Genomic DNA, 63,431 nt, shown 5'->3' on the forward strand with positions numbered 1-63,431 from the left:
ATCCCATTTGGAAGGACAAAGGAACACCCGGGAACGAGATTCCAGCACGACCTCACGGGACACCAGGGAATCGCCTGTGTGACACCTGCAGCCAGGGGGACCTGGACGGTCCCATCCCTGCATGGAGCTGGCTCCAAAGTGCCAGCACAGGACCAGGAGCATCCGCGGTCCCCGCGTCCCTCCCCCCTGCAGGGGAAAGCGAGACCCGAGCAGCGAGAATTGTTTCGTTTTCCCCCTAAATGATAAAAACACCGAGAAAAGGGGAAAAAAAACCCCAAACCCAACCCAACTGAAAGCTGGAAAAAGAAACCTTAAAGGTGCCCAAAATAAGAGGGGGTTTTGATGGGAAAAACAACCGAATGAAGTTGTCACCTAGAAAACGGCGAGGTGTGACCCACTGGCGTGGGGACATGGGGGACAACGGGGACACGGGGGACACGGAGCCAGGTGTGTCCCACCACGTGTGGGGGGCACAGCCCGGGGTGGGAGGATGCTGCACACCCGCGGGTGGCTCTGGGGACAGCGCCCCGTGCCGATGCTGTGACATCCCCCGAGTTCCCTGGGGACAATTCCCCCAGGGATGCTCCCACCGCCCTCGGGACAGGCTGGAGGTGACAGTCCCCAACCCCTGCCACCGCAAGAAGCCCCCGCAGCTCACCCCTCTCCCGGCTGAGGCAGGACTGGCTTGTCCCTTGTCACCGCAGCTGGCACAGCCAGGCCACACGGGCGACTTGGCGGCTCCAGCCGGACTCGTGACCTCACCAAGAGCCCCCAAAACCCTCCCTGCCCCCTGCCCCGCAGCTGAGGGGGGCTGCAGGGTGGCCTTGGGGACAGTGGGGGGGTGGCACCGAGGTGGTCGGGCACCCCAGGGTGGGGAGGACACCCCGTGGGACAGCTCTGTCACCAAAGCCACGGCCCAGCGCTGCGGCTGGCAGCTCCCTCCAGCGGAGCACAGCTCCGGGGGGGGGTCACAGGAAATGGGGCCACCCCCCCTCCTCCTCCCAGGACACCCCCACTTCCCTCCGCAGTGGGCAGTGGAGTGGCAGCGGGGTGGGAAAGGGAAACTGAGGCACGGGGGCAGCCGGTCCCACTCGCGGTGGGGTGGGCTCAGAGTGTCCCCCCACGGGTGACAGAGAGGGTGCTGTGCCCTCACCCTGCTGGTGACCGGTGACAAAATGCACCGAGCGACGGCCACCGAGCCCCGTGCCCACCACGAGCATCCCGGGACCCCCCAGCACGGCGCCAAGGAGCAGGGGCGGCCCCCAGGCAGCGGCTTTGGGGTGCTGGGACCCCCAGACTCACGCGAGCATCGCGGGGACACTGCTGCAGCAGGTGACACGTCCTGGAGCTCTTCCCGCCTGGCGAGGCAGCCGGAGAAGGGACGGTGGTTTTGGGGGGTCCGGGGAGGGTCCCCGCGGCCCCGGGGGAAGCCCGGCAGGTCCTGAGTCAGCGGCAGCCGCCCCCGGGGGGAAGCGGTGCCGGGAGGGTGCCGGGATGAGTAAGGGCGGCCGCCGTTTGGCATTTATCACGTGATTTCAAAAAAAAGAGAGAAAAAACCGGGGGAAAAGGCGGGCGGCGGGAGCGGGTGGGGGCCGGGCACCCCCCGACCGCAGCCAGGCTCCGCCGCGCCTCCATCCCAGCCCGAACTGGGAAGGAGCCCAGTCCCAGTGGGTGCCACACCCTGGGCGCAGCTCAGGCGTCGTCCCCACGCGGGTGCCTTCGGGACCCTTCCCTGCAGCATCGTGTTCCCGTGGGGGAGGTCACGGCGTCCCCCCACCCCCCCTCCCCGGCTCTGTCCCCTCCCTCCGGGCTCCTGGAGCTGCCGGTGCCCACCCGAGGGGCCGGATGGCGAGCAGGGGCTGCTCTTCCTGCCGCGTGCCCCGGCAGACGCGGAGATAAGGCGGCGATAAGGCTGCGGCACCGAGCCTATCTCCTTCACACCATCGCCCCGCGGCACTGGGAACCGCCTTCGCACCCCGCTCGGGGCCGGGCTGAGCTCGGCGAGCCGGAACGGGACCCTCCCCGCAGCCTCCCGAGAACGGCCACAGCTCAGCCCGTGGGTGCTCGCTGTGGAGCCGGGGTTTGCCAGGGCTAAAAGTCACCCGGGGGTCCCACAGAGCTGGCCCGGACCCCCAGCCCGCAGGCGGGCAGGGGGAGGGCTGTAGGACCGGCGATAACGCAGAGAAGGGAGGCCCGGTGGTGCTGGAGGGAGGGAGGGACAGAGCTCTCCCTGCCCAGGGCAGACGCTTCCCTCAGAAAAACCGGGAGAATCCCACCCCGCCATCCATCGCCTCCCCCCGGATCCCCCTGACCCTGCCAGGGGATCCCCACGCCGGGGTCTGGCCGTGTCCCTTGTGCCGTCACGAGCCTGGTGATTTTTTGTTTTGCTTCGGATTGTCCCGTTTTGGGTCACCCACCTGCCCGGTGAACCCGAAACGGGCCAGGAACGGGGACACGGCCGCAGGACACCCCAAACCCTGCCACGCCCACCCTGGCGACACGAGCTGGCTCTGTCGAGCCCCCTCTCATTCCCGACCCCAACTCCATCCCCGGGGGGAGAGAGGGCACCTACAGCTGGACCCCCCCTCTCCTTCCCTAGGGACCCCAAGAGAGGAGACGGCTTCTCCCTCCCCTCCAAGGCATTTTGGGCGCTGGAAAGGTTTTATTGGAGTCGGTGGCGTCGCAGCGAGGGCGGGTCCCTCCTGCCGGGGGTCCCGGTGTGGGGCCGAGCCCCCGGCGGTGCGTGGGGGTGTGCGCTGTGACACGGGGGGGACATGCAGCGCGGAGCGGCTCGGTGAGGGGGGACAGTGCTGTGGACCCCCCCTCTCCCGGCGGCTTTGAGGTAGATCGAACGTGGGGGGACTGGGGTGACGGGGTGGGGGGGCTCAGGGTGAGCAGCCCCCTGCAGCCCCCGGCTGGAGGGGGGTGGGGGGCTGGGCATGGGGGGCTGCTGGGGGGCTGCGCTGTCCCCACGCCGCACGGGGGGGGGGGGGGGGGAGGTCAGGGGGAGCCCCAGGGCTGCGGAGCCCAGTGCAATGTTGGGGGGGGTGGGGGGCCCGTGCTGCGCCTCGGGGTTGGTTTCTCAGCAGCATCGTTGTGGTGGGGAGGGGGGAGAATTTGGTGGGGAAGGGGGTGCTTTTAATGTAAAAGAGTGGGAAAATGCTTGAACTGGCGGGACAAGGCAAAGGGGACCGAGAACAAGCAGCTGCCCCCCCATCCCAACCCCGACCCCAACTCTAACCCCAGCGGCCGGGGAAGGGGCGGCCCCTTCCCCTCACCTTCTTCCTGGGGGCCGGATCCGGGACCCGGCTCCTCGGATCCTCCCTGAGATCAAGCAGCGACACTCGAGGGTGCAGAGGACACCCAGGGGGCACAGACGGGTCCCCTCCGGCCACCACCTGGCATGGCGTGATCCTGGTACCCCTACTGGAGCATCCAAACCTGGCACGGGGTGAAGCGGGCGAGGATGAACCCACTCAGAGGGGGCTGGGGGCTCCGGGGAGCTCTGGGGTGAGGGGTGGGAGGCGCTCAGTCTTTCCGTAGCTACTGAAGACTTGGAGGTATTTCGGGAGCTGGGCGCTCCCGGTGTGTTTCCATGCAGCATCCAAAGGTCGGGAAGAAGGGGGGCAAGGCTCAGATCTTGCTGTTCTCCAGGTGCGAGTCGATGTGTTTGACCAGGGCATCATCTGGGTACCCGATGGGGAAGGCCAGCTGGCACAGCGGGCAGCTCCGCACCTCCGAGTCCACCGTCTCCAGCAGCAGCTGCGGGGGCACAGGGATGGGGACGTGCCCGGCATTGGCACCCATGGGTGCAAGAGTCATTAAAACGCACAGAATTCCCCCAAAAACGCGTGGCGGGGAAGTGGGAGGGGTGCTCTGATCCCTCTGCGGCGGCCGCAGCCCCCCTGCCACCCCCCCCCCCCCAGCACCCTCCCGCTGGCCCCCGCCAGCCGCGACGCCGGGTGGCAAACGGGGGAAACCGAGGCACGCCACCGCGCTGGGGGGCTTCCCTCGATGCTTCCCACCCCCAAACCCACCCCAACGCCCCGCGGGGGGATTGGGGAGCGTCCTTCTTACGTTGATGGAAGGCCAGGACTGGGCGTGCTCGGCCCGGGCGTAGGCGGCCGCCGTCCGGTGCACGGCGTCGGCGTCGGGCACGGGGAAGCCGGCGCAGAAGGAGGCGCAGCGGATGGCCCCGGCCTCGGGGCTGGGCGGGCTGGGCAGCGCCCACTCCTCCTCGTCCGACGACTGCTTCTCGAAGCGCACGTGCTCCTCGAAAGGCTCGTGGGCGCTCAGCGGGGCCCCCGCGCCCCCCAGATAAACCTCGCCGTAGGGCCGGTGCTTGGGGAGCGTGGAGGCTTCGGGCTGGAGCCAGAGCGAGCGGCTCTGCTGGTACAGGGCCACGTTGGTCACCTCCGAGTAGCTGCGGCGGCCCTGGAAGCCGGCTTTGATGTGGCGGCTCGAGGGTTTGGCGTAGCCCAGCTCCATCCTCTCGCCGGGCAGGCGGTGCGGGGACGCCGAGGTTGGCGACGGGCAGGGGGGTGGAGGCGGCGCTGGCGAGCGGCGCTGCTGGGCGGGCGACTGGCTGGGGGGTGGCACCGGGGAGCGGCGCTGCTGGGCAGGGGACTGGCAAGGGCCGGGGGCTGGCGAGCGGCGCTGCTGGGCCGGAGATTGGCTCGGGGGTCCCGGCGAGCGGCGTTGGAGGGCGGGAGATTGGCACTGGGAGCGTCCCGGCGGAGCGGGCGAGGGGCACTGCGGGGCGGGCGAGCGGCGCTGCTGGGCTGGCGAGTGGCACTGGGACAGCGGGGAGTGGCGCTGGCCTGGCACAGGAGAAGGGGGACGCGAGGAAAAGAATCCACGTTAGCTCGGCGGCTTGGAAAATGTGGGAAAATGTGGGAAAATGTGGAAAATGTGGAAAGTGTGGAAAACGTGGAAAGTGTGGAAAATGTGGAAAATGTGGAAAATGTGGAAAGTGTGGACAATGTGGACAATGTGGAAAATGTGCCTCGGCATCCAGGAGCAGCCCGGAGGGATGGGGGGATGCGGCTGTGGGGACCCCCGGAGGGAGGGGTGATTCTGGCGGCAGAGGCAGCCGGGGATGGATGGGCCCAGGGATGGATTCTCCCGGGATGGATATTCCCAGGAATGGATGGCCCAAGGTGTGGATGCTCCTGGGGATGGGATGATCCAAGGTATGGATGGTCCCAGGGATGGAGGTTCCTGGGGTGGGATCATCCCAGGATGCTCCTGGGGCCAATGCTCCCAGGGATAACGGATTGCCTTGGGATGGGATGCTCCCAGGTTTGGATGCTCCCAGGTTTGGATACTCCCAGACACGGATGCTTTTGGGATGGATACTCCCAGATACGGATGCTTTTGGGATGGATACTCCCAGGGCAAGTTGCCTTTGGGGAACGATACCTCCAGCAGCTCATCCCCACCCATAGGACGAGGGCACCCATCCCCTTTTCCCGGTGTTTGTGCCCCCCGTCCCTGCCCGGCAGCCCCCCGAAGCCCCCTCACCGCCGTTGAGGCTCTTTTCCTGCAGCAGCGCCCGCAGGATCTGGCTCTGCAGGGAGCTGAGGTTCCGCAGGCGGCACAGCTCCTCTGTCAGCTCCGTGTAGGCCAGCGCCAGGTTCACCCTGCGGAGCAAAGGAAACCCGGGGTCGAGGGGATTTGGTGGGGAGAAATCCTTGAGCAGGGATTAAAGCCTTCAGCTGGGATTAAAGCCTTCAGTGGGGGTGAAATCCTTCAGTAGGGCTTGACCTCCCCGCTGGAATTTTGGTTGTTTTGGTGGGGTTTTTTTAAATAAATGTAACTAAAAAAGGTTCAGTGCAACGGCCTGGATGGTGCTTCCAGCATTCCTCCAGGAAATTCCTGAGGAAATAATTCCTGAGGGTAAAAAAAAAGCCACCTCAGGGTGTCTGAAGTTCCCTCTTTCCACCCCGGCCGACACCACGAGATCCAGAGGCCAATTCCCAAAGGGGATGCGGTGACTCTGAGGGTGACACAACCCCGGTGTCCCCCCAGAACCAACTCAAAATTCACCTAAATGCAGGGTTTTAACTCAAAAGGGGAAAGTTGTGGCCGCGGATCGAGCACCGGGAGCAGACGGGAGCATCCAGGAGGGGGGCGGGTGCTGCTCCCCCGCTCCCGGCTCTTGGAAGCGCTGCCAAAATCATCAATTCTGCCCCAAGTTGGTGTCGCTTTCCGAGCCGGGACTCTCGGCGGGGACGCAAAGGGAGAAAAGCCCCGCGGGGCCGGGGCTCGGCTCGTCCCGGCGCGGTCCCGCTGAGCCGTTGTGACACCGCGGGGACCCGGAGCCGCCGCTCGTAACCGCAGCTGACAGCGCCGAGCCGGGCCGAGCCCCGCGGCGGAGAGCGGCCGAGAGGTGGGAAAGGAGGAGGAGAAGGAGAAAGTGAGGAAAAGAATGGGAAAGGAGGGGAAGAGCGTAGAGAGAAAAAGGGGGGAAGAAATAGAGAGCAAAAGAAGAAGAAGAAGAAGAAGAAGAAGAAGAAGAAGAAGAAGAAGAAGAAGAAGAAGAAGAAGAAGAAGAAGAAGAAGAAAAGAAAACGAAAAAGAAAAAGAAAAAGAAAAAGAAGAAAAAGAAAAAGAAAAAGAAGAAAAAGAAGAAAAAGAAGAAAAAGAAAAAGAAAAAGAAAAAGAAAAAGAAAAAGAAAAAGAAAAAGAAAAAGAAAAAGAAAAAGAAGAAAAAGAAGAAGAAAAGGGAGAGGCAAAGAAGAAAAGGAAAAGTAGGAAAAGGGAAAGGAGGAAAAGAAGGAGAAGAAGGAAAAGGAGGAAAAGGAAGAGAAGAAGGAGAAGAAGGAAAGGAGGAAAAGAAAGAGAAGAAGAGCAAAAGATACAAAAAAAAGAAGAAGAAAAAGAAAGAAAAGAAGGAAAGAGAAGAAAACCAACATAGACATAAAAAAGAAGATACGGAGAAAAAAGAAAATAAAGAGAAAAGAAGAATAAAAGAGAGGAAAATAAAAAAAAAAAAGAAAACAGAAGAAAAAAGAAGACAGAGAAACCCCCCCAGTGCCACCCTGCCAGCCCCCAGCTCTCCTGCCTCAGTTTCCCTGTGGCCCATCGTGGGATCCAAGGGGTTCCCCGTTCCTCCAGCCCCACCACGGGATTCTGGAGGCTCCTTAAATCCTGGGATCCCCCAAATCCTGGGATCCCCCAAATCCTGGGATCCTCCAATTCCTCCCGAACTCTTACCGAGGTCAGGGAGGAAGCACCGAAACTGCGGCCCCGGGGAGTGACAGTGGCCCTGGACCCCTTCGTGTGCCCCCAAGAGCCTTCTGGGCACGGTTGGTGACACGAGAGGGACACGAGGGACGGTCTTGGTGCCCCTCACCCCCAAAACTGAGCTGGTTTGGGGCAAACTGTGGGATTTTGATAAAAAACCTCAGATAAGCCTTGAGAACAGAGCAGCCCCAAATTCTCCACGACTCTGGCGGGACCCTCGGGATCCCCGACTGTGTCCTGTCCCCCAGGCCCCCCAAAAAACCAGGGGGACACACACAGGATGTCACCTCCGCGTCCCCCAGACCCCTCTTTGCTGCAGAGCTGGAGGAGCCAGGGGTGGGGACGTGCCCGGCATTGGCACCCATGGGTGCAAGAGTCACTAAAACCCACAAAATCCCCCCAAAAACGCAGGGCGGGGAAGTGGGAGAGGTGGTCTGGTGCCCCCAAACCCCCACCCTGCTCCCTCCAGGGCTTTTTCCAGTATTTGGCTTCTGGTTTTTCGCGGGAGGGAGAGCAAGAGGGAATGACCTCGAGCTCAGAAAGCCCCCAAAAATGTCTAAACTTCAGAAAAGAAACCAAAAAAAAGAGAGGAAGATCGGGACGCGGGGGGACCCCCGCCCCACGCGCGCCGAGGCAGAAGCACCAGAAAATCACCCGGAGATGGAAAACGCCGATAAGGCGCTTTTCACACCAAAAAAAAAACCAGTGGCGGAGAGAAGCAGGTGACAAAAAAGAGCTGAATCGACAAGAAAAGAGCGCGGAGGGAAAAGCTGTGCCCGGGGAGGGGGTGAGGAGCCAGCCCTGCCTCGGTTTCCCCATCCCAGCGTGGTGAGTTTGGGCTTGAAAATAACGATTTTGGCCATTGGGAAATGTCGATAGAGACATTCGGGAGTTTTAACGTCCCTGGATGTTGTGGGAACGGGGAGAGAGGGGTGGGGGCACAACGTGGGGGTGATCTCGGGAGACGGGATTTTGTGGAAATAAAGGGAATTAAGGAGGGGAAGGGTGGGAAGGGCCACTCCGGCAGAGAGACGGGAGCTCCCCAGGGATGGATCCAGCCCCCGCCTGGATCCCCCCGCTCTGATCTGCACCAGCACGACAGGAAACGGCAACAGCATCCAACACCTCTGGAAAAGGAGGGGATGGATCCAGCCCCCCACAACAACACCCCGGCACCTTCCCGGCCCCGCGTGTCACCTTTTATCTGTCCACAGCTCGGCCCGGGGAGGGGCACCGAGCCCCGCTGCCGCTTCCCGGGGTGGGGACAGCGGGGGAACGAGGCCAGCACCGAGTTAAAGCGGGGACACCGCCACCGCCTCGGTGCCACCGTCAGCCCCTGGGGGTTTAAGGGGTCCGGCCACGGCCCCATTTCCCCTCAGCTCTCCCCAGATTTGGGGTGTTTTGACTCAAAGCCCCAAATCTGTGGGCTCAAAGCGTCTGTCCCAGCACCCCACAATGCCCGGGGAGTCTCCAGAGCTCGCGGCTGCCGCAGAGGGGACACCGGGAAGTGACAGCGAGGGACAGAGGAGGGACCTGTCCCCAGCACTGGGCCTGCAGCCACGGCAAAAGGAAACGCTCCTTTGGGAGGGGTTGGAACAGGGATGGAGATGGGGGAAAAACGGCTCCAAGGAGCCTGGAAATGCTCCCGGGACTGCCCAGGCTGGAACGTGGTCGGGGTGGATCGGTGCCCGGTGGTTGGGATGGTTCGGTGCCACGCGTTTGGCACGGATTGGTGCCACAGGGGTGCCGCGGACCGGGGCTGCACGGCGACGATCGGCGACCCCCGGTGCCACTCGGTGCCGCTCCCTCGGCAGCCGCGAGCCGTCAGTGCCCTCTGGAGGCAGCGCCGAGCCGGCACCGGGCACCGGGACTGCGCACGGCACCGGACACCCAGCACCGGGCACCGGGCACCGGGCACCCGGACAACACTCGGCACCCAGCACCGGGCACCGGGCACCGGGCACCCGGACAACACTCGGCACCCAGCACCGGGCACCTCGCGCCCTCAGCCCCGCTCAGCTCCAAACCTCCGTGGGGGGTGCAGCGGGTGATTTTGGGGTGCGGGATCCCCCCACTGCAGCAGTTCAAAGCGGGGAACCCCCCCCCCGGGACCCCGCCCAACAGCGTTGGCACCCGGTGTGTGATGTCCCACAGCCGGTCCCGTGTGTCCCCACCCCGTCCTGCCAGCGCGGGGCTCCCCCAGCCCTCGCCCCAGTCCCCTCCCAGCACTTACTGGTCGTCGCCCACCTTCTTCACCCAGGCCATGTCCCGCTCCGACTGCTCCTGGGGACAGCAGACACCCTGTGAGCACCCGGACCCCCACCCACCGAGGGTAGCGGGGGTCCTGTGGGGTCAGACCCTGCCCCATCACCCGCTCCCCGACACCCAAACCCCACCCACCCGGGACTGGGGGCGGTCCCCACGGCCGGCCCTGCCCCGTACCTGCTCCCGGGTGTCCCGCAGGTGCTTCAGCTCCGCCTGCAGCCTCTCGCATTCCGCCTTGAGATGCTCCTCGCGGTGCTGGGCGCGCTGGTTCTCCTGGCGCGCCGCCTCCAGCTCAGCCTCCAGCCGCGCCGGCGCCTCCAGCCCGCGGCTCTGCCAGCCCCCGGCGCGCTCCAGCACTGCGGGCACCGCACGGCTCAGCCCCCGGCACCGCCGCGGGGTCCCGGGGGCCGCGGCGGGGCGGGGAGGGGGCGGCTCACCGTGGCTCAGGCCGGGGTTGGGGTGCAGGGTGATGAAAGGCACGTCCTGGGTGCCCAGCCCGGGGAAGGCGCCGCCGTCGCGCTGCCGCAGCTGCTGCTCCAGGCTCCGGATGCGGCTCAGATGCGTCTCCACCAGCGCCCGCTGCACGGGGAGGGGACAGGGCTGAGCCCGGGCCGCGCTGCACCCCCTCCCCGGGGGTTATCCTCTCCCCTAGCCCGGATTTTGGGGTCTCTTTTTGGAGTGGGATCGATCTGGTGACAGAGGCCAGGCAGGAGTGGCTGCCTGGCTGCGAAGGGTGAGCCAGGGAATGCCCCGCTGACCCAGGCAGCAAGACCCCGGAGCCGGGAGCATCCCTCGGCAGGGCGGGAGCGGGGAGATGGATAAACCTGAGCCACTGCATCCCTACAAACCCCAACGTGCCCGAAAAGCGGGCGAGAAGCCACAATCCCCCCCGCAAGGACCCATCCACCAAGGATGGGGACACCGTGGGCCCGGAAGGGCACCGTGCCCTGCTGCCGGCACCCACCATCTCTCCCAGCTCGGTCTCCAGGTCGGCCTTCTCCACGCACAGCTTCTCGTACGCCTGGATCATCTCCTCCAGCTGCTCCTCCCGCTCTTTACTCTTCTGCAGCTGCCGGGGGAAGAAGGTGGAGGGGGCGTGGGGTGGGTGGGCAGCTCGGGGACCCCCCCACGGCTCCCCAGACCCCCCGTCCCCGCTCACCTCGTGCTGGAACTGGTTGAGCTGCTGCTGCAGCGACGCCTTCTCGCTCTTGAGCAGCGACGTCTCCTTGGCCTCGTAGAGGGAGAAGATGTGCTCCTCTCCGAACTCGCCGATCAGGGGGTACTGCGGCCGCGGGGCAGGCGGTCAGCGGGGTCCCCCCGGGCCCCACACGCCCCCCTCGAGCCCCCCTGACCCCTCACCTTGACCTCGTACATCTTGAGCCGGCGCTTGAGCGTGGAGTTCTCCCTCTCCAGCCCCGTGAGCCGGTTCTTGATGTCGTCGTAGGCGGTGATGAGGGCGAAGTGCGAGGCCGAGCACATCTCGCCCGAGAGGTCGGTGTTGGGGCTGTCCAGCCAGTCCTCGTCCGGCCCCAGCGCCTCCTGCGTCAGGATGCTGATGTCGTCCTCGAACATGGAGTCCATGTCCAGCCTGGAGGGACACCGGACACACAGCGGTGACACCGGGGCAGGCCGGGCTCTGGGGACACTGGGGTGGGATCCAGGCTGGGGCAGGGGGAGCCCAGGTGGGTCAGAGCGGGCTCTGAGTGAGCTCAGCCTGTCCCAGTGGCGATGGATGACAGAAGAGGGACGGTCCACCAGCAGCGGCTCCAAGCCCACACGGTCCCTTGGGGTGACAAGGGGACACCGGCCGTGGCATCACCTCTGTCCCCACCGAGGAAAGGGAGGACAGAGCTCCTGACAGCCCCCCCAGCCTCCATCAGGATGAGGGTGGGAGCAGAGAGCACCCCCGGCAGAGCCCCCCGGGGGGGACACGGTGACTTTCCTCACGTCCCCTCCCGGGAACGAGCACCAGAAATAGCGTCCGGTGCCGCTGCCTCCCGCCCCGCGCCGCACGCGAGCTGCTTCCCGGCCTCCCACGCCTCGCGCAGCCGTGCCCTAAATACCGGCGCTGCCGCTCACCCCTCGGGAGCCACCTGGCTCCCGGCACCGTCCCCATCCCCTCCCGGGGGACCCCATCCCGCCCGTCCCGCTCTGCCGCAGCGCTGGCCCCCGCACGAGGGTTCGGGGTGTTCGAGGCTCCCGCAGCCGCTGCCTCCGGTGGCTCCCGGGATGTTTCCCGGTGGGAAAAGCGTCTCAAGCCAGCCCAGCCCTCTCTGGCACTGTCCTCTGTCCCAGTTGGGGACCCCTCGGGCAGCGGGGCGGCCGCCGGGCGCGCGCAGCCCGGGCGGCTTGGCAGACATCTGGGAGCCACCGCCGCACAAATAATTCATGGCACGAAGCTGGGAGAGGGAGGAGGGATCTGCAGGGTGACGGAGGGGGGGACAGCACGGCCCCCTCGAGCCACCGGCGGAGCCTGGGGACAGCCCGGCCCTGCTGGCACCCCCGGGTGTCACGGGACACGGAGAGTGAAACAAGGACAGACCCCCAGCACCGCCAGCCCTCCAAGGGTCCCCCGGAGTGGTGACAGAGGGGACACGCCTCTGCTCGGGCAGGGAGGGCGCTGCCATCACCCCCCTGGAGAAACTGAGGCACCCCCAAAGCCAAGATGAGATTCCCCAAGCTCTGGTGACCCCCCCCAAACTGAGACCCAGGCCCTGCCCTCTTTGTCCCCAACACACAGGGCCTGGAGGCAGCTGTGTGTCCCCAACCTGGCCCGGAGCTCCCCGGGCCGTCCCTGCTGCTCCCCAGATTGCCGTGCCTCAGTTTCCCCACCCCGCTGGGACACCTGCCTTGCAGCGGGCCCCAGGCGCGGGGCGAAGCGGCGCGGGCTGGGCAGGGCTGCGGCGCGGGCACAGGCGTGTCACAGGCGTGTCACAGGCGTGTCACAGGCGTGTCACAGGGGTGGCACAGGCGTGTCTCAGGTGTGGGAGCTCCGGACATCGGCCACGAGAGGATCAGTGGGAGCTGGAGCTGCTCTCATCGGGTTCCAGGCAGGGTCCCCACGGCACCGCCGCTCCCTCCGCGCTCCCGGCCCCTCCTCGAGGCCTGCAAATGCCTTGGGAAAAAAAGCCAAAACGGGAAATGGGGCTGCAGCTCCCCGGGACTGGGGCACTGCGGGAGGGCTCGGCCGGCTCTGCTCCGGTGGGAATGAGGATGGGATGTGCCAGGCTGTGGGTACTGCCAGGCTGCTGGCACCCGGCTGGGTTGGGGACAGGGACAGCGCCACTGCCCAGCCCCCCCCCCCCTCCAGACAGCCCTTGGGGGGGTCGGGAGGATGCGCTCGGTAGGACCCGACCCAGGGCAGCCCCTCCGGCCGCGCACCCCCCGCCCCGACCCTCGGTAGCCGCGGCCGGGACAAGCCCCCTCCTCATTGCTGGGACCCCCCCGGGCGCTGTCCCGGTCTGAGGGGCTGGGGGAGCCGCGGGGGGGCCTCGATGCCACCGCCGTGGCCACGGGCGAGGGCAGCGGGCGTGGAACCGGCGGGGAACCGGCGAGGAAAGGGGGACGGGTCGAGCGCGCCCCCGACCCCGGGAGCCGGGCCCGGTGCGCGGGTGAGCGCGGACGGGGGTCGCGATAGGGTGAGCGGGGGAGGTCCGGCCTGCGGCAGCTCCGGAGCCTCCGGGAAACCGTCCCCGACCGCCCCCGGCCCGGCCCGGTGCCGCCCGCCCCCCCCGCGCCCAGCCCGGGGCCGCACCGCGCCGGGGGTCGCCGGGCGGGGGACGGCGACGGAAACGCAGGAGGGGTCCGGGGCGGAGCCGGGACGGGATGAGGATGAGGATGGAGCCGGGGATGGGGATGAGGATGGAGCAGGAGATGGGGATGGAAGCGGGATGGAAGCAGGGCTGGAGATGGGCACGGAACCGGGGATGGGGATGAGGATGGGGCTGAAGATGCGAATGGAGCCGGGGATGGGGATGGAGATGGGGATGGAGCCGCGGATGAGGATGAAGTGGGGATGGACCCGCGAGGTGAAGGCGGCGGGGGGAGATGGGGATGGGGTCTCGCTGTGGCGGGAGGCGACAGGCCCGGTGGGGCGGGGGCAGCCCGCTCTGCCCCCCCGGCCCAGGCCCCGCACTCACCGGCGCTGCTGCTGCGCTGCGGCGGCGCCCGCCGGGATGCGGCTCCGTCCCCGCCCCGCCGGGTCCCGCTCGCGCCGCCGCTCCCGTTCCCGGTGCCCGCCGCAGCCCCGGCCCCGCCGCCGTTTCTTCCGCTCCGGAGACACCGACGAACCACGTGGGCACCGGGCGGCCGCCAGCCCCTCCCCCGCCACGCGCCGGGGCCGCCCCAGAGGCTGTGACCCCCCCTCCGGGGCACGGCCGGTCCCGGTGATGCTCGGGGGAAGGGGGGGACGGACACACGCGCTGGACCCCCGGACACCTGACACCCCTCCCGTGCCCCGCCCTGCGAGGGGCACCACCGACCCCCGGCCCCCTCCCGTGCCCGCCGGATCCCCCCAAGGGTGGTCGCGGGGCCGGGGGGCTTCTCCCTTCATCCCCGGAAGCATCGCGGAGCCGCAGCCCCGCGCGGTGGGGGCTGGGCTCCCCCCCTGCCCCCGCCCCCCAATCCCCCCCCCCCCCCCCGCCCCGAACATTTTATTCCCTGAATTGTTCCCGGAGCCGCTTCCATTATGGAATTACATCTTTTCCCTGTGCGCAGGGTTATTAATAGCTGCTCTGCTTTCACCGCGGCTGCCGGGGGCTCCGGGGGACAGACCCCTGCAGCCCCCGGGGGGGGGCACTGCCAGCCTGGTGCCCGGGGACAGACCCTGGAATGCCACGGATGGACCCGCGGCAGGGTCAGACCCACGCACGGACACTTCTGTGGCTCTGCGTGAGGCCGGTGGCACAAGATTCCTGCCAAGGCCTTGTCCCACCCCAGCGGAGGAGCCGGGAATGGGACGCAGGGATGGGGGCCGGGGGAAATCTGCGGGACCCCGATATCCCAAACATCCCAAACATCCCTGCCAAGGCCTCTGGAGGAATGGGGGGGGGGGGGGGGAAGAGCAGCCCCAGGGATGGGCACTGAAGGGGGATCCGGCAGCAAAGCCGAGCTGGGAGAGGTCAGCACGGAGCAAATCCTGATCCTGACCCTGGCTCGCGTCGGGATGAGGGAAAAGGAATCACTGCAAAGTCCATCTCGGCTTCCCCCCGCCCCTGGTCCCACCAGGGGACCCAAAGGGAGCAAAACTTCGAGCTGGGAGCGCCCACGGCGTTCCCATCCCAGATTGCCTTTCCTGGCATTCTGGTCAGTGCTTGGATGGAGCCTGGGATAACCTGGAGAGCCTGGAGGGGATCCAGCACCCGGAGCCGGGGGCACGGACACACCCCTGGCATTGGGGGGTGCCACCCATGGGATGCCGAGATTCCAGGAGATTCCCGTAGGAGCTAAACACGCACGACGAGGCCTGGAATATTTCGGGGGCCCGATGCCAGGCGGGCACGGGGCTGCTGCGACGCTTCGTGGCCGTTCCCATTGGAATTTCCTCCGGGGAATCTCACGTTGCCCTCGGTGCGTGGCCTAGGGATGGAAAACCGCTCCCGGAATGTCACCTTTGGGTGGGACAGCAGCGGGGAAGGGCAGGAGGGACCCGCAGGGACGGGATGTGCCGTGAACAGGGCCCAGGAAAAATCCCGAGCGCCGGCTCCGGAGGATTTGCGGCAAAGCGCTTTGAGGTGCAAATGAAGGATTTCCGTCAGGTTGGAAGTTAATCTGGAAAAAAAGGAAACATCCCGGAGTGCCCGGGATGGAAGCAGCGCCGTGCCCAGGGGGACCTCCCCGAGGGGCACAGGGGGTCCCTGGGCACTGGGGACAAACGTTGGAGCCATCCCGGGAGCTGTCACAGGGTCGGGTGCGGAGAGGAGGAACAGAGGGAGGCAGGAGGTCAGATCCAAGCTGCTGGAATTGTCTCCCAGCTAAGCCGTTCTCTGGGATTTGGGGTCCCCACAGCCTCTCTGGACAGTGCTGGATCCAGTCTGGGCGTTCCATGGGATTCCCTGCTCTTCCCAAGGCAGAGTTTTCCATGGAGCCCCATCCTCCCAGGACATCGGAGAGAAAAGGGGAGCACCGGGAGCCCCCCTCTGTCCCCCGAAGCCTTTTCCCCCCTCTTCCCAACAGTTTCTGGGAAGTTTTAAGCCAAGGAAAGCCTCGGGGAAGTTCCCCCGGGCTGGTGGGGATCCGTTGGACACCCTCTGGAATGCTGGGGATCGGCAAAGGGAAAATCCCCCAGTGCCCAGGGGGGATCGCAGCACCCCCGGACCTTCGGGGTGCAGGGGTTGAAGGATGCCCCGGCTGACGGGAACGGCTGCGGAGCTGCCTCTGCAGCCGGATTCCGTGGGAATTGTTGGGGAAACAGGCAAAATCCTCCCTTCCCAGCAGCAGGGATTCGGGCGGGGATTTGGGAAGGAATGAGGGAAGGGATTCAGGCAGGGATCCAGGCAGGGATGAGGACAAGGATGAAGGCAGGGATTCGGACAAGGACGAGGGGAGGGATTCAAGCAGGGATTCAGGCAGGGGTGAGGACAGGGATTGGGGCAGGAATGGGGCAGGAACACCCTCACCCCACCATCCTTCCCTATCCATCGTTCCCGTACCCGCAGCAAAGGACACCCGGCCCCCTCCCCTGCCCGGGGGCTCCATCTCCTTCTCCGCCGCTCCCAAATCCGCCCAAATCCATATTTTCCAACCCCGCAGTGCCACAGGAGCCTGCTCCGCCTGCCAGGGACGGTGCCTGCGCTCCCGGCCCTGCCCTGCGCCCGGGGCTGTTCCCTGCGTTCATTCCCAGCCTCCTCCCGCGCTCCCAGCTCCCGGAGTGAATTATTTATCTCCGATCCACGTCGGGAGCGAGGCCTCGGCTCCTCGCTGCGCTCCCAGGGAGCCGTGGCAGGGAATGACGGAGAGCAGGGAAGAGCAGGGAGAGCCGGGATCTCTTCCCAAATCCAAGCCCGGCTTCCTTGGAAGGCCTGAAATGCTCTGGAAACATCAACGGAGCCCCCAAACGTCGCCTTCGGCATCCTCGGTGACAATCCCGCGTTTGTTTCCTCCTCAATCCCGGGCCGGAGCCCGTCGGATTCCTCAATCCAAGGCTTTCCAAGGTGGGAACACGAATTTCCAGCCCCACCAGCAGCCGCACAGGGCTCGGAGGGGATTTTATGGAGAATCCCTCAGCATGGAAAACCTGGGATAGTTTTCCACTGGGTCCTGCCCTGCTGTGCAACAACCTCGGCCTGCAAGCGCATCCCTGCACTGGGAGAACATCCCTGGACTGGGAAAACATCCCAGGACTGGGAAAAACAGCCCCGGGTGTTCACAAACCCAGCTCTGAGCTCGTCTTCCCCCTGCCCGAGGATTCCCAGGGTTTCCTGGGAATATCCAAGCTCCCATCTCACCACCGCGGTTCCCACCCTCCACATCCCGGGAAAAGCCTGCAGGGATCCCAGTCTGGAGCTCGGATCCAGCATCCAGGGCCGGCACATCCCAATCCAGGCTCCCCCGAACCGGCAGCTCCGAGTATGGAGCAACGAGGGGAGGAGGATTCCAGGGAATGGGAGCTTCATGGGAATGCTTCACCCTGTGCCCAAAATCCAGCGGGGCTGAGCCCATTCCCGATCCCTTCCATCCCGGCACATCCCGGCGCTGGCAGCAGTGGGATGGATGTGCCACAGCCGCATTCCCGGGATTCCAGCGGGCAGGGAAAGGCACAGGGGCGATGCCGAGGTGGCCTGGGATGATCCCCGTGACGGGAATGCGTCCCTCGTCCATCGCTCCGTGGCACAAGGAGCAAACCCACCCCGGCCGCCAGGAGAAGAGCAGCAAAATGAGGATTCCCTCAGCTGGAAAATCGTATTCCAGAGGGTGGCACCGGCTCCAGGGTGTCCCATCCCCTCCGGGTGGGGAAGGGGCGAGTGGGAAAGCGCCAGACAGAGCCTGGGGAGAGGTCCCGAGGCCACCGCGGCACCTCCGAGGGCTCCAAAATCCACTCGTGCCTTGTTTTTCCCACTTTTTTTCCAAGAAAAATCGGTGTTTTCTCCCTCTCCGGGAGAGCTCACACCGTCAGCCTGGCACTGGGAAGATGCTCCTGGATAAATCCACGTCGGGAGCTGCTGATCCTGGGAATAATTCCGGTATTCCCGGGCCGGGGTGGTGGCACAGACGGCTGATGTCACCTCCGGGGCTCCCAAAATCCACTCGCGGCTGATTTTCCCCACCTTTATCAGCTTTTCCCTCTCTTTTAGGGCAGAGCTCAGCACATCAGCCCTCCCCTGGATAAATCCACGTCGGGAGCTGCTGATGCCGGGAATAATCGCGGTGTTCCCGGGCCGCGGCGGTGGCACGGGTGGCAGCTGGTGACACAGCGCTGTCACCTCCGGCTCCCCCGGAGAGGAAACGGGAGCTCGGCACTCCCGGAGCGCTCCCCTCCCACGGCGTCTCCGAGCGGGGGCAGAGCCTGGCAGAGGCTCCCGGGAAATGAAGCAGCAGGAAAAGAAAAAAGAAAAAAATAAGGAAAACAAAAATAAAAGTGATTTTTCTTTTTTTTTTTTTTTTTGGTGGGGGGTGGGTCCTGATTTGGGAGGTAAATGAATGGATCCGGCTTTTCCCAAGGGTTTTATGGAGCAAAAGAAGGAAGCAGGGATTGGAGTTGGAGGAGCGTCCAAGGGTGGTTTCTTCGCTGATTAATTGATAGATTTGCTTGATTGATTGATGTGGAGTTGCAGTTTCAGGGTCGCGTTGGCGCGGGGTGAGGGTGGATTTATCCCGAGGGAAAGGGATCAGGGCAGGGCAGGGGCCTTGCGCTGGTGGCGGCACCAAACGGAGCCGAATCTCCGGGAATTTGGGATCTCCAGCAGGGCCAGATCTCCAGGAGTTTGGGATCTCTGGGAATATGGAATTCCCTGCACCTCGGAATCTCCAGCACCACTAAATCCCCCAGAGTTTGGGATCTCTGGAAGCATGGAATTCCCAGCGGGGCCAAACCTCCAGGAGTTTGGGATCTCTGGGAATACGGAATTCCCAGCAGTGCCAAATCTCCAGGTGTTTGGGATCTCTGAGAATACGGAATCCTTTGGTATCTCCAGCACCACCAAATCCCCCAAAATTTTGACTCTCCAGCAGTGCCACATCTCCAGGAGTCTGGGATCTCTGGGAATATGGAATTCCCTGCACCTCGCAATCTCCAGCACCACCCTGTATCCTTGGGATACAGCCCCCAAAAAAGCCCCAACAACCCCAAAAGGCCAAAAAACCCCCCCAAAACACCCAAAAAAAGCCCCCAGAAGACCCAAAAAAGAAGCTGCAAGAGGGGAGTTTGTGTTTGATCCACGCCCAGGCAGCGATGGGAGCGAGGAGGGGTGGATTTGGGGAAGAAATTCCTCGTGGTACAGTCCCAAAAAAACCCCCAAGAGATCCCAAACCTCCCCCCCCAAAAAACCCCCAAAAAGCCCAACCCCCCCCCCCGCCTAAAAAGGGCCCAAAAAACGCCCCCCCCAAAAAAACCTTAAAAAAGAGAAAAAAGCCCAACTCCCCCAAAAAGGCCAAAAGAGGCCGTCCGAAAGTAAAAAAAAACCCCAAAGACCCCAAAATCCCTGCCAAAAGACCCAAAAAAGAAGAAGAAAAAAATCCCCCCAGAAGAAACCCAAGAAAGGCCCCCAAAAGGTCCAAAAAACCTTCCAAAAAGGCGCCCAAAAAGTAATAAAAAACCCAAAAAAGGCCCAAAAAATCCTCCCCAAAAAGCAAAAAAAAAACACCCCCAAAAGACCCCCCCAAAAACCCCAAAGAAGTCCCCCAAAAAGCAAAAAAAAAATTCAAAAAAGGCCCCAAAAATCCCTAAAACCAAAAAAAAAACCCACCCAAAAAGGCCCCCCCAAAAAAGTAAAGAAAACCAAACAAAAAAAAGCCCCCACCTCAAAAACTCAGAAAAGGGCCCCAAAAAAGTAAAAAAAACCCGAACAGAGTAAAAAAAACCCCAAAAAAGGCCTGAGAAAAGTTAAAAAAAACCCAAAAAAGTGCCCGGAAAGAGTAAAAAAAAAAAAAAAAAAAAAAAAAAAAAGAGGCCTGATAAAAGTTTAAAAAACCAAAAAAACGCCCCCAAAAAAGTAAAAAAACCCAAAAAGGCCCGAAAAAAGATAAAAAGAACCAAAAAGGTCCGAAAAATGTAAAAAAACCCCAAAAAATGCCCCCCCAAAAAGTAAAAAAACCCAAAAAAGGCCCGAAAAAAGGTAAAAAAAACCCAAAAAAGGCAAAAAACCCCCCCCCAAAAAGGTCCAAAAAAAGTAAAAAACCCCAAAAGGCCCCAAAAAGTAAAAAAATCCCCAAAAATGCCTGAAAAAAGGTAAAAAAAACCCCAAAAATGCCTGAAAAAAAGGTAAAAACATCAAAAAATGCCCAAATAAAGGTAAAAAATCCCAAAAAAATGCCCAAAAAAAGGTAAAAAAACCCCCAAAAATGTCCAAAAAAAGGTAAAAAAATCCAAAAAAATGCCCGAAAAAAAAGTAAAAAAAACCCCCAAAAATGCCCAAAAAAAGGTAAAAAAACCCCAAAAAACGCCCGAAAAAAAAGTAAAAAAACTCCAAAAAATGCCCGAAAAAAAGTAAAAAAACCCCCAAAAAAGCCCGAAAAAAAGGTAAAAAAACCCAAAAAAATGCCCGAAAAAAAGGTAAAAAACCCCCAAAAAATGCCCGAAAAAAAGGTAAAAAAACCCAAAAAAATGCCCGAAAAAAGGTAAAAAAACCCAAAAAATGCCCGAAAAAAAGGTAAAAAAACCCAAAAAATGCCCGAAAAAAAGGTAAAAAACCCCCAAAAAATGCCCGAAAAAAAGGTAAAAAACCCCCAAAAAATGCCCAAAAAAGGGTAAAAAAACCCCAAAAATACCCCCCCAAGAAAATTAAAAAAACCCCCCAAAACCCCCAAAATGCCCCAAAATGCCCAAGCCCCGAGCCCACAAACGAGTCCGGAGCCGCCGCTTGCGCTACGCTCAGTGTTTATTCCGCCGCCTCGGCCGCTACAGGACTCGGCCAGCCCCGCCCCGAGGGACGCTCGGCTCCTCCCTCGCGCCCTGCCCGGGAATGGCTTTTTTTTTTTTTTTTTTTTAATTTTTTTATTGTTGTTGTTATGGATGTTTTTAAATTTTTTTATAATTTTTTTTTCCTTTTTTTTAACTTTCTTTTTCTTTTTGATTTCCCCACCCCACCTCCCCCCAAACCAGCTTTTTAGGAAATCCCACCCTCCGCCCTCTGAACTAAAAAGAAGAAAAGGCATTGCTGGAAACGGGGCCGGGCTCCGCTCCAGCCCCTGGGATTCGCTTGGTTTTTTTTTTTTTTTTCCTTGGTTTTTGTGGTTTTTTTTTTGTTTCTTTTTGTCTATTTTCGGTTATTTCTGTTGGTTCTGCACGCTGGGGCAGAGCACTGAAGGCACATTCACGTCTGATACCCTGTACGAGCTGGGGGGCAGCTCCGGGAGGGAGCGAAAATGAAATGATGAGGGAAGGGGAGAAGGAAAAAAAAAAAAAAAAATGGGGAGGGGGGGAAAAAAAAGCGACCCAAAAAAATGAAAATGGGAAAAAAAAAAAAAAGGGGAAAGGTTGAAAAGAGAAAAAAAAAAAATCGGAAAAATTTGGTGGGTGGAAAAATGGAGAGAAAGGGAAAAATATTGAAAGAAATGAAAAAAAAGAAATGGAAAAAAGGGGAAAAAATGGAAATGAAAAAAAGAAAATGAAAAAAAGGAAAAAGATTAGAAAAATGAAAAAAATTGGATAAAGGAAAAAATAGAAAACTGGAAAAAAAAGGAGGAAAATGGCAAAAAAGAAGCATTGGAAGAATAGACAAAAGAAAGGACTGAAAAGGAAAAGAGGAAGAAATAAAAAGAGGAAAAATAAGGGAAAAGAGGGAAGAGAAAGAGGAAAGATAAAGGGGAAAGAAAAAAATAAAGAGGAAAAGTAAAAAAAAATAAATAAAGAGGGAAAAATACAGAAAAAAGGAAAAATAAAGAAAAAATTAAGAAAAAAAAAGAAAGTAAAGAGAAAAGGGAAAAATAGAGAAAAAAGAGGGAAAAGAAAAAAGGAAAAGAAAAGGAAAAATAAATTAAAAAGGAAAGGAAAAATAAAGAGAAAGGGAAAAAAAATAAAGGAAAAATCCAGAGAAAAAGATCAAGAAAATCAAAGACTAAAGGAAGAAATTGAAGAAAATTCAAAGAAAAAATAAAAAAAAAAGAAAAATATAAAAGAAAAATGGGGAAAAATGGGGAAAAGAAAAAATGGGAAAAAAAGAAAAAATGGGGAAAAGAAAAAATGGGGAAAAAAGAAAAAATGGGGAAAAAATTAAAGAAAAATGTGAAAAAATTAAAGAAAAAAGGGAAAAAATTAAAGAAAAAATGGAAAAAAATAAAGAAAAAATTTTAAAAAAGGGGGGGAAAAAAGGGGAAAAAATCTAAAAATAAATTAAAAAAAAAAAAAAGAGAAGACAAATGAAAAAAAGCCAAAGCAAGAAGTTCCAAGAACCAAAGAGCAAATCCTGCCGGAGTTTTCCTGCTCTCCCTCCCAGGAGCTTTCCCGAGGCCCCGCTGCCTCCACAGAGCTGCAAATGAAGTGAAAATTCCCAATCTCCAAACCCTGAACCTCCTAAAAAAAACCCCAAAAAACCAACAAAAAGCTTTTTTTTGTTTTTTTTTTTTTTCTCTTCCCCTCCCCACCTCCCCCCCTTATTTTTTATTTTCTGTGGGTTTTTTTTTTTTTTTTTTCCAGAGGAAAAATCCCATTCCTTCAACGTGGCAAGAAATTCGGGAAGCAGCAAAGAGCCAATTCCTTGGGGACTGTCCTTTACTCTACAGGAACCAAAAACCACCCCAAAAAAAACAAGCAAAAAAAAAAAAAAAAAAAAGGCAAAAAAAAAAAAAATCCAAAAGAACAGAAAATTCCTCGTTATTCCTGGGAAAGAACCAAGAATGTCCCAAAAAAAAATTAAAAAAAAACACCAAAAAAAAAAAAAAAAAAAAAGGAAAATATTGGGGAATGTTTGACACCATTTTATTCATCTTCAACTGCAGTGGAAAAATAGAACCTTTTACAAGTGCCATGTCAGCTCAACTCACTCATATATTTATATCTTTTATATAAATTTCTTTTTGCATTTTTTTCCTTTTTTTTTTTTTTTCCCCTCTTTTTAAATTTTTTTTTTTGGTTTGGGTTTTTTTTTATTTTTGTGGTTTTTTGTTTTTTTTTTTTTTTTCCCCCTCTGTTTTTTTTCCAAGTGCAGCAAGAGAGCAAAAACCACACGGGAACCTGATCCAAATGGAGAGCCCCAAAAACAAGAATTCAAAAAAAAATATAAAAAAAGGCAAAAAAGAAAAAAAAAAAAGGCCGAGTTTCCAAGTAAACGGTGTTTTAATCCCATTTTTTGGTGTATTTTCACATGGAATTTCCTCTCAAAATATCACCTGAATTGGTTTTTTATTATTTTTTTTTGTCCTGTGTGTGCATATTTTTCATATTTTTTATTTCTCGTATTTCTCTTTTTTTTTTCTCTTTTTGTTGTGGTTTTTTGTTTTTTTTTTAGCTCTTTTTTGAACTCTTTGGCACAATTTTTGATGTGAGTGTTCTGGGCTGCTACAGTCCAAGTCAGGAGAGCTCTTTTCCCAATTCGGAGCACTTTAAAAAAAAAACAAACAAAACAAAACAAAACAAATCGGATTTTTTTTTTTTTCCTTTTTCCAACTTATTGACTTTGTTTTTTTTCTATTTTTTTTCCTTTTTTTGCAATTTTTGAAGCCTGAAACTCGCCGGACAAGTGGATTTTTCAATTCCCTGGAACCAAAAATGATCTTTTTTCCCCCATTTCTACATTCACAGTTGAATATTTAAGGAAAGAAAGGCGCTTTTGTTGCTGAGCAGGACAAGCCAGGAGCTCCAAACATTCAGCATTTCCCTAAAATAAAAGCCCTAAACAGCAAACTTTCCTTAAATTTTATTGGTTTTTCCTTTTTTTTTTTTTTTTTTTCCTCTTTTCTGCTTTTTTTTATGTGCACATCTCTTACTGCATCAGTAGGACTGAACCTCGGGTTAGTTATGAAATGCAACAGCTAAACCCTTAAATTTTTGTACAGATTTTTGGTTTTTTGGGTTTTTTTTAAGGTTTTTTTCTTTTCTGGAATTTTTTTTTTGGACTTTTTTTTCCTGAATTTTTTTTTTTTTTTTTTGGAATTTTTTTCCTGGAATTTTTTTTTTTTTTTTTGGCATTTTTTTTCCTGGAATTTTTTTTTTTTTTTTTGACTTTTTTTTTTCAGAATTTTTTTTTTCCCTGGAATTTTTTTTTTGTTTGTTTGTTTGTTTTTTGGTGGTTTTGGGAAAAAAAAAAAAAAAAGAGAGCAACTGCAATTGTGGTTTGTTTTTTTTTTTGAAGTCGAGAACGTGGACATCGCCTCACTCACACACACTCACTCCTCTCCACTGCAACTCCTTCACCCCCTCTCTCCTGGGGGATTGCCTTTTGGTGCCTTTTGGAGGCAAAAAATCCCAAATTCTTCCCAAATTTCCACCTTTCCTCTCTCTCTCTCTCTCTCTCCAGCAGCCAAGACCTCACAGAGCACCACAGTGAATCCCAATTTTCCTCGTTTTCGCCTCGTTTTCCTCCTCCAAACTCAGCTGGCCACCGCGGAGAAGCCGCTCCTGGCGGGGTTTTTTTTTTTTCGCCCCCCACCCCCCTTCTTCTTTTTCCTTGGAATTTTGGGGCACAGAATTCCCTCCTGGATGCCTCTTCCCGGTGCCAGGGTCGCAAATGTGGTGTGGGATTTGTTCCAAGCCTCACTCACTCATCCTCATCATCCTCTCATTCCCAAACATTCCGCATCCGTGCACACTTCCTCACTCCCGGGGTTTCTTTTTTGGGGGGTTTTTTAGAAGACTGGAGATTTTTTTGGTGGTGGTGGTGGTGGTTTTTTTTTTTTCCAGTGGGGGTCCTCAGGTGTCGTCCCAATGGTAACAGATCTGGAAAGGGGGGAAAAAAAGGGGGAAAAAGGGAATTAAGGGGGGGGGAAAAAGGGATTCAGGGGATTAAGGGGAAAAAGGGGATTCAGGGAATTAAGGGGGGGAAAGGGGATTCAGGGGAAAAAAGGGGATTCAGGGAATTAAGGGGGAAAAAGGGAATTCAGGGGACAAAAGGGGATTCAGGGAATTGAGGGGAAAAAAAGGAATTCAGGGGACAAAAGGGGATTCAGGGGAAAAAAAAAGGGATTCAGGGGAAAAAAAAAGGATTCAGGGATTTAAGGGGAAAAAAGGGATTCAGGGGAAAAAAGGGAATTAAGGGGAAAAAAGGGAATTAAGGGGACAAAAGGGGATTCAGGGGACAAAAGGGGATTCAGGGGACAAAAGGAGAAAAAGGGAATTCAGGGATTTAAGGGGAAAAAAGGGAATTCAGGGAGAAAAAAGGGAATTAAGGGGACAAAAGGGAATTCAGGGGAAAAAAAGGGGGATTCAGGGGAAAAAGGAGAAAAAGGGAATTCAGGGATTTAAGGGAAAAAAGGGGATTCAGGGATTTAAGGGGAAAAAAGGGAATTCAGGGAGAAAAAAGGGAATTAAGGGGACAAAAGGGAATTCAGGGAATTAAAGGGAAAAAAGGGAATTAAGGGGACAAAGGGGATTCAGGGGAAAAAAGGGGGATTCAGGGGAAAAAGGAGAAAAAGGGAATTCAGGGATTTAAGGGGAAAAGGGGATTCAGGGGAAAAAAGGGGATTCAGGGATTTAAGGGGAAAAAAGGGAATTCAAGGAGAAAAAAGGGAATTAAGGGGACAAAAGGGGATTCAGGGAATTAAGGGGAAAAAAGGGAATTAAGGGGACAAAGGGGGATTCAGGGGAAAAAAAGGGGGATTCAGGGGAAAAAGGAGAAAAAGGGAATTCAGTGATTTAAGGGAAAAAAGGGGATTCAGGGGAAAAAAAGGGATTCAGGGATTTAAGGGGAAAAAGGGAAGTCAGGGAATTAAGGGGGGGAAAGGGAATTCAGGGAATTAAGGTGAAAAAATGGGATTTATGGGATTAAGGGGAAAAAAGGGAATTAAGGGGGAAAAAAGGGATTCAGGGGATTAAGGGGAAAAAAAGGGGGATTCATGGGAATAAGGGGAAAAAGGGAATTCAGGGGAAAAAAGGCAACTCAGGGAATTAAGGGGAAAAAATGGGATTTATGGGATTAAGGGGAAAAAAAGGAATTCAGGGGATCAAGGGGAAAAGGGAATTCAGGGTAAAGAAGGGAATTCAGGGAATTAAAAGCCCTGGAAGTGTTTAAAAATGTTGGAATGTGGCACTTGGGTTGGGTTCCATCTTGGAGATTTTTCCAACCTTAACATTTCCATGATTACACAATTAAAAAAAAAATACCTCAACACCCCAAATCCCAGGAGAAAAAAAAAAAAAAAAAAAAAGTGGGGAAAAAAAATTTGACTTTGTAGGATCAAAAGAGAAAGAAAAGAAAAAAAAACCCAAATGGGGCTTTTTTTTCCCACCAAAAAAAACCCAGAGCAACAACTTCCAGGAAAACAGAACTTTGGGATTGTGACTCTGCTGAGCCAATTTCCCTGATTTTTCCAGGTGGGAAAAAAGCAGGATGAGGCCTTACCAAGCTTGATTCTTGAGTTTCCTCAGCTCTTTCGTGGCCCAGGTCGCGAGGGTTTTTGTTTTGTTTGTCTTGGATCTCCTCCCTTCCGTTAGCAACTCATGGATCATGGGTCTGGCTTCTACTAATTTCAGGACATCCTTCCCAAAAGCTGTACACAAATCCCTGGAAGCAGAGAAAGATTATAGGGGGGGGGGGGAAGAAAAAAAAAAGGGCTGTGAGTGCCACAAAAAGCTGCTCAAGGTCATGGATTTTTGGGGAAAATTGTGATTAAAATTTGGTCAAACTCTCGGGCAAATGTTGATTTTCCCATAATTCTCCCTAAAATCAGCAGGAAAAATTGAAACACCTCAACCTGGCTTCCTCTGTTCCCTAAGGATGAGGGTTTTTTTTTTTTTGTTTCCAAGCTCCTGGAAAAATCCTAAATCTGGGATTTCTGTGCTGATTTTCCCACCTCGCCACTCACCTGCGGCATCGCTTCGCACCTTGAGTGAAACACCGAAATCCAACCCCAAAACTGACACTAAAAACTTCAGAGAAGCCAGAAAAAAAAAAAAAAAAGGGCAGATTCCAGGATTTTTCCGAGGGAAAAATAGGATGGGGAGGCCTTACCCTATGAGTCCAGCGGCACAGGCCACCACCCCGTCCGTGTGATCCTCGTCCCCGGCGATGTGGTCGATGTAGGACAGGATAAATTCCACCCTGGGCTGCACCAGCATCACGTCAGCTGTGAGGGAAAGGCTTGGTCAAGGCCTCTTGGGATTTTTGGGACGGACATTCCGTGTTCCCAAACCAATCTGGATCCCTACCCGGAAGAGCTCTTCTGGTAGGGAAAGGGAAACGCTCCTGGATTATTGTGGATTTCTGCTGTTTCCCTGCTCTGGGTGTTCGCTCCCAACGGGGAGGGACGGAGCAGGGATGAGCTCATGGATGTGACAACTCCAAAAGGAGGCTCAGGGGGAACTCCTGGATCCCTGGAAATGCCCAAAAAATGGGTGGATGTGGCACTGGGGATGTGGTTTGGAGGTGACAGTGACCAGATGATTTTAAGGGAAGGGACGGAGCAGGCATGTGCCCATGGATGTGACAACCCCACAAGGAGGCTCAGGGAGGTTTGTGTCGGATATTTGGGAATATCTCTCCACTGGAAGGGTTATAAATGTCCCAGAAATGGGTGGATGTGGCACTGGGGATGTGGTTTGGAGGTGACAGTGACCGGATGATTTTAAGGGAAGGGACGGAGCAGGGATGTGCCCATGGATGTGACAACCCCACAAGGAGGCTCAGGCAGGTTTGTGTCGGATATTTGGGAATATCCCTCCACTGGAAGGGTTGTAAAACATTGGAACAAGCACCCAAGGCTTGGAAAATGCCTGGCAATGTCCCAGAAATGGGTGGATGTGGCACTGGGGATGTGGTTTGGAGGTGACAGTGACCAGATGATTTTAAGGGAAGGGGCGGAGCAGGGATGTGCCCATGGATGTGACAACCCCACAAGGAGGCTCAGGGAGGTTTGTGTCGGATATTTGGGAATATCTCTCCACTGGAAGGGTTATAAATGTCCCAGAAATGGGTGGATGTGGCACTGGGGATGTGGTTTGGAGGTGACAGTGACCGGATGATTTTAAGGGAAGGGACGGAGCAGGGATGTGCCCATGGATGTGACAACCCCACAAGGAGGCTCAGGCAGGTTTGTGTCGGATATTTGGGAATATCCCTCCACTGGAAGGGTTGTAAAACATTGGAACAAGCACCCAAGGCTTGGAAAATGCCTGGCAATGTCCCAGAAATGGGTGGATGTGGCACTGGGGATGTGGTTTGGAGGTGACAGTGACCAGATGATTTTAAGGGAAGGGGTGGAGCAGGGATGTGCCCATGGATGTGACAACCCCACAAGGAGGCTCAGGGGGATCAGGAGGCTCAGGGAGGTTTGTGTCGGATATTTGGGAATATCTCTCCACTGGAAGGGTTATAAATGTCCCAGAAATGTGTGGATGTGACACTGAGGGACACGGTCTGGAGGTGACACCGACCGGATGATTTTAAGGATTTTTTTCCAAGCTTTCCAAGCTTGATCCCAACAAAGACCCCGACCCCTGGGGGTACTCACGGTGCACGTTCTCCTGGTCTCCCTTCAATCCCTGGATGATCCCGGTGTAGGCCTCCAGGCAGCCCTCCCTCAGCTCGTTCAGGTAATCCACCATGTCGTAGTCGGACTGGGGACGGACACAGGGATGGGATGAGCCCCTGGGAACGTCCCCTGGGTGCTCCCATGGGATTGGCGACAGCTCACCTTGTCCACCTGGGCCTGGGATGCCTGCTGGAGGGTGTTGAGCACCACGTCCAGGTACTTCTTGAACTCCCCTCCGATGGCCAGCGCGATGTCCCCGAACACCGACAGGATCTGCGGCTTCACCGACCTGTGGACGTTCTCGTTCTGGAAAAGGAATCCCAAAAGGGCTCCAGGTCAGTGTGGGAAGGGAGGAAAAGAGGAAAAGGCCTGGAGGTGCGGCAAGGGAGGTTTGTATGGGATGTTTGGGAATGTTTCTCCACTGGGAGGGGTGTAAAATGTTGGGAGTTTAAGGAGCCAGGGCAGTCAGCATGGCTGGGAATGTCCCAGAAATGTGGGGGGAATTTGGAAGGAATTCAGGAAGGAAGGAATTTGGGAAGGAATTCAGGCAGGAATTCAAGCAGGAATTCAGGCAGGAAGGAATTCAGGAGGGAATTTGGAAGGAATTTGGAATTCAGGAGGGAATTTGGGATGGAAATCAGGAAGGAATTCAGGAATTCGGAAGGAATTCGGAAGGAATTCAGTAATTAAAGAATTCAGGAGGGAATTTGGAAGGAATTCAGAAGGAACTCAGAAGGAACTCGGAAGGAAGGAATTCAGGAATTAAAGAATTCAGGAGGGAATTTGGAATTCAGGAGGGAATCTGGAAGGAATTCAGGAGGGAATTCAGAAGGAATTCAGGAGGGAATTCAGAAGGATTAGGAGGAATTCAGAAGGAAGGAATTCAGGAGGGAATTCAGAATTCAGGAGGGAATTTGGAAGGAATTCAGGAGGGAATTCAGAAGGAATTCGGAAGGAACTTGGAAGGAAGGAATTCGGAAGGAAGGAATTCAGGAATTAAAGAATTCAGGAGGGAATTCGGAATTCAGGAGGGAATCTGGAAGGAATTCAGGAGGGAATTTGGAAGGAATTCAGGAGGGAATTCAGGAGGGAATTTGGAATTCAGGAGGGAATTTGGAAGGAATTCAGGAAGGAATTTGGAATTCAGGAGGGGATTCAGGAAGCTGATAAACGAGGAGATATCCCTTTGCCCCCAACAACTCCTGGCCGCCGCTCAAACCGCACGGAGCCGTCAAACACGAGCCATTCCCGGCAAATTCCTCACACTTCTGGCGCGCTTCTCCCACCTCCCACTCCCCCTGGGAAGAGTGTGCATCCAACTGTTACTAAGGAGCAGGGAATCACTCGCTCACCCCCAGGTTCTCCAGGAGCAGCTGCATCACCTCGTCGCAGAAGGGGAGGATGTTGGACTGCAGGGCTCGGCACAGGTCCCCCACCAGCCCCACGGCGGACAGGCAGACCTGCAAAAAACCAGCCACACACCCACCCCTGAGTCACTGGGATCCAGATCCAAGGATTTGGGATCATTCCAGCACTCGGGAGTCATGGGAGGGTAATTAAACCCCAGGGAATAACGAGCTGGCTGCCATCACAGAGATGAGGAACAAGGGCAGCATATCCGGGAGTGGCAGAGATTTGTTTGGAAAACCAACTCCGAATTCCACAGTTCTACCCCACAGAAGGCACCAGGATCTGATATTCCAAGGGGAAATCCCAGGCAGGATTTGGGCTGGAAAAACAACTCCAAATCCCACAGTTTCACCCCACAGAAGGCACCAGGATCTGATATTCCAAGGGGACATCCCAGCCAGGATTTGGGCTGGAAAAACAACTCTGAATTCCAGTTTCACCCCACGGATGGCACCAGGATCTGATATTCCAAGGGGAAATCCCAGCCAGGATTTGGGCTGGAAAAACAACTCTGAATTCCACAGTTTCACCTCATGGAAGGCACCAGGATCTGATATTCCAAGGGGAAATCCCAACCAGCAGCACCTCCTTCGTCATCAAGGCCAGAAATTGTGGAATGTCAAGGCACTCAAGGTTTTTGCTGGATTGAACTGAGTCCGAATGGGTGCAGGGAATTAAAATCAAGAATGGGTTGGGTTGGAAGGGACCTTAAAGCTCATCCACCTAAAATCCCACAGGGAATATCTTCCACTATCCCAAAACTCATCCAACCTGGCCCTGGACAATTCCAGGGATGGGGCAGCCCCCAATTTCCCTGGATTAAAGGGAGAAGCCTGATCCATACCTGGTACTCAGCGTAGTTCTTCAGCCCAATGCCAAGGAAAGGTTTGAAGGCATCCATGTACTTCAGGAACTCTCCACCCAGGACTGTGCAGGGAAAATATCCCAGTGAGAAGGAAAATCCCAATTTGTAGCATTTGCCATGAAAAACAAATCAAAAACCTCCCAAATTCCACCCAAACCGAGTGAAAACCAATTCTCTGCTCGATAGCTGAGTGACTTATCCCACACTCTTCCATGCTCTAAGGTGGTTTGGATTTTGGAATCCTGGGATTGTTCAGTTGGGAAGGGACCCACTGGATGGGCAGGGACACCTTCCACCATCCCAGGTTGCTCCAAGCCTCGATCCAACCTGGCCTTGGACACTTCCAAGGATGTGAACACCCCCAGCTCTCCTTTACTGCCTTATCCACGCTTTTCCTTGGAAGTGATAAGAAACGAAAATTCCACGCTCTGAGGTGGTTTGGTTTTTAGAATCCCAGGATTTCTTGGGTTGAAAGGGACCATGAAGTGACACTTTCCACCATCCCAGGTTGCTCCAGCCTCGGACACTGCCAGGCACGCAGCACCCACCCCTTCCCCACACCACCCAACCACCAATGACGTTTTTCACCACATGGCCCAAAATTCCCGGATCCAACCCCATTCCTGACCTTCCACCAGGGTGCTGACGGCCATCAGGGCGTCCTCCTGCACCCCCCCGGAGCCGGCCGTGCTCTGGAACATCCTGAGCAGCGAGGCCATCACCACGTCCGAGATCTGCAGCGCGTCCTGGTGCTGCACCTTCCGCAGCACGTTCTGAGGGAAAAACCACGGAAAACGGGCAAAAATCACCGCTCATCTCACAGATAAAGCGTTCCCACACCCATGGGAGCTGCGAAAAAGATGAAAGGGAGCTGCTGTTTGAACCCTGCTGCCAAAAAAAAATCTGCTTTTGTGACTGCCAAGTCCCATTCATTTGGCTGCACTGAGATTTTTCCAGCTGAATTTACCTTTCCTGCTGCATAGGCTGTTCTCCCAGCTTTGCCATTTGTAAGCTGGCATTAAATGTGACCAGCCCAAATTTAGCCTATTAAAAAAAAAATAAAATAATAAAATCCTTTTTTTTTTTTTTTTCTCTGTCGCAGCTGAGCTCGTTGAACCTGAGTTTTGCTTCTGAATTAAAGTTAAGGAACGGTTAAAGTGGTTAAAATATAACATTTCCCAGGAAAAGGAGAAAACATCTTTAATCTCCAGAGGAAAATAATTATTTTAAGTTTAATTTTACACTCCACAAAGATGCACTTTGGCTGGTTAAATAATTAAGGCTGGATTTATGGAATTACAGGGTGTTTTGGGTGGGAAGAGACTCTAAAAATCCCCAAATTCCATGGGCAGGGGCACCTTCCACTATCCCAGGTTGTTCCTTCCACAGATGGGATTTTCTAATTTAATTTTAAATATTAACAAATATTTTTCCTCTGCTGGATGTTCATAATTGTATTTCCACCAAAAAGAAAAAAAAATATGTAAAGTATTAAGTATTTGCTGCAATTGGGTAAAAAATTCAGGTTCAGGTTTTGGGATTAAAAAAAGGCACATTTAGAAATTAAAACTGACAATTTAATTCCACCTGGACTATACTTCCTTGGCAGAAATCAGTGCCCACCCTGTGAGATTCCAGGGTGAAAATTCCCCTTTAAAACCCTTTTAAAAGAGCAGGTTATTCCCATTTCCCATTATTTGAAAAAATTACCCTAAAACTGGAGAGTGCAAACAACCAAAAAGCTTTTGAGGATGAAATTCAGGATTTCTCAAATCGACCTGGAGTCCACCTGGGTTGCTCTGAGCTGATTTTTTTGGGGAAAAAAACCCCGTTTTGAGTGGAGTTTGCAGCAGCAAGCACTGCACTGGTGGCTCCTGCTCATTAGCAGCTGTTTAATTCCCAGGACACTCAGAACATTTGAATTGGTGCCACTTGGATCAGGAGCACCGAGCACGAGAGGCAGATGAAGGAATCAAAGCCATGATGGAGTTTGTTTTATTTTTTTTTTGTCTGTGGGGTTGTTGAGGCTGTAGCCAACCCAAGAACCAATCTGACAGCACAGACAATCTTTTATAAAATCCCTAACAGCGCTCTTTTAGTCAAATTGCCCTAAATTTTGTCACTTAGTAGAGACTTCCGAACCTTGCATCACCTCCCACGTGGCAGCTGGGACACAAAATCCACTTTTTTCATTCAAATCTCAGCACCAGGAGCTGAGGTTGGAGCTTCAGGAGCATGAAAATGCCTCAAAAATCACTTTATTCCCAAAACCACAGACAAAGGAGAGAGGAATTTACCTGGAGAGTAGCACAGAGAAGGGACTGGAGATCGTTGAACTGGATTCTGTCGGAGGTGCTCTGGATGTGAGACTGAAACAAGAACAAAACCCTGCGTGTGAAGAGGCTGCCTGGGATCCTGGCAGCTCCAGGGAGAGCCAGATTGTACTTTAAATATTTGTTCTTTTCAGATTTCAGACCAGAGGGGCTGTGAAGAAGCTGAATATAGAATCCCTGAGTGGTTTGGGACCTTAAATCCCATCCATTCCCACGGGCAGGGACATCTCCCACCATCCCAACCTGGATTTGGACACTCCCAGGGATGGAGCAGCCACAATTTCCCCCGCAGCTTTAAATCAAGATTTACCCACCTCCATCTGCAGCACTTGCTGGAGCCTCTCCATGATGACCAGGGTGGTTTTTTGGACAGCAGGATAACAGTCCTTGGCACTGTTTTTCACTATTTCCATCAGGGATTCATAGGCAGAACTCCTCAAGTTATTCTGGTGTCCATCAGGTCTGCAACAGAAGGAGGAAGATTTGCAGCTCCAAGTGCTTGGAAACAGATTTTTTTAAAAATTTAAAAAAAAATTTTAGTAAACCAGCAACAGCTCCACTTGAGTGCTGTGACAAGCAGGAGCAATTGAAAAGCCTTGAATTAAAGGGAATTTGTGATTTCCAGAATCTCTGGCAACAAGGAGAGGGACAGAAGGAGCCTCAGAGTTAGTGTCAGGTGAGCAGCACTTCAGAGCCCCAGACACCTCTGAGGGTGTGAAATCTGAAATTAAGGCACCTGAGATGATTGGTGGGCTCCAGAGCCTTGAGCCAGACACTCCACTCCTGGCTGGATGGAAACAAAGACAGGGAAAGAGTTTAAATTTTGAACTGGGACAAGGTTTTTAAGGAGAATCAGCGGCAAAATGGCACCATCAGTCCCATGGAGCTGATCGAGGGATTGAACCTGGAGCTGTCAGATTTATGTAACCTTCAAGTCACCATAAAATTTGAGTTTTAGCCCTTTTTTTTTTCCTGCATCTAAGAGCAAAATGTTTTGCCTCATCTATTTTCTGTTTCAGCTGGGATGGGAATGGGAGCTCAAGTAGGTCCCTGGCTCTTCTGGGAGCACCTGGAGCTGACGGGAAGGGGTGGAACCCACAAAAAAACAATCAGGAGAAGGAACAAACACAGATCCCTGGTCATGTCCTGCTGCAATTCCTGATTATCCTGTGGCCCTGCAGCAAACGGGGCTGAGCCTTGTGACTGCACAAGAAGGGCAGAGTCTTAAAACTGTGGAGTTAAACTCAGAGATGTGAGGGAAAATGGGGGAGATGTGAGGGGAAAAGGGGGGAGACGTGAGGGGAAAAGGGGGGAGAGATGTGAGGGGAAAAGGGGGGAGAGATGTGAGGGGAAAAGAGGAGGGAGATGTGAGGGGAAAAGAGGAGAGATGTGAGGGGAAAAGAGGAGAGATGTGAGGGGAAAAGAGGAGAGATGTGAGGGGAAAAGGGGGGAGATGTGAGGGGGAAATGGGAGAGATGTGAGGGGAAAATGGGGAAGAGATGTGAGGAAAAACGGGGGAGATGTGAGGGGAAAATGGGGGAGAGATGTGAGGGGAAAATGGGGGAGAGATGTGAGGGGAAAATGGGAGAGATGTGAGGGGAAAACGGGGGAGAGATGTGAGGGGAAAATGGGGGAGAGATGTGAGGGGAAAAGGGGGGAGAGATGTGAGGGGAAAAGGGGGGAGATGTGAGGGGAAAATGGGGAAGAGATGTGAGGAAAAACGGGGGAGATGTGAGGGGAAAATGGGGGAGAGATGTGAGGGGAAAATGGGGGAGAGATGTGAGGGGAAAATGGGAGAGATGTGAGGGGAAAATGGGAGAGATGTGAGGGGGGAAAGAGAGATGTGAGGGGAAAATGGGGGAGAGATGTGAGGGGAAAATGGAGGAGAGATGTGAGGGGAAAACGGGGGAGAGATGTGAGGGGAAAGGGGGGGAGATGTGAGGGGAAAATGGGGGAGAGATGTGAGGGGAAATGGGGGAGAGATGTGAGGGGAAAATGGGGGAGAGATGTGAGGGGAAAGGGGGGGAGATGTGAGGGGAAAATGGGGGAGAGATGTGAGGGGAAATGGGGGAGAGATGTGAGGGGAAAATGGGGGAGAGATGTGAGGGGAAAACGGGGGAGAGATGTGAGGGGAAAACGGGGAGATTTGGGGAAAAACAAGAGAAATTCAGACTAAAATGGGAGACATGTGAGGGAAATACCAGAGATTCGAAGGAAAACAGGAGATTTGGGGAAAAACAAGAGAAATTCAGAGTAAAATAGGAGAGATTCAAAAGAAAAGAGGGAAGGGACACTCCCGGACTTCTTAAAGCACATATGGACAAAATACTGTAAAATTATTCAATGGGTAGAGCTGCTTTGCTGGGATTTGCATCCTTTATTTTTTTTTATACAAAAGAAGTGCCACCTTTTAATCCAACACCAGATCTCAGCTGCCAGGAAGAGCCTGAAGTGGGAAATAAATGAAAAAAAAAGCTTTTTTGAGAGGTTGTTTTACCTGTCTGCAGTCTCCAGCAGTTTCTGCACTATCAGCTCAAAGGAGGAGGATAAACAGTAGGTTGCTGGTTCTTCCTGATCATCAGCCACATCTGCAGCTTCATAGGCAGCTTCAGCAAGGCTGGAGAAGGCCTGGAACACAAAATATCCATTGGTTTTCCACCCTCACAGCTCCAAAAACTCAGATTCCACCAATTTTCCTGCTAAAATACCAAAAAAATCCCCCACCTAAACTAAAAAAAAAAAAACAAAGTGCAGGATGAGCAACTCCAGAGCAGTTTAACTGTGCTGGGATGGGTGGGTGAGAGGAGCTGAAAGCTTCCTGGGTTTTTATTTTACTCTAAAAACACCCAGGAATCATCTTCAGGAGACAAAAGCCACCTGGATTTTTGCCAGGATTAATAGGGCAGGGAAAACCCCTCTGTGCTGATGAGTCTTGAAACCCCTGGGATTCTAAAAAGGAGGGATTCTGTCATTTCTAGAAGTTGTTTTGACAGGAAAATCCTCCTCCCCAGCTCAGTCTGAGGGAGCAGCTCCTGGAAGGCAGTGAGGACACAAAGACCAGACAAAGCATCAGGAAAAAAAACCCAACCAACTCCTGCTTCCCAAATTATTCCTGGGATCGCTGCAGGAGCAGGTTTGGGTGATGGGGAATGAGGTGTTGCAACCCTTCCCCGAGGCAATCCAAGAAAAAGCTTAATCCCAAAATCCCTCTTCCCAACCCCATGTCACCAGGGACAAGCTCCCACAGCATTCCCAAACTGGAAGCAACTTCTACACTCAGTGAATATCAGCATTTTTCTCCTAAAATTCCACTTTTTTCCTTTATTTTTCCCTGCAAGAGCCGCAAAATAGAATTGGGATAATTTAAGTGTCAACCAGTGTTTGCTGGGGGAGCAAGCCATGGATTAATTCTGGAATTCACTCAAGTGTGTGTGGATAAATATATAAAATCACTTAAAAAATTATATAAATATAAAAAATCATACAAATACAGAAAACCACATAAATTTATAAAACCATACAAAGATATAAATTTATATCTTTATATAATTTATAAAAATGCCTATTTTTAGGTATTAATTTGCATTAATATATTTGAATTTATATTCATAAAAGCCCCTGACAGGAGGGTGGAGCCAGGTGGGAGCCAGGCAAGACTAAACAACTTCAAGAGATGCCCAGGCTGGATATCAAGGAAAATTCCTTCACAGAAAGAGTCCCAGGCATCTGAACAAGCTGCCTGGGGCAAGGCTGGACTCCCAATCCCTGGAATTATCCAGAAAATTCATGGATGTGGCACTCGAGCACAGAAGTTTGGCGGTGGCGCTGGCGGAACGCTCGGACTCGGTGACGGGAAAACCATTCCAGATCCCACCAGGAGCTGCTTTTCCCTGTGGATCTGAACTCCTGGCAGGGTTTGGGGGGTTCCTCACCCAGCAGACGTTGGTGGCCACCCTGGGCTCGGCGCTCAGCCCCTCCATCAGGCACTGCAGCAGCGGGGCCAGGTAGATGTCGTTGATGGCTGCTTCGGGCAGCATCTCGCAGATCCTGCCCACGGTCCAGGCCGTCGTGTCCCTGACCACCACGCTGGGATCCTTCATCAGCTCTATCAACGTTGGCATGGCCTGGGAAAGAGCCAGGAAAAACCAGGTGAGGGGGGAAAAAAAAAGAAATCATCCTGCATTCGTCCCAATCCTGTAGTTTATTTAGGATGTATTTTGTTTCATTTTGTATTCATGGATCTATTCCCTAATGCGACCCCTTTTCCAAACACCTTCACCAAGGATGGTTTTACTCAGCGTTCCCAAAGTGAAGGCAGCTTCTACATTCAGTAAATATTATCATTTTTTCTCCTCAAAATGCCTTTCTTCCCATTTTCTTTCCTACCTGAGTCACAAAAGAAGATCTGAGGTAACTTAACGTGAGTGCTGGGCTAGGGATCAAATCCAGGATTTGGATTTGAGATGTTCTCCTCCAATTAACCCAGGGATTTTTAGCTCCAAAAGCTCCAAAAGAAGTGATATCCTTTCAATTTTCCTTAAATTAAGAGCACGTGCAAAGCAGACACCCTGCTCTAAATAACCATGGGGTTTTTAGCTCCAAAAGTCTCCTAATCAGGTAATATCCTTTCAATTTTCCTTAATTTAAGAGCATGTGCAAAGCTGACATTCTCTCCCAATTAACCCAGATTTTGGGCACTAAAAGCCTCTAAATCCCCACAAAACTCAGGCTCCAGAAGCTTCCAAAACAGGTGATATCCTTCTGATTTTCCTTAAATTAAGAACACGTGCGAATCAGACATTCCCCTCCAATTAACCAAGGGATTTTTAGCTCTAAAAGCTTTCAAAACAGGTGATATCCTTTCAATTTTCCTTAAATTAAGAGGATGTGCAAAGTGCTATCCTGCTCCAAATAACCCAGGGATATTGGGCTCTAAAAGCCTCCATAACCAAGTGACATCCTTTTGATTTTCCTTAAATTAAGAGCACATGCAAGTCAGGTATTCTCCCCCAGATAATCCAGGGATTTCGGGCTCTAAAAGCCTCTAAACAAGGGATTTTTAGTTCTGGAAATCTCCAAAACAAGTGATACCCTTCTGATTTTCCTTAAATTAACACGACATCCAAAGCTGACACCCCTTCCTTCAAATAACTCTGGGGTTTTCCATAGGTGCCACCCTTCCAATTGCCCTTAAATAAAAACCCCCACGCAAACCAAACACACCCTCCTCCAAAGAACCAGGCGATTTGGACCTCTAACCCCTCCCAAACTCCCCTCAAAAACCCACCTGTATTACTAAAGGTTTGAGCTGGTTGGGCTCGGGCCCTTCCAGGATGCATCCGAAGGCCATGACGGCCGCATCCCGGTACCTCCAGTCGGGATTCTTGATGTGCTCCTTGATGAAGGGCAGCACGTGGGGGACGATGTCGTCCTCGCAGCACGTGGCCAGCAGCATCAGGCACACCCCCGCCGCCTTGCAGGGGTTCCAGTCGTCGTCGTCGTCGTTCTCGTCCTGCAAAAAAACCATCCCAGGGATCTATGGAATTCCATGGAATTGTCCCTGCTTTGTTGGGTTTTTAAGTGAAGTCCTGTTTCCAAGTAACAGGAATCGCTCACAGCTTTGGTGCCTTTCCAAGCTGGAGTGGCTTCAGCCACTTCCCAAAATGCTTTTTCCTCACCCAGGTGGGATTTTATCCATTTAATCCCTCTTCTCCCATCCAAAGTGCTCCCTGCACCATTAAAATCTCCTTTCCTAACCAAGCTCAGGCTCTTAAACCTTTGGTGTCTTTCCAACCTGGAGTGGCTTCAGCCACTTCCCAAAGTGTTTTTCCCTCACCCAGGTGGGATTTTATCCCTTTGATCCATGAAAGCCCTCCCAGAGTGGCCTCATCCACCTCCCAAAGTGCTTTTCCCTCACCCAGGTGGGATTTTATCCATTTAATCCCTCTTCTCCCATCCAAAGTGCTCCCTGCACCATTAAAATCTCCTTTCCCAACCAAGCTCAGGCTCTTGTACCTTTGGTGCCTTTCCAACCTGGAGTGGCCTCATCCACATCCACCTCCCAAAGTGCTTTTTCCTCACCCAGGTGGGATTTTATCCCTTTGATCCATGAAATCCCTCCCAGAGTGGCCTCATCCACCTCCCAAAGTGCTTTTTCCTCACTCAGGTGGGATTTTATCCATTTAATCCTTTCCATCCCTCCCAGAGTGGCTCCTGCACCATTAAGAAGCTCCTTTTCCAGCTGAACTGAGGCTCTTGAACGTTCAGTACCTTTCCAACCTGGAGTGGCCTCATCCACCTCCCCAAGTGCTTTTCCCTCTCATCCAGGCAGGAATTTTATCCCTTTGATCCCTTCCAGAAGCTCCCTGCACCATTAAAAATCTCCTTTCCCAACCAAGCTCAAGCTCTGAAGCCTTCAATACCTTTCCAACCTGGAGTGGCCTCATCCACTTCCCAAAAGGAGCTTTTCCCTCTCATCCAGTTGGGAATTTTATCCCTTTCATCCCTTCCAGAGGGTCCCTGCACCATTTAAAAATCTCCTTTCCCAACCCTCCTGTGATTCCCACCCCTGTTTTATCCCCTGGGAACCTCCTGCAATTCCACTCTGCTCATCCAAGACCAAAAACAAACCAGGGAAACAATTCCCTGGATTCACTTGGAGCATATTCCCAGCCAAATGAACTCTGTCCCGTTAATTAACAGTTTTATTTTATAATTAGGCAAGCCATTCCATTAATTTTGATTAGCCTGGAAAGCACAGCCCCAGTAAATCCCTGGGAAGAGTTTAACAGGGACTAAACAAAGGCCTCAAAAATCCCAGGAATTGCATCTCACATGAGGCAGGGCCTGTGGAATATCAGGTTTAACACCCCAAATATTCTGTCAGGAATACAGGGAACCACCAAACCTCTCAGGAAACCACAAATCCAGGGATGTGATCCAGGAAAATGGAGGCAAGTCCCAGTCTCAGCCCGAAAATTGCTGCATCACTGGCTCAGAGTGGTGCATGAAACCTCATCACAGACCAGGGACTGCCACCTCCTGAGGCGTTTTTGGGATCAGAGGACGCCAAAACCCAATTCCCACAGGAGCCGGGGGGGCAGGAAGAGCCCCTGAGCTGCGATTCCATCAGGGAATGTGGCACTCACCTGTTTTGTTAAGGTCTGGGTTAGAATAGGGACCAAATATTGCAGTGCCCCCTTGGCATAGAACTTGCTGGTGTGCTCTGGGGGCCTTCCCTGTTCTGCTGCCTGGAGAGGCAAAAAAAAAAAAGGGGTGAAAAGTTGATTTTCATAAATACTTTTATATAATTTAAAATTTTTTCAGTATTAAGAGGCTGAATGATCAACTCTAGAAGGCACAAATTCCCTTTTCCTCTTCCCCCTCCTTCCCAACAGGAATTTTGAGTTGCCTCAAGGGCACTTTGCACCGAGTTAAATATTCCACTTGAATTCCCCATCCCTCCTCACAGGGCACAATTATCCTCATTTTGGCTGTCAGGTGTAATTACCAGGTGACCCTGAGGTGAAGGAGCAAAAGGTTTGGAGCACATAAAGCCAACCCTACTGCTGCTGCCTGTCCTTTTATCCTTGATTTTTTTCTTCTAATTATTTTTGGGGAATCCAACCATAAATATAAATTTAGCTGCTTTTAAAAAAAGATGGATGTGATTCATGCAGAGCCCTTCAAAGTTTCAGCTGTTATTGATCTCCACAGCTAATTTCTGCTAACAGCATCTGCATGCACAACAATTCCCCCAAATTCCTCTCCAGGCCCAGCCATACCACGGGATAATTACTTTTATTTCATCCACAATTCCAGATTTGACTCAAATTTCATGGATTTTAGGGAATGCAAACCATCTTTTGGCAAAAAGTCCCTCATGGCTCTGAAAGACCCCAAATTCCAGGGTGCAGAGTTGTCCCAAAACCAGCAGGAAATTAAAGATTTGCTCTTAATTCTGTGGGATGATTACTTTTATTTCATCCACAATTCCAGATTTGACTCAAATTTCATGGATTTTAGGGAATGTGAGCCATCTTTTGGCAAAAAAGTCCCTCATGGTTGTGACAGACCCCAAAATTCCAGGGTGCAGAGTTGTCCCAAAACCAGCAGGAAATTAAAGATTTGCTCTTAATTCTGTGGGATGATTACTTTTATTTCATCCAGAACTCCAGATTTGACTCAAATTTCATGGATTTTAGGGAATGTGAGCCATCTTTTGGCAAAAAAGTCCCTCATGGTTGTGACAGACCCCAAAATTCCAGGGTGCAGAGTTGTCCCAAAACCAGCAGGAAATTAAAGATTTGCTCTTAATTCTGTGGGATGATTACTTTTATTTCATCCAGAACTCCAGATTTGACTCAAATTTCATGGATTTTAGGGAATGTGAGCCATATTTGGCAAAAAGTCCCTCATGGTTGTGACAGACCCCAAAATTCCAGGGTGCAGAGTTCCCTGGATGGGATTTAAGATCCCTTCCAACCCAAATCATTCCAGGATTCCATAATTAAATTCTCCCGCTGTGGAGGCAAGATCAAAACCTTTGGTGGTATTAAAACAGCACAACTTTGGTCATTATTTCATTAATCCCATGGATTATATCCCAGGAAAAACATGGGAGAGCCCTGTGATAGGGGCTGCACCTGGATTTAGGTGGAAATAGGGAATAAGAATGGTAAAATTGGGTTATTTTAACAAAAAAACATCAGGTTGGGCAGGGCTGGGAGCAACCTGGGATGGTGGGAGAGGTGGGAGATGGCCGGGAACAGATGGGATTTAAGGTCCTTCCAGCCCAAATCATTCAAACATTTTGGGATTAACAGGAATTCCAAACACAGGCTCAGCTAAAAAACCTCAAAATTACCTTGGGGAGCAGAACCTGGGCCAGCACCAAATGAGGAGCTAAAAATTCCCAAATGAGGAGCTAAAAATTCCCAAATGAGGAGCTAAAAACCCCCAAACCAGGAGCTAAAACCCCCAAACCAGGAGCTAAAAACCCCCAAACCAGGAGCTAAAACCTCCAAATCAGGAGCCAAAAACCCCCAAATCAGGAGCCCAAGAGGAGCTAAAAAGTCCCAAACGAGGAGCTAAAAGCCCCCAAACCAGGAGCTAAAAATTCCCAAACCAGGAGCTAAAAACCCCCAAACCAGGAGCTAAAAACCCCAAACAAGGAGTTAAAACCCCCAAACCAGGAGCTAAAAACCCCCAAACCAGGAGCCCAACGAAGAGGTAAAAACCCCAAACCAGGAGCTAAAACCCCCAAATGAGGAGCTAAAACCCCCAAATCAGGAGCTAAAACCCCCCAAACCAGGAGCTAAAAACCCCAAACCAGGAGCTAAAACCCCAAACCAGGAGCTAAAACCCCAAACCAGGAGCTAAAAACCCCCAAACCAGGAGCTAAAACCCCCAAATGAGGAGCTAAAACCCCCAAATGAGGAGCTAAAACCCCCAAATCAGGAGCTAAAACCCCCCAAACCAGGAGCTAAAAACCCCAAACCAGGAGCTAAAACCCCCCAAACCAGGAGCTAAAAACCCCAAACCAGGAGCTAAAACCCCAAACCAGGAGCTAAAAACCCCCAAACCAGGAGCTAAAACCTCCAAATCAGGAGCCCAAGAGGAGCTAAAAAGTCCCAAACCAGGAGCCCAAAACCCCCAAACCAGGAGCTAAAACCCCCAAACCAGGAGCTAAAAACCCCCAAACCAGGAGCTAAAAACCCCCAAACCAGGAGCTAAAAACCCCCAAACCAGGAGCTAAAAACTCCCAAACCAGGAGCTAAAAACCCCCAAACCAGGAGCTAAAACCCCCCCAAACGAGGAGCTAAAAACCCCAAACCAGGAGCTAAAAACCCCCAAACCAGGAGCTAAAAACTCCCAAACCAGGAGCTAAAAACCCCAAACCAGGAGCTAAAAACCCCAAACCAGGAGCCCAAAACCCCCAAACCAGGAGCCCAAAACCCCCAAACCAGGAGCTAAAAACCCCAAACCAGGAGCCCAAAACCCCCAAACCAGGAGCTAAAAATTCCCAAACCAGGAGCTAAAAACCCCCAAACCAGGAGCTAAAAACCCCCAAACCAGGAGCTAAAAACCCCAAATCAGGAGCTAAAAACCCCCAAATCAGGAGCCCAAGAGGAGCTAAAAAGTCCCAAACCAGGAGCTAAAAACCCCAAATCAGGAGCTAAAAAGTCCCAAACCAGGAGCTAAAAACCCCCAAATCAGGAGCTAAAACCCCAAACCAGGAGCCAAAACCCCAAACCAGGAGCTAAAAACCTCCAAATCAGGAGCTAAAAACCCCCAAATCAGGAGCCCAAGAGGAGCTAAAAAACCCCAAACGAGGAGCTAAAAACCCCCAAACCAGGAGCTAAAAACCCCCAAACCAGGAGCTAAAAAACCCCAAACCAGGAGCCAAAAAACCCCAAACCAGGAGCTATAACCCCCAAACCAGGAGCTAAAACCCCCAAACCAGGAGCTAAAAACCCCCAAACCAGGAGCTGAAAACCCCAAACCAGGAGCCCAACAAGGAGCTAAAACCCCCAAACCAGGAGCTAAAAACCCCCAAACCAGGAGCTGAAAACCCCAAACCAGGAGCCCAACAAGGAGCTAAAACCCCCCAAACCAGGAGCTAAAATAAAACCTCTTTTGGGAGTTTTTATTTTGTGCTGCTGATCCCAAAACCATCCTGGGAATTTATCCCATGCCCCCGGGACAGCACAGGAAGAGCTCCCAGGCTGGTGCCAAGCAGGAATTGAGCATTCCCAAAGGTTGATCCAAGGATTTGCAGCCCTTGCCAGGTCCCACCTCCGAGGCCTCGATGGCCAGGTCCATCTCCTCGTCGCACACGTTGGACCAGAACTCGATGCCCTGCAGAGCCACCTCGTCTATGTCACTTTTCATTGCTTCAATTGTGATCTGCAGGATTCCAAAAAAAAGGAAAAAAAAAAAAGGATATTTCAGCAATTCGTCCCTTCCTGAAATACATCCTGGTTTTTGGGAGATTTGGGATTGTCTAAAATTCAAGTTATTGCTCTTGGAAATTGCAAATAATCTGATTTTATCCTATTTTATCACTGCAAAGTCTCATTGTTTTGTCCCATTTGGAATCTGAAATCTGGCAAATTTGATGTTGTTTTTAGGGATTTTGCTGGGATTGGGATTCCCAGGGAAATAAAGGAAAATCAGGAATGGAAGGGAAGTTTTTAAAGAGGTGAGGACAAAAGAGGACGGGGCCATCAGATAAATAAAGATGGAAAATAGAAATACAGATGGAGGGAGATTAGGGAAATAAATGTGAGAAACAGAAATAGAAATAAAGGGAGATCAGAGAAATAAATAGGAGAAATATAAATGTGAATGTAAATATAAATACAAATGCAAATATAAATATAATTATAAGTATAAATATAAGTGTAAATATAAATGTAAGTGTAAATATAAATGTAAGTGTAAATATAAATATAAATATAAATATAAATATGAGGGAGATCAGACAAATAAATATGAGAAATATAAATACAAACGAAGGGAAATCAGAGAAATAAATATCAATACAAATGGAGTGAGATCAGAAAAATAAATGTGAGAAATATAGATACAAACAAAGGAAAATCAGAGACATAAACCTCAAAAATACCAACACAAATAGAGAAATATCAGAAAAATAAATATCAATACAAACAGAGGGAGATCAGAGAAAAAGATGAGAAATGAATACAAATGGGGGGAAAATCAGAGAAATAAATGTGAGAAATACAAATACAAATAGAGGGAGATCAGAGAAATAAATATGAAAAATATAAATACCAATACAAAGAGAGGGAAATCAGCCAAAAATAGGGGAAATAGAAATGGGAGAAAATCAGAGAAATAAACTTGAAAAATATCAATACAAATAGAGGGAAATCAGAAAAAATAAATATCAATACAAAGAGAGGGAGATCAGAGAAATAAATATGAGAAATATGGATATGAACACAGGAAAATCAGAGAAATAAATGTGAGAATTATAAATACAAATAGAGGGGAACCAGGAAAAATAAATATCAATACAAAGGAGGGAAATCAGCCAAAAGTAGGGGAAATATAAATACAAATGGGGGGAAAAAATCAGAGAAATAAATGTGAGAACTATGGATACAAACAAAGGAAAATCAGAGAAATAAGTGTGAGAATTATAAATACAAATAGAGAGGAACCAAGAAAAATAAATAATACAAAGAGAGGGAGATCAGAGAAATAAATATGAGAAATATGGGATACAAACAAAGAAAAATGAGAGAAATAAACTTGAGAAATACCAATTAAAATAGAGGGAAATCAGAAAAAATAAATATCAATACAAAGAGAAGGAAAGCAGCCAAAAATAGGGGAAATAAAAATCCAAACGGGGGGCAAAAAATCAGAGAAATAAATGTGAGAATTATGGACACAAACAAAGGAAAATCAGAGAAATAAACTTGAGAAATACCAATTAAAATAGAGGGAAATCAGAAAAAATAAATATCAATACAAAGAGAAGGAAAGCAGCCAAAAAGAGGGGAAATAAAAATCCAAATGGGGGGAAAAATCAGACAAATAAATGTGAGAATTATGGATACAAACACAGGGAAATCAGGGAAATAAACTTGAGAAATACCAATTAAAATAGAGGGAAATCAGAAAAAATAAATATCAATACAAAGAAAAGGAAAGAAGCCAAAAATAGGGGAAATAAAAATCCAAATGGGGGGAAAAATCAGACAAATAAATGTGAGAATTATGGATACAAACACAGGGAAATCAGGGAAATAAACTTGAGAAATACCAATTAAAATAGAGGGAAATCAGAAAAAATAAATATCAATACAAAGAAAAGGAAAGAAGCCAAAAATAGGGGAAATAAAAATCCAAATGGGGGGAAAAATCAGAGAAATAAATGTGAGAATTCCAAATACACATTCCAAATTCCAACACTCACAGCGAAGAGGGCAGGCCCCATGTACGTCTCCATATATTGATAATAAAGGGACATTATCTTCACCAGGTTCTGTAAGGCAGCCACTCGTACCTGGGGCAGAGGAAAATTCATCTTTTGATTAAATTCCCTTTATTTTTAAGATTTTTTTCAGCAGTCAGAGGCTCCCCAGAAATTCAGGGATAAATTCTGAGCTCACTCACCCTCGTGTCTGGACACTGTGTTGCTTCACAGACTACTTGCATAATAAAGTGCCTTTCAGACTGGAAAAAAAAAAAAGAGAATTAAAACAATATTTCAAGAGGCTGAAAAAAGAATTTGAGCCTTAAAAAAGCTTCCCAGGGAGGGTGGGGTTGAGGCTGGACCAGCACAGGCACAAGGCACCACTCCCTGCTCTATTTTAAGTCCTTTTTTTTCCCCAAAAATGGGAATCCTTTCTTCCCCTAAATGGGAATCCCAAGCTTCCATTTCAAGGCTGTCCAAAATAAAGACACAGCAGAAGTCCAGAAATGAAAAAATTCTGCTTTTCCCTGAATTATTTCAACATTTTCTTTAAGAAAACTCCAGTCAGGATATGGATTTTTTTAAGGCAGCAGCTGGGTATTTGTATTTTGGTAAGAAGGGATGGATTTGTTCTCATGGATTTATTTAACAGGGCTGAATCCAGCAGGAACGGGGCCAGGAGGGATCCTGCACCTCCCATTCCCAGTTTTGGGATTACTCAGGTGATGCCCATGAGGGATTTAGGGAGAGTTTTTCATTAAAAAACCCTCCTAAGCTGCAAATTCAACATTAATTCCACGCTGTCCCTGTGAGAGAACCAATGGATAAACTTAATCCAAGAAGGAAAAGTAAAATAAAATAAATAAAAATAAATGAAATAAATAAAAATTTAAAAAAAAAAATTTAAAAATAAAATAAATAAAATTAAAATAGATGTAAATTCAAATAAAACCAAAATAAAATAAAACCAAAATAAAATTAAAAAAATAAAATAAAATAAAATAAAATAAAATAAAATAAAATATCCATGGATTTGGTTGCTGTCTCATCCAGGGGCCTCTTGTTGGGAACATTTTTCCTCCCCCACCGATTTTCAGAGGCCAAGTTTGAATCTGGATCGGGGCCAGGGCGGCTGAAAGGGAAGTGCTGATCCCAGCTGGGATCGTGTCCCTGTCACAGGAGTGGGATCAGGAGCATCCAGCGGGATCAGCTCTGGGGTCAGGTGTGGCTTAAAGGCAAAAAGGAGGGGAAAAGGGGTGGGAAAAAGGGAGAAAAAACAAGGGGGGAAAGGAGGGGAAAAAAGGGGGGGGAAAGGGAAAAAATAGGGGGGAAAAGGGAAAAAATGGGGGGGAAATGGGAAAAATGGGGGGGAAAAAGGGAAAAAATGGGGGGGAAAAGGGAAAAAATGGGGGGGAAAAGGGAAAAAATGGGGGGGAAAAAAAACCAAAGGGGGGAAAAAGGAAAAGAAAAGGGGGGGAAAAAGGAAAAAAAGGGGGGGAAAAAGGAAAAAAAAGGGGAAAAAAGGGAAAAAATAGGGGGGGAAAGGGAAAAAAGGGGGGGGAAAGGGAAAAAAGGGGGGGGAAGGGAAAAAAGGGGGGGGAAAAAGGGAAAAAATGGGGGGGAAAAAGGGAAAAATTGGGGGAAAAAAGGGGAAAAATGGGGGGGAAAAAGGGAAAAAATGGGGGGGAAAAAAACCAAAGGGGGGAAAAAGGGAAGAAAAAGGGGGGGAAATGAGGAAAAAAAGGGGGGGAAAAAGGGAAAAAAATGGGAAAAAAGGGAAAAAATAGGGGGGGAAAGGGAAAAAAGGGGGGGGAAAGGGAAAAAAGGGGGGGGGAAAGGGAAAAAAGGGGGGGGAAAGGGAAAAAAGGGGGGGAAAGGGAAAAAAGGGGGGGAAAGGGAAAAAAAGGGGGGGAAAGGGAAAAAAAGGGGGGGGAAAGGGAAAAAAAGGGGGGGAAAGGGAAAAAAAGGGGGGGAAAGGGAGGGGAAAAAGGGAGGGAAAAAAGGGGGGGAAAAAGGGCGGGAAAAAAAGGGGGGGAAAGGGAGGGAAAAAAGGGCGGGGAAGGGAAAAAAAGGGGGGGGGACGGGAAAAAAAGGGGGGGGAAGGGCACAAAAAGGGGGAAAAATGGTGGAAAAAAAGGGGGGGAAAGGGAAAAAAAGGGGGGGAAAGGGAAAAAAAGGGGGGGAAAGGGAAAAAAAGGGGGGGAAAGGGAAAAAAAGGGGGGGAAGGGAAAAAAGGGGGGAAAGGGAAAAAAAGGGGGGGAAAGGGAAAAAATGGGGGGAAAAAATGGGGGGAAAAAGGGAAAAAAATGGGGGGAAAAAGGGAAAAAAATGGGGGGAAAAGGGAAAAAAATGGGGGGAAAAGGGAAAAAATAGGGGGGAAAAAAGGGGGGGGGAAGGGAAAAAATGGGAGGAAAAAGGGAAAAAAAAGGGGGGAAAAGGGAAAATGGGGGGGAAAAGGGAAAAAAAGGGGGGGAAAAGGGAAAAAAAGGGGGGGAAAAGGGAAAAAAAAGGGGGGAAAAGGGAAAAAAAAGGGGGGGAAAAGGGAAAAAAAAGGGGGGAAAATGGGAAAAATTGGGGGGAAAAGGGAAAAAAGGGGGGGGAAAAGGGAAAAAAGGGGGGGGAAAGGGAAAAAAAAGGGGGGGAAAGGGAAAATGGGGGGGAAAAAAGGAAAAACCAAAAAAAAAGGAGAAAACAAGTCCCTGCTTCCCCTCCCCCTGCAGATTCCCAGCGCTCCTGCATTCCGGGAACACCCCCAGCCCGAAGAGCTGAATCCAAGTCTCAGCTTCCACAGGATTTATCCATCAAAACTCAGCGTGGTGCACGATTGCTCATCACTGACCGTGGATCCAGCCCCTGCAATCCCATCCCAAGGTTTCGTTTTTTCTCTCCCCTCCTCTCTCTCTCACCTCTTTGTCGAAGTTTGCTTTGGTGAATTCCAAAGAGTTCAGGAGTGCGTTGGTAGCTGCAAGCTTCACATTGTTGCTGGGCTCCTCCTTTCTCATTCCCTGGATAATGGCAGTCAGGATTTCATTGGATTTGTCCTGGAGCTGCTCTGGATCCTGAGAAAATAATAGTACCAAAAAAAAAAAAAAAAAAGGGATGAAGTTATTTATCATTTAAACTGGTTTTTTTTTTTTTCCCCCATGTTTTCAAGCATCAAAATCTACAGATAAAAGTTTTGGGGTATTAAAGCCAGGAAATCACAGGAAATCCAAGGAATTCTTACAGCTCTTGGGATGGGAAGGAAAAGCCTGAAGTGAGCACAAATCCTCCAGAAATCCAAGTGAAAAATGCCAAGTAAATCCCACTGGATCAAACATGAACCAAAACAAGCTCTAGGATTTCACTTAATTCACCCCAAAAAAGTTTAAAAATGCTGATTTCCAAGGAATTTATGGATTGGGCAGAGCTCTGCTCCAGGTGAGATTTTTAGTGGTAAATTTCCCAAACTTTTTTAGACACGGAGTAAAAATTGCAGTGCCTGGACTTGCAGCAAGGCCAGGAAATGTTAAATAATTAAATATTTAAACATTAAATAAATGTGAAACCCCCCAAGCTTTAAAGAACAAAGCTGTGAACAGACTAAAGATTCCTTTTAATTCCTGGTAAATTTAAGACACAAATAATGGGATGGATTCCCATCAGGATTCATGGAGATGATGGATTTTAGACTCCCAAACTCTGTCACAACTGGAAAACTTTTGAGAGGGGATTTTTAATATAAATATTTAAATGAGCAAACGCAAGGCAGCCAAAAAATCCAGAGGTGAGTGGATTCCACCCAAAAAAATACAGAATAAACCCTCCAGAATTCCAGGGATTTGTCACAACCAGATTTCCTCTTCTATTTCATTTTTCTCCTCAGTGAAACCAACCCCTTGAAAATAAAATCCAAATAAAAACCCCGAACACAAAATTTCTCTTCCTGCATCCCTGCACTGAGATTCCAGCAGGGAATACTCAGCTGCACCCAAAAAAAGCAGCTCCCAATCCCATTTTCCAGGGGCGTGCCAGAGTTTTCCAACAAAATTCACACCAAAGTCTGCAAATCCCTGATAAACCCAACGGAGATGTTATGGAAGTTGCCTCGAGAGCAAAATATTCCCTCAAAAAGCGAAATATTCCCTCAAAAAGTGAAATATTCCCTCAAAAAGCGAAATATTCCCTCAAAAAGCGAAACATTCCTGCATCCAAAATTCCTAAACCAACCACAAAAAAGGATCCTCTAGCCAGAGCAAAGTCAGGTTTTTCCAAACCAGAAAGGAATCCAAGAGTGATCCCTGTTTTATGCAGGATGTGGATGCTCAGCTGAGGTTTTCCTCCAGCCCCGCAGGGACACGGAACCTCAAACCTTTCCCTTTAGGAATGGTGACCTGGATTTGTGCTGGGAAAGGAGGTCAGGCCTTCCAGGAACCATCCTGGAGCTGGTTCTGCCAGCAGGATGGAAAACCAGGCAGCACGAGGAGGGATCCAAGCTGGATATCAGGGATTAAGGTCAGGAGAGCCCTCCAGGAGCATAAAAACCTCCTGGAAATCAGGGAATCCTCAAGGTCAGGAAAACCCTCCAGGGTTTTCCACCAAGCTGGAGAATCATGGAATGTCCTGAGCGGGAAGAGATCATCCAGGCCAACTCCTGGCACTGCAGGACATCCCAAAATCCCAGCCTGCCCCTGGGAGTGTTGTCCAAACGCTCCAGAAGTTCTGGCAGGTTTGGGATCACGACCATTCCTTGGGGAGCTGCTCCCATGCCTGACCATCCTCTGGGGGAAACCCCAAAATCTAGCCCAAAATCTGACCCAGAAAACCCAACCCCAAAATCCAAGCCAGAATCCAATCCAACAAATCCAACCCCAAAAAACCTCCAACCCCAAAATGCAACCCAGGAAATCCAATGCAAAGAATGCAAGGTAAAATCCAATCCCAAAAACTCCAACCCAAAGAACTCAACTGAAAACCCAACCCAACAAATCCAACTCAACAAACCCAAAATAAATCCAATCCAACAAATCCAAAAAACTCCAACCCAAAAACCCCAACCCAAAATCCAAGCAATGAAGTCCAACCCAAAGAATCCACGTAAAAACCCAACCCAAAAAACTCAACCCAAAACCCAATAAACCCCAACCCAACGAATCCGACCCAACGAATCCCGACCCAACGAATCCCGACCCAAAACCCAACAAACCCACACCCAACGAATCCAACCCAACAAACCCTGACCCAAAGAATCCAACCCAAAAAACTCAACCCAAAGAATCCAACCCAACGAATCCAACGTTAAACCCAACCCAAAAAGCTCACTCCAAAGAATCCAACCTAATGAATCCAACCCAACGAACCCCAACCCTAAACCCAACCCAACAAATCCAACCCAATGAATCCAACCTTAAACCCAACCCAACAAATCCAACCTTAAACCCAACCCTAAACCCAACTCTAAACCCAAGACAAAGAATCCAACCTTAAACCCAAACCCAACAAACCCTAAACCCAAAGAATCCAACCCAACGAATCCAACCTTAAACCCAACCCTAAATCCAACCCTAAATCCAACCCAACAAATCCAACCTTAAACCCAACCCTAAACCCAACCGAAAGAATCCGACCTTAAACCCAACCCAACAAACCATAAACCCAACAAACCCAACCCAGCAAATCCAACCTTAAACCCAACCCAAAGAATCCAACCTTAAACCCAACCCAACAAACCCCAACCCAACGAACGCAACCCTAAACCAAATCCAAAGAATCCAACCCTGAACCCAACCCTAAACCCAACTGAAAGAATCCGACCTTAAACCCAACCCAACAAACCGTAAACCCAACAAATCCAACCCAGTGAATCCAACCTTAAACCCAACCCAACGAACCCAACCCAACGAACCCAACCCAACGAACCCAACCCAACGAACCCCAACCCAACGAACCCCAACCCAACTAATTCAACCTTAAACGCAACCCAAAGAATCCAACCTTAACCCCAACCCAACAAACCCCAACCCAACAAATCCAACCTTAACCCCAACCCAACCTTCCCCTGCACGGCCTCCAACCCATCCCAGGCCGCGCCGCAAGAGCCAAATCCTCTTGGGAGCCCTTCCCGAAGGGCCCCAACCCCAAAGCTCCGAGGCACTCACGATGTCCTGGCAGATGTAGCCGATGGCCTCGAGCGTGGACTCCTTCATGTGCTCGGTGCTGTGCTGGTTGGTGACGTTGGCCACCAGCTGCGGGATCAGCTCCGGCCACTGGTTCATGGGGATCTCGGCGCAGGCGATGCCGGCCACGCACTGCGACGCCGAGCTGGGCCGGTACGTCTCCGTGCCCAGCGTCTGCAGCACCTGGAATTTGGGCAGGGAATGGGGGTCAGGGCATGGAAAAAACACCCTCCAGCCCCAAATCTTTCATCGTTCCCCGTCAATCTCTCCGTTTGTTCTGCTTCCCGCTGGAAAAATGGTGGTGGGGATGTGCAGATTCCAGCTGGGATTCCTCGCAGGGAAATGGGAAAAGTTGAACAAATCGGGGTTAAATGCACCCCAAATGGCAAATTCTTTATGCCAAAATCGTCTGGGTCATTTTCTTGTGCGTTGAGGATTTTTATTGGTGGTTTTTGGGAACTTTTCTTTAAAAAAATGGAGGGAGGGGAATGGATTTTTTTCAGCGTTTCCGGTTATACACCAATTAATTTCCTTTAAAAAACAGAGGGAGGGATTTACATTTTTCCATCATTTTTAGTGATACACCAATAACATTTTCTTTAAAAAATTGAGAGATGGGGATTCATTTTTTCAGCTTTTCCCAGCTATACACCAATAACTTCCTTTAAAACACAGAGCGAGGGAGATGCCTTTTTTTTTTGATTCTTTCCAGTTATACCCCAATATTTTCTACAAAAAATGGAGGCAGGGATTTGCATTTTCCCAGCATTTTCAGTTATACCCCAACAAAACTTCCTTTAAAAAACTGGAGCTGAGGACTCATTCTTTCAGCATTTCCAGTTACACACCTTCATTTGCCAAGTTTCCACCTCAATGTTGTATTTTTGACATTACTTGACAGAAAACAGCAATAAATTGTTCAATTTCAGTGCACAAGAACAGCTCCTGATCCCAGCTGAATTCCATGGAAATAAAGGATCAAAGGTTCTCAATCATCTCTCACCCACTTTTATCCCTCTGATGTGGCTGCCCCTGGAAGTGTCCCAGGCCAGCCTGGATTGGGTTTGGAGCAGCTGGGGATAGTGGAAGGTGTCCCTGCTCATGGCAGGGGTGGGAATGGATGGGATTTAAGGTTCTCCCAAGCCAAATAATTCTGGGATTATAGATTCTATTAACACAAAAAAAATATCTATAAAGCTCATGGCCGAGCTGAATCAATCACAGAGCACTGCAAAAATCCCAGCACCATTTTTTTGCTCCCATCAGCCAAAATAAAAAAAAAAAAACAACAAAAAACCACTGAGCCACCACTTCTGTCCCTGCAGGCCCTGAACTCTGACTGTCACAGGGCAAAAAGGATCCTCGGGAAAATACCCAACGTTCCAACATTTAAGACTTGATTTTCTATCCAAAACTTGCAATTTTTTACCTTATTCTACCTTCAAACTTCCTGGGGCTCATGTGAACGTTGTTCAGACTCAGAGTGTTTTAAGGGTGTTGATGGGGATTGGAGAACACTTGGGGAAGCTCCTCCTCAGCAAAGGAAGAAAAATCTTCCACAAAAAGCATTTCCTTCAGAAAAATCAACCCCCAGCGCAGCTGCAGGGGAAGCCACAGAACCCTGGAAGGGTTTGGGTGGGAAGGGACCTCAAATCCCACCCAGTGCCACAGGCAGGGACACCTCCCACCATCCCAGGGTGCTCCAAGCCCATCCAACTCGACCTTGGACACTTCCGGGGATCCAGGGGCAGCCACAGCTGCTCTGGGAAACGTTTTTAGAGCCTCAGTGTAAAAACTTCTTCCTTTTATCTCATCTAAATCAACCCTTTTCCAGTTTAAAACCATCCTCTCACAACATTCCATAAATCAGGGAACATCCTGAGCTGGAAAGGCCCCACAAGGATCATCCAGCCCAACTCCTGACACTGCAGGACATCCCAAAATCCCACCCTGGGCACCCCTGGGAGCGTTATCCAAACGCTCCTGGAGTTCTGGCAGGTTTGGGATCACGACCATTCCATGGGGAGCTGTCCCAGTGCCTGACCATCCTTTGGGGGAAAACCCCAAAATCCAACTCAAAATTCAACCCAAAACTCCTGGAGCGCTGAGAAGTTCGGGATCACGACTACTCCATGGGGAGCTGTCCCAGTGCTCAACCACCCCATGGCGGAAGAGCTTTGTCCAAATTCCACCCCAAAACTCATCCAGATGAAATCAACTCCCAGAACCGAGCAGCAGCTGCTGCTCCAGTGAGGGGAAGCAGCCACGGGGAGACTTTTTAGGCAGAAAAGCGTCAACGACGTTCCTCACTGACCCCTCCCAACATGGAAAGAACAGGAAAATGAGGAAAAACCCGAGGACTTACGAAGTTCTTGACCTCCCTGCGGGCGTTGGCGTCGATGGCGAGCCATCTCTGCTGGTACTGGGCCTTGATGTCGGGATCCTTGGAGGTCAGCGAGTTCTTGATCTGCAGCCCGGCGGCCACGCGCGCGACCTGGCTGTTCCCGGGGTTTGCCAGCACTTTGGACAGTTCCACCAGGAAGGTCGGCTGGGGAGACAGCAGGGTCAGCCCCCAGCCACACTGGGGAGCCCCACAAACCTCCCAGAACCCCCTAAAGCCACCCCCAGCCCGGCTCTATCCCGAGATTATGGGCGTTAAGCTCCTCATGAGGAGCGCCGGGAAGCGCCGGAAGCTCCGGTGGCTCTGCCGGGATGGGATTTTTTTAGAGCTGACACCAGAGCCCAGTTACCTTCCCTGCTCCTGCCTGCCCTGAAATCCCCTTCAATAAATGGATGCATGGGTCAAACCAGGGATTTTCTGGATGGGAATTCAGCGTGGGAAGGAGGAATTCCCTGCTCGTTGTTTCGTTGATTCCGCACCCGAATTGGGAGTGGTGGAATCAGGCGCTGCTCTGAGATTTATGACATTCCAAACTCTCTGCAGATCAAAATGATGATTAACCCCCCAAAATGACAACTAACCCCCCTAAAAACTACCTGAGTGCACACAAACCCCCCTGAAATTGGCGCCACTTCCTTCGATAAAACCTTTCCTTTTTAAACTTTTTCTTATTTGAAACCTTTTCTTAATTTCTCCACGTTTCAGAGGCTTCTCTGAAGTCAGGTCTCAGCAAAGAAGTTTTATTTTTCCTGAATATTTTTCCTCAGAAGCTTCTTGCCTGCTCAGAAAACCCCTCCTAGGAAATGGTGGGAGCAGCTGCATCGCTTTCCCAACCCTTTTACACCAAGCAGAAATGTGATTTTCCTGAAAATCTTCAGCTTATTTACAATAAACCCACTTCTAAAATCTCTTAAGAAATCTTAAAATACGTCTTAAAAAATCCAAACCTTTAAACAATCCTAAAATACAAAGATTTTGGGGCCCCAAACATCCGTTTTTAAAGATAACCCAACATTCAAAAGTTCAACAAACAACTCCAGTGTCTTGGACTTCACATTTTCAATGCCCAAGCCCAGCTCTTGAGTTAAAATTAATTTTAGTTGTTCCATCCCAAACTCTTCAATATTAAAACCGCAGAATTTGGGGTCAAAAAATGGGGGAGATTTGTCCTTTCATGAGGTTTTCGGGCTAATTTCAGCTAAAAATGAGAAGGTTCACATGAAACCTCCTGGACTTGAGAGAGAAAGCGAAGGCAGATGTGCCTGACCTGGCTCCCACCTGCAGAGGTGCCAGTGAAGAGCTCAGGAAAGGGGATGGATTAGGTAAAAGCAGCAAAAATAATTAGAAGGGCCTAAATTAGCTAAAAGGGGCTAAATTAGGGGTGGGAAGGAGGAGGAAGGGGGATGAGGAAGAGCAAGAGGCTCCATCAGGGAACTGGGGGATGCTCCCAGCCCCCCTGGGGCTCTCCTGCCCCTTCCCTCTCCTGGGGAAGGCTCTTCCCACCTATCACCCACATCCTGTGGTGGGGACAGGCCTGAATTCCACATCCTCATCCTCCTGCTTCATCCTCATCCTCTCCTGCTTCATCCTCACCCTCATCCTCCTCCAGGACTCAGCCCCTTCCCAGCCTGGCCCACTCCACATCCCCAGTCCCACACAAATCCTTGGTCCCAGAACAAGCTCAGCGTCCTCTGCTCTCACCCGGTCCTGGCTCTTACAAAGCAAAGCAAAAACGAAAGCTTGGAGTAATCCCACAAGGCAGAGAGTAGAAACGAAACCTTGGAAAAATCCACATCTCCCCCAGCTCTTTCCAACCCCTGAAAATCAGGACCATGAGCAGCTCCTGCCCATCACCCCGAAAATCCCTCACATCACACGGCCCAGGAGCTCCAGGCTGAACTGGGGGGTCCTGAGACTCCACCAGCACCAATCCAGAGGATTTTCCCTCAAAACTGAGGCGGCATCAATCCTGATGCCAAGGGGGCCTCACACTCCTTCCAACAGCACAAGAAACACAGAACCTCTGTGGCTTTCCCAGTCTACAGCAGGCCAGGGTAGGGAACGGCCTGCAGGGTGACAGGTGACAGTTTTGGGGGTGATAAGGGGCGTGCGACAAGGACAGCACCGAGACACCGGCACCCAGCACCCCCCAGCGCTCCCCATCCCCTGCAAGGACCGGCCACAGCTGCAGCCCCACACCTTGACTAAGCAAAAACCCTTCTCAAGCATCACCAGCCTTAAATCCCCCGCTCCAGCACAGCGATTGCACTCGGCAGTTCGGGCTTTTTTTTCCCCCCCCTTTCTTTTCTTTTTTTCACATTTCTTTTCCTCCTCAAATTTAAGGTCACCGGGGGTGCCCAGCCGAGCCTCCCTCCACCACCAAACGCCCCTGAGCTCCTCCCCAGACTCCCGAAGCTCCGATCCCGCCCGGTCGGGGGTCTCGAGGGGATGCTGCGGTCCCAGTGAGCCGGGCAGTAGGACCGGACAGGGGGCCCGAGGGCACTAGAACCGGACAGCAGGACTGGGCGGGGATCCCACGGGCAGAAGGACCAGACACTAGAACCGGGCAGTAGGACTGGGCGGGGGTGCGGTGGGCACTAGGGCCGAACAGGGGTCCCGCGGGCGCTGGAAGCGGCCGGTGGGGCCCGTCGGGGGTCCCCGCGGGCGGCCGGGCTTTAGGACCGGGCGGCGCCCGGGGCCGCGATGGCCGCGGTGGCCGCACATGGCCCGCGGCCGCTCCCGCACCGACCCCGCCCCCCGGCCCGGCGCCGCGCGCTGATTGGCTGCCGGGCCCGCAGGGCGCGCTGTGATTGGCCCGCGCGGCCGCCGGGCGCGGGCAGGGGCGGCAGCGGCCATGGCGGCCGGGCCGGGCCGAGCCGGGCGGGGCGGGGGGGCCGGGGAGCGCTCGGGGCAGAGCCGGCCCCGCCACCGCCGCCGGCCCCGTCACCCTCGGGGCCGCCCCGAGCGCTCACCAGGTTCTCGATGGCCGCCTGCTCCAGGAACTTCTGCGCCGCCTCGAGCTCCGAGCAGTCTGCGGAGGGGAAACCGGCGTCAGCCGCGGCCCAACCGTCCGGGCCCTCAGGCTCCGAGCGCGCTCCTCACCGTGCCCGGGAGCCTCCCCGCCGCCACGGTTCCCGCCCGCCCCGCGGCCTCCCCCGCCGCCCACGCCCTCCCCGGGGCTGCGGGCGCCGCCTCGGCCGCCCCGCGGGTTGCGCGGCCCCCGCCCCGCCCGGCCCCGCCGGGCCTGCCCCCCCCGCCGCCCTCAGCCCTCAGCCCGCGCCCTACCCGGCGAGACCGTCTTCTCTAGGATGGTGATGAGCTCCATGGCGGCGGCGTGGCGGCTCCGGCGCCGGCGGGAGGAGGAGGAGGAGGAGGGGGAAGGGGAGGGGGGGGGGGGAAGCGGGGCGGGCCGGAGGAGGGGAGGGAGGGGAAGGGCGGAAAGCCGGGGCCTGCCCCGCGGAGGCGGCGGGCGGAGGTCGGGGCGGGGGCGGTGGCGACTCCCGGTGCGGCTGCGGGGCGGTGGCGGGAGATTAAAAAAAAAAAAAAAAAAAAAAAAAAGGAAAAAAAAAAAGGGAAAAAAAAAAAAAAAAAAAAGAAGGGGCCGCGCGAGCGGGGAGGCGGCGGCGCGCGCGCGCACCGGGCGGCGGAGGGATACGCCAGGCGTCCCCGCGCGCGCGCCCCGCGCCCGCCGCGCTGATTGGCCAGCGGGGCCCCCCCGGGGCGGCCCGCGCGCCTTCCCATTGGTCGGGCTGGCGGCGCGAGGCCATTGGCGGGGGGAGGGGGCCCGGAGGGGGGAGCGGGGGAGGAAAGAGAAGGGGCGGGGCTTCCGGCGGCGCGCGCGGGGGATTGGGCGGGGCCGGGAAGGGACCATTGCCGCCGGGGGAGGGGGGGACGCGACCACGTGGGTCCGCGGGCGGGGGCGGCACCGGGACCACCGGGATGGCCGGGACGGAGAGCGGGGTCACCGGCACTGCCGGCGCCTCTTGGCCACGGCCGGGGCAGCTGCGCCCGCGACGGGCGCGGGAAGCCGCGGCAGCAGCTCCGGGCACCGGCACCGGAACCGGCGCGGGGAGAGCCACGTGCTCGGCGCGCACCGGGAAGCGGAGCCGGCGCGGGTTTCCCGGGGCTGGGGGTGTGTCCGGGTGTGTCCGTGTGTCCTGCCCGGCCCTGCAGAGCCGCTCCGGGACGGGCATCCCGCAGGAACCGGCGCCGTGTCCCGCTGAGCGGTGTGGGTAACCGGGCGGGGCCGGCCCGGTCAGCAGCGGGCACCGGGACAGGGATTGAAGCGCTCCCCGAGGAGCCAACGCCGCCGTCACCCGCCCCGCACCGGCTCCGGTATCCCCGGAGTGCCCCCGCACGGGGCTCGGGACGGGAGAGCGAGGCCCCTCCGCATTCCGGTGTGTCCCAAAACCGGGGTGACCCCGGGCACAGCCGAGGGCTGGAGCCGCTTCCGCGGGATGCGGGAATGGGAAGGAAAAGGGGAGAGCTGGAAGAACGGCGGCACAACGTGTAGGTGACCAATTAACGGGCCGGCGGTGGCCTCGGGGAGCCGCAATTAGTGACACATCCCGTCAGCGCGGGCACAAGCGACAATTACCGGGACACAGCCCCGGCCCCTCCCGCGGGTGGAGCCACCGGGAAGCGCCGGGATGAGCGCTGGGAGAGGCGAGCACCGCCCCGGGCCGGGGAGCGCCGCGCTCGGCCCTTCCCGGCACCCGCACGCGCCTCAGTCATCCCTCGCTCCCAAAGGATTCTGGTTTCCCGGGAAAGGGATGCGCTCCAGAAACGGGATCCGATGGAATGCGGGCGGGGGGAAGGAGGAGAAGGGGGAGCCCCGCTGCCGGAGGGAAGGGTTAGACGGGATTTGGGGAGGGAATTCCTTCCTGGGAGAGTGGGGAGGGGCTGGGATGGAATTCCCAGAGAAGCTGTGGCTGGCCCTGGATCCCTGGCAGTGCCCAAGGCCGGGTTGGATGAGCTTGGAGCAGCCTGGGACGGTGGGAGGTGTCCCTGCCCATGGCAGGGGTGGCACTGGGTGGGATTTGAGGTCCCTTCCCACCCGAACCATTCCAGGGTTCCGTGATCTGATCCTCAGCAGGGGAAAAACCCCTTGAGCAAGAAACCCCTGGCAGCAGCTGACCCCAACATTCCCATTCCAGCTGCAAACAGCTGCCTTTATCCACGGGCTACGAGGCAGCTCCCGGGCTCCAGGTGCTTCCCAAGCCCAGGGCACGGAGAGGAGGAGCAGCTTCCAGAGTTTCCTCCCGTGGGGCCAAATCCAGGAAAGTTCCCTCCCCGATGCAGCTGGAAATGAGGCAAAGCAGCCCGACAGGTCCGTGGTGCCTGCAGGGCTCCCCATCCCAAACCACCAGCGATTTCCCACGAGCTCCAGCCGTTCCCTGCGGAAATCCCGTGCAGCAGAGCTCGTGCCGGCCCTGAGGGCTGGTTTTACTCCTTGCTGGGGAAATGGGTTCGCCCACATGGGAATATCCGTCATTCCCCCCAAAAATCCAGGTTACAGGGGATATCCATCATTCCCTGAAAAAAATCCAGATTATAGGGGATATCCGTCGTTCCCCCCAAAAATCCAGGTTACAGGGGATAACCACCATTCCCCCCAAAATCCAGGTTACAGGGGATATCCATCATTCCCTGAAAAAAATCCAGATTATAGGGGATATCCGTCATTCCCCCCAAAAATCCAGGTTACAGGGGATATCCGTCATTCCCCCCAAAAATCCAGGTTACAGGGGATATCCGTCATTCCCCCCAAAAATCCAGGTTACAGGGGATATCCACCATTCCCCCCAAAAATCCAGGTTACAGGGGATATCCACCATTCCCCCCAAAATCCAGGTTACAGGGGATATCCACCATTCCCCCCAAAATCCAGGTTACAGGGACAGCCTGGAGCGCCGGGGCTCTGGAGACCCAAATTCCAAGATTCCAGCCCCACCTTTGCCAGGGGCCTGTGGGACAATCCCGGAATTCTCATTTTGTGCCTGGAGCTTCATATTTTAAAATGGGGACAAATCCAGACCCACTTCTTCCTGGAGGTCCCTGGATGAGGAGCACGAGGGATTCATGCAGTTCCAAGCAAAAACCGAATTCCCAAACTTCTTTTTTCTTCCCAGCTGCTTCCACATCCGCCTGGCAGCTTTTTCCCTGGCAGACTGAACAATATCCCACCTCGTGTGAGAGCCTTGCAAAAATCAATGATTTCGTACAGAAAGGTGCATTTTTATGATGTATTTTTGACAAACCTCACCTTTTCCCAGCTGCTTTGGAGAGCTCACACAGGGATTTAGGAATGGAGAGGTCCCAAAAAGAGTCCAAACACTTCAATTTCCAGCTTATTTGGAGCAGGTGCCTGAACCTTCCAGGCTGGCTCAGTGTCAAACTGGTTTTGTCTCAGCTCCCAGTCACAGCCCATCAGATTTCAGCCACTTCCATTGTTTTGACTGCTGAGAGAAGGAATTTTCCCCCCAGAAATGATTAAAAAATATGAATTAACCCTTAAAAGAATCCCTCGTGGATCTCTGAGCATCCTCTCCTCCAAACCCAGTGGTGGATGTGGCTTTGATCCATTTTTCCGTGAGTTTATCTGAAAAATGTGAGGAAGGGGAGGAAGGGGAAGGTGACAGGAACACACAGAGTTTGGTTTGGAACAACTCTGCTGCTTCCTGGGCAGGGAGATGCTCCCAAAAAATGCCTGCAGGAACCTGAATCCTGTTCCAAAGGGGATTTTCAGCTCAGTTTTGGGAGCAGGAGTCGGGATTCTGTCATCGATCCCCAGTGACAGGAGGGACATGAACCCTCCTGGTGCTGCTGGGAAAGCTGGAATGGCTCCCATTTCCAGAATAAACCTGGAGCAGGAGTGAGGGACCCCACTGGAACCACAGATTTGGGATTTTTAGCCGAGATTTGACACAGAAACTGCCTGGAAGGGGAGGAGGGACAGAGCAGGGGCTCTTCAGACATGGATGGATCCGGTGGATCCCTCGTTGGATCCCTCAGGTGTCCCTGCTGGGGACTCTCAGCCCCAGGGAACGCTTCCAAATCCTGTGGGCAAAATCACGGAATCATGGAATGGTTTGGGTGGGAAGGAGCTTAAAGCTCATCCATAGGCAGGGACAGGTCGCAGTGTCCCAGGGTGCTCCACAATCCCCTCGTTAATCACCACAATCCCCTCATTAATCAATCGCCCCCTGAGCCCCATCTCAGCCCTTTCCTCACCCCCAAAAACCCCTCTGTCCTTGTCCTGCCCCTCTCTCCAGCATCACTTTGCCTCCAGCGATAAAAAGAAAGATTTCCTATGGAACAGCCAATCCCAAAACTCCTTCCACTGGGAATTAGGCCCTGAGAGGAGTTTGCTCGAGCAGCCGGGCCCAGCCCTTTCCTCACCCCCAAAAACTCCTCTGTCCTTGTCCTGCCCTTTTCCCCGGCATCACTTCGCCTCTAAAGACGTCCTATGGGAAAGGAGAAATCCCAAAATTCCTTTAGCTGGGAATTAAACTGCTCTCAGGGCCTGCACAAGAGGCCAGGCCCAGCCTCATGGTTTGCTCACGGTTGCTGTTGTTTCTGTGCCTCTCCCGGGCTTTGTGGGAGGCCCGAGCGGGCTCCCCCGAGCCCGGGGCGCTCCGGGGTTATTTTTGTTTGTCGGTGTGCAGGGAGCAGAAGGGAAAGCGGCTTAGTCTGGGGCCAGGGCTGGGTGCTGACAGCAGGGAAACACCGCTCAGCCCCGGCTCAGGGCACGCACAATTCCTAAGCCAGGCTTTTTCCCAGCTCCAGCCTCGGGGATGGAGCTGGGCAAGAGCTCTGTGCCTCAAAATTCCCGGTTTTGGGGTGTTTCCCTGCCCTGGAAGCGCTTCCACAATGTTGTTGCCTCGACTTTGCGCTGTTTAAGACAAATTTTTGGGGTCACAATTCATTTTTATTTATCTTTCCTGTCTCTGCTAAATCCTGTCCTGGGCAGTTCTGGAGCACCTGAGGGTGGTTTTAGTTCGGATTACACAGGCTCTGCTCACGGGCTGGGCTAAGCCCTACCCCTGGTGGCACAGGAGGGGTCCTGTAAACGACACCTTGGCCTCTGCTGTCCCCTCACAGCTTTGGGTCCTTTCAGGCACCAACTAAACCCAGCTTTGGGTCCTCTCAGGCTCCAAGTAAATCCAGCTTTGGGTCCTTTCAGGCACTAAATAAACCCAGCTTTGGGTCCTTTAAGGCTCCAAATAAGCCCAGCTTTGGGTCCTCTCAGGCTCCAAATAAACCCAGCTTTGGGTCCTTTAAGGCACCAACTAAATCCAGCTTTGGGTCCTTTAAGGCTCCAAATAAACCCAGCTTTGGGTCCTTTCAGGCACTAAATAAACCCAGCTTTGGGTCCTTTCAGGCTCCAACTAAACCCAGCTTTAGGTCCTTCAAGGCACCAAAAAACTCCAGCTTTGGGTCCTTTCAGCCTTCAAATAAGCCCAGCTTTGGGTCCTCTCAGGTTCCAAGTAAACCCAGATTTGGGTCCTCTCAGGTTCCAAGTAAACCCAGATTTGGGTCCTTTCAGGCACTAAATAAACCCAGCTTTGGGTCCTTTCAGGCTCCAAGTAAACCCAGCTTTGGGTCCTTTCAGGCTCCAAATAAACCCAGCTTTGGGTTCTTCAAGGCAGCAAAAAACCCCAGCTTTGGGTCCTTTCAGCCTTCAAATAAGCCCAGCTTTGGGTCCTTTAAGGCTCCAAGTAAACCCAGCTTTGGGTCCTTTCAGGCTCCAACTAAACCCAGCTTTGGGTCCTTTAAGGCTCCAACAGAACACAAGGTGAGGACGTGAATTTCACATTGACATTTTTATTAACGCCAACTGTTTTAAATCTTTTTTTGTTGTTGCTTTGTAGTATTTTTTGTTGGGTTTTTGTTGGTTTTTTTAAATTTTTTGTTGGGTTTTTGTGGGTTTTTTTTTTTTTGAAGTCTTTTCTTTTTTTAAACAATAGCACAAAAATGTCTCAGGGAAGCAATCTGACAAGTTAAATCTGATGACCTTCTGAAA

The 63,431-nt window shown here is 52.3% G+C and overlaps 3 protein-coding genes across 5 annotated transcripts in view; all 3 read right to left on the bottom strand.

Moving 5' to 3' along the window:
- TBX21 (T-box transcription factor 21) overlaps positions 1 to 1,492 on the bottom strand; it is a 19,838-nt gene extending 18,346 nt beyond the window's left edge. Inside the window, exon 1 of the mRNA XM_032134225.1 lies at positions 1,303 to 1,492. Within this exon, the coding sequence (XP_031990116.1) occupies positions 1,303 to 1,310 (8 nt within the window). The 5' untranslated portion in view covers positions 1,311 to 1,492. The remainder of the gene's footprint in view (positions 1 to 1,302) is intronic.
- Positions 1,493 to 2,999: 1,507 nt separating this feature from the next.
- On the bottom strand, positions 3,000 to 13,725 carry TBKBP1 (TBK1 binding protein 1). Of its 2 annotated transcripts, none has more exons than XM_032134215.1 (11): positions 13,653 to 13,725; positions 12,363 to 12,628; positions 10,873 to 11,101; positions 10,673 to 10,795; positions 10,478 to 10,582; positions 9,951 to 10,092; positions 9,691 to 9,869; positions 9,496 to 9,531; positions 5,524 to 5,642; positions 4,078 to 4,820; positions 3,000 to 3,762 (listed from the first exon to the last, which is right to left on the bottom strand). In XM_032134215.1, the coding sequence occupies exons 3-11, from the start codon at positions 11,092 to 11,094 to the stop codon at positions 3,683 to 3,685; spliced, it is 1,749 nt and encodes a 582-aa protein (XP_031990106.1). In that variant the 5' UTR covers positions 11,095 to 11,101; positions 12,363 to 12,628; positions 13,653 to 13,725; the 3' UTR covers positions 3,000 to 3,682. The 2 variants fall into 2 exon arrangements, with proteins under 2 accessions (XP_031990106.1, XP_031990105.1); XM_032134214.1 differs by having other exon boundaries at positions 9,482 to 9,531.
- A 10,520-nt stretch (positions 13,726 to 24,245) lies between these two features.
- On the bottom strand, positions 24,246 to 57,797 carry KPNB1 (karyopherin subunit beta 1). Of its 2 annotated transcripts, XM_032134194.1 has the most exons (22): positions 57,692 to 57,797; positions 57,379 to 57,437; positions 54,371 to 54,553; positions 51,988 to 52,188; positions 48,757 to 48,909; positions 46,051 to 46,110; positions 45,851 to 45,940; positions 43,696 to 43,806; positions 40,047 to 40,148; positions 38,186 to 38,410; positions 36,831 to 37,022; positions 35,396 to 35,526; positions 33,213 to 33,360; positions 32,863 to 32,934; positions 31,194 to 31,338; positions 30,545 to 30,627; positions 29,643 to 29,750; positions 28,453 to 28,596; positions 28,270 to 28,375; positions 26,772 to 26,886; positions 26,163 to 26,324; positions 24,246 to 24,541 (listed from the first exon to the last, which is right to left on the bottom strand). In XM_032134194.1, coding segments are annotated over exons 1-22 (2,631 nt in total). In that variant the 5' UTR covers positions 57,732 to 57,797; the 3' UTR covers positions 24,246 to 24,540. The 2 variants fall into 2 exon arrangements, with proteins under 2 accessions (XP_031990085.1, XP_031990084.1); XM_032134193.1 differs by lacking the exon at positions 24,246 to 24,541 and having other exon boundaries at positions 26,159 to 26,324.
- Between the last annotated feature and the right edge of the window lie 5,634 nt (positions 57,798 to 63,431).

Source organism: Corvus moneduloides, chromosome 26 (genome assembly GCF_009650955.1).
Source record: "Corvus moneduloides isolate bCorMon1 chromosome 26, bCorMon1.pri, whole genome shotgun sequence".
Taxonomy (NCBI): domain Eukaryota; kingdom Metazoa; phylum Chordata; class Aves; order Passeriformes; family Corvidae; genus Corvus; species Corvus moneduloides.

Excerpts from the sequence above, each read along its gene's own strand:
- KPNB1 (XM_032134193.1), bottom strand. The coding sequence starts at position 57,731 with ATGGAGCTCATCACCATCCTAGAGAAGACGGTCTCGCCGG. Across the intron at positions 43,807-45,850 it reads TGGGGCCTGCCCTCTTCGCT|ATCACAATTGAAGCAATGAA; the intron begins GTGAGTGTTGGA and ends GGAATCCTGCAG. Across the intron at positions 28,597-29,642 it reads TGCTCCTGGAGAACCTGGGG|AACGAGAACGTCCACAGGTC; the intron begins GTGAGCGAGTGA and ends TTCCTTTTCCAG.
- TBKBP1 (XM_032134214.1), bottom strand. The coding sequence starts at position 11,094 with ATGGACTCCATGTTCGAGGACGACATCAGCATCCTGACGCAGGAGGCG. Across the intron at positions 10,796-10,872 it reads TCAAGATGTACGAGGTCAAG|TACCCCCTGATCGGCGAGTT; the intron begins GTGAGGGGTCAG and ends CCGCGGCCGCAG. Across the intron at positions 3,763-4,077 it reads AGTCCTGGCCTTCCATCAAC|CTGCTGCTGGAGACGGTGGA; the intron begins GTAAGAAGGACG and ends GTGCCCCCGCAG.